Source organism: Salmo salar, chromosome ssa05, assembly GCF_905237065.1.
Source record: "Salmo salar chromosome ssa05, Ssal_v3.1, whole genome shotgun sequence".
In the NCBI taxonomy this organism is placed as follows: domain Eukaryota; kingdom Metazoa; phylum Chordata; class Actinopteri; order Salmoniformes; family Salmonidae; genus Salmo; species Salmo salar.
Window position 1 is genome coordinate 60218209 of NC_059446.1, and position 72089 is coordinate 60290297.

A 72089-nucleotide genomic window follows, 5' to 3' on the forward strand; every position below is an offset into this window, starting at 1 on the left:
CAATCCAGTGCCTTGCCGTTCACCTTCGCACCCCTGGGCCAGACTACACTCAATCATAGGACCTTCTGAAGAGATGAGTCTTCAGTAAAGACTTAAAGGTTGAGACTGCGTCTCTCACATGCATAGGCAGACAATTCCATACATATTGAGCTCTATAGGAGAAAGCCCTGCCTCCAGCTGCTGCCTTAGAAATTCTAGCGACAATAAGGAGACCTGCATCTTGTGACCGTAGTGTACGTGTAAGTATGTATGGCAGGACCGAATCGGAGAGATAGGTAGGAGCAAGTCCATTTAATGCTTTGTAGGTTAGCAGTAAAACCTTGAAATCAGCCCTAACCTTACAGGAAGCCAGTGTAGAGATGCTAGCACTGGAGTAATATGATTACATTTTTGGGTTCTAGTCAAGATTCTAGCAGACGTATTTAGCATTAACTGAAGTTAATTTAATGCTTTAGCTGGGTAGCCGGAGAGTAGAACATTGCAGTAATCTAATCTAGAAGTGACAAAAGCATGGATTAGTTTTTCTGCATCATTTTTGGACAAAAGGTTTCAGATTTTTGCAATGTTACGAAGATGGAAAAAAGCTGCTCTTGAAATATTCTTAATATGTTCGTCAAAATAACGCTGAGGTCCTTCACAGTTTTATTTGAGACGACTATACAACCAACCATCAAGATCGATTGTCAGATCAAACAGCAGTTTCTTTGTTTCTTCTGACCTAGAATGAGTATCTCTGTTTTGTCCGAGTTTAAAAGTAAAACATTTGCCGCCATCCACTTCCTTAGGTCTGAAACACAGGCTTCTAGGATAGGCAATTTTTGGGCTTCACTATGTTTCATTGAAATGTGTGTCATCCGCATAGCAGTGAAAGTTGACATCTCCAAGAGGTAGAATATATAGTGAAAACAAGTGGTCCTAAAACAGAACCTTGAGGAACACCGAAACTTACAATTGATTTGTCAGAGGAAAAACCTCTGTGTGTGTGTGTGTGTGTGTGTGTGTGTGTGTGTGTGTGTGTGTGTGTGTGTGTGTGTGTGTGTGTGTGTGTGTGTGTGTGTGTGTGTGCGCATTCGTTCACGCAAGTAAAAAAAACATGTTAACTCACCCTACTTGTAGAGAAACGCCAATGCCTTCCTCCTCTCTTTCACGTTGACGAATCGGTCTATGACCCTGTCATACAGTACATGCTTCTATGTTTTGTTGTCCTAAGCTACCTGGCTAAAATGCTTGCTTGCTAGCCTAACTTGTTTTTCATGGGCAATGATGAGCCAGCTAGTTAACATTAGCATTCTACAGTTACGTATTGAACTTCCATCCTCTCAGGCCAGGGGCACAATGAATAAATTCAAAGTTTGATCAGAATCTCCATTACAATCATTGGCCAGCATGGAGAATTAAGTAAAACCACAAGTCCCAATCCCTATCTCCATCCATGGCCAATTTAAGAAAGGGACATTTTAACTAGCTAGCCACCGGAGGACAACAAAAAACTAAAAAAACAATTCAAGTTGTTTCTGTCAATGACGTTTGGCTCTAGATGTGATGTGATTGGAGTGAAGCCAAATCCAAACTGACTTCCCTTGACACTTTTTTTGGGTGCTCCAGGACCATTCACCGTTGAGCTCACTCAGTTAAGCTCAATGCTGATTGGCTATTATTTTATACTTTTTTATCAAGGGAGGCCAAATGCTCGCTGGCTTCTCTTGCATTCATTGCTACGGGCGGCAACAATGTCATACTCTTTTTGACCAGACAACAACAGATAGATGTCCTACACGTATAGAAACAGAGAGGCTCTGTTTCGCTCGCTCGGAAGCTTTCTCCAGTGAGATCAATTCGCTAGAGGCTGAAGGTAAGGAAAATTCTGAAACACAGAGAGACGAAAGATAAATCATTTGTCTTTTTCTTTTGTCTTGGTACAGTTTTTGGGGAAGCCTTCCCTTGGTATCCATGAATACACACCACTGCTAGTACATCCCATAGATTTTTATTCGCAGACATTTGAGCAGATGATAGAATATTGGCTCACAAATTGTACATATCTTATATGTGTCTGTCAGGTGTTTAATGGGTATTATCTGTGTGTATCTGGTGTTTGATAGATCTCAGTTGTGTGTGCATGTGCATATGCGCAAAACTGGCCAGTTTGGCAGTGTGAGTGTGTCCTGTCTGTAGATAGATCTTAGCAGTGTGAGTGTGTCCTGACTGTAGATAGATCTTAGCAGTGTGAGTGTGTCCTGTCTGTAGATAGATCTTAGCAGTGTGAGTGTCCCCCTGGAACCTGGTGAATGTTAGCAGTGGGAGTGTCCCCGTTGGGTGTTTATTTGGCACCTCTGGCGGAGTGCTAATGCTGCAGAAGCGTTTAACAGCTAAACGACCAGCACTAGGGTCGCCAGGGGAGCCGCCTGCGACAAGCAGCCCGGTCCTCCCCTCCCCTCCTCTTGCCAAATGGTAATGGGAGGGGTGGGGTGGGGTGAGGGGGTGCACTGTGCCGATCCCATGCCGGCCCCCTGCCACGCTGGATGAAAGCTCCCGACAGCCGTCGTCGCGGTAACTAATTTGCAGAGATTTTCTGCTCGGCTGGAGGCACGAGGAAGCCTTCTTCTATCCCCCCTCTCTCTCTCCTCTCACTCCTTCACTCACACACACTTCCCCTTCGACCTCCGTCCACTCTCTCTTTTTGTAACTACAGGTCCAGCCATTTGGTTTTACCAGTATGGTTGTCATGACAATGCCATGGTATCATTATACAAATGTGTCAATCATATGTGTCAATAGAATTACTGCATAAGGCTGACTTTGGCATAACTTTATAACATTGCACCATCTCTCATTTTACCTCATACCACACTTCCTCCATAGAAAACTACTTCCTCTCCGTATTTCGACACCTTCAACCCCCGACAGTGAACACGCAGGGTTATCCCACTACCACCTCCTCCCAATATTCACTAATCATTACTAGAGCACCCTTTACAGGTCAGCTGGGGTCATGGGCAGAGGGAGAGGGAGGGGTTTAATCCCCCATTTGAACCCTAACCTGCAGCAGCCATTTAATGGGGGTAAATATGGAAACGAGGGGTCATTTCTTGACCACAGCATTGCCTCAGCTGCATGTGGACTTGAGAGAAAGAAGACTTTATGCATTTCACACATCTCTGTGCTCCGACATTCCTGTCACAGTCACACACTCGGTGTGCGTACCCATAGACACACACAATGTCCCACAACACCTCCACAATGATGTACCTGCAGTAGATAAACATGCGGATTAAACACAGAGAATCAATATTATTGATGGGAACACACCAGGATACATGATGACTGAGCTGAGTGTGTGACACACTATCCCAAGGGTCCACAGGTTCATAAAGGGGAGGCAAATGCAGAATTCATTCTGTGCATAGATTAAGGTCTCACAGTCTAACAGTGAAAGTGAATTGCGCAAGAATATCAACAGGGGTTTCGAAATGTGTGTGTGTGTGTGTGTGTGTGTGTAAACTGATGGTGTAACCAATTGCAACTAAGACCTTGCAATAACATCATGAGGGCAACAATAGCTCTTTTCTTGTGGCCATTTGGCTCTGTTCCAGTTTCCTCACTGTTATTTTAGCGGTATTACAAATCTCACTTTTGCCACCAGTCAGACAATCCACTGGCCGGAGGATAATTAGTCCATGAGACTAAATCCAGGAAAGCAATTAGGGCTCATAGATCTAGTTTCTTCTCCTCACATACTAAGTGTGTGTGTGTGTGTGTGTGTGTGTTTGGTTTTACTATCCTTGTGGGGACCAGAAGTCCTCACAAAGATAGCAAAACAAGGGAAATTCTGACAAGTGGGGACATTTCGCCGATCACCACAAATAAAAAAGGTATTTTAGGCTTAGGAGTTAGGTTGGGTGTTAGAGTTAGGGGTATTGAGTTAGGGAAAATAGTATTTTGAATGGGAATCAATTGTTTGGTCCCAACAAGGATAGTAAAACGTGTGTGTGTGTGTGTGTGTGTGTGTGTGTGTATGTGTGTGTGTGTGTGTGTGGTTGAGTGAGTATACTGTATATGATTAATGCTAATACCAATAACACTAATGGTTGCCATTTCCTTGCAATCCAGTGAAACCAGACATTTTTGGGGAGGAAGTAAATATCTTCATTTCAAATGTTTTGTATACATTTCATAAGAAAGTCAGACGTGCTGAAATATTCTCCAGATGTGTTTATGCTGAGTCTGGGTAATGATATTACAGCAAAAACACTCACTTCTAATAACACACATAGAGCGCCTTCTGTGACTGTGCATGTTCACTCTGTACCTGTGGCTGGGAGAGCCAGGTAAACAGGCTAGCGTTGGACTGCTCTGTTCGTCACTCTGGGCTTTACGCTGACACGGTCCCTTCACACACTGGACACACAGCCAGGGCTTGTGCTGAGAGAGCCTTGGGGTGAGAGAGGAGAGAGGCCCAAGGGAGGGGAGGGTGTGTGGAGGGGGAAGGGAGGTCGAGTGTAAGGGAGGGAGAGGGGCTTTAAGTGAATAAAGGTTAAAGTCAGCACTGCTAATAGGGGCTCTTTGCACATGCAGCGCCTTTGCCTCCTCTCGCTGGGCCGGCTGTTAGCACCCTGGCTCCCCGCTCGCCTGCACTTCCACACACTCAACTCCCACCACGCCACCACCAACACCCCTACACACACACAGTCACACACACACCTCAAGTCCTCTGCATCTTTTTGAACCTACACCCCTCTGTGTATCGTGTCTTACTTTTACACACACAAACATGCACCACTTACGTACGTAAATGGGAATATATCTCACTTGTTTAGTCTTTAATTGTTAACTGACTGTAAAACGTAATGATACATTCTCAGAAGCTTATTTTGCGTAGATATCTTGTTCTTTGTTTTTTATAGAACATTCTTATGATATTCAAAGACTATTCTTGAAACCGAAAGTTGTCTGCTTGAAATGTGTATGCTTGAAAAATTGCACGAATTGTCTAAAATACATTCTGCCAAATTTGTGCATGTATTCCATTTTGCTGCATCGCCAAAGGCAAAAAGGCACAAGAACTGAGCTATAACAAAAGTTTATACACTTTTCTACTCTCATACAATTTCACTCTAAACACTATCCAAGCCACAACACCAGACCTTGACCAGAACTCTTCAAGTTTGTAGTTTGTGTTTGAATGAGCTTCGTCATTGAGCAGGCCCGGCAGCAGTGCTCCCAGACAGAGACTTCTCTCCTTGTCAAAGTGAAAATCTGTGGAGGTGAAGTGGCGAGTTCTGAAGCAGAGGTCAAACCAATGGAAGGACACCGAGGTGAACGCCACAGTCTAACATGCGTTCCGGAATCATCCCACCTCGGCCATATTTAGAGATGTGTCTCCTCGCAGGCCGGCCCCGGGGGAGCGGAGGGCGATCCAGCTCCAAGGACCAATACACAATTAAAGCTCTCCTTAAAGAGATGTAAACGGGAGCCAATCCACAAGAGGCTAGTGTTCCAGGCTAAGCAAACGCCAACCCCACTGTCAGCTTTTAGCACCACGCCCCTACTGCGAAAAACCCTGGGTGTGTGTGAGGCTGCAAAAAGGGTTAGGTGTAGCAGCGCTAGTGCCCTTGTCCCTCCTGGACGTCTGTCACAAGCCTCCTTCAAAACACACACCCTCTTTCACACACACAAGTCCCTGTAGGAGCACATTAATCCACCTCTTAACCATCAACCTCCTTTATTATTCATGGGAATGGCAGAGTCAAACATTCCCATTTCAAGATGTTACACTTGTTTGACCAGGAGAATGTCCGATAGTCATGTACAGACAGAGGGGAAGGCTGAGACAGGGGAGGGGCGAGAGGACGCGTTGGCCTTTAGCATAGTGGTAGTCAAGAGGAAGAGGGAGACGGAGAGAGAAATGGCAAAAGAGAGAAAAATAAAGGAAGAAGGGAAGAAAGAGAGACTAAGAGAAAGAGTGAGGAAGAGAATGGAAAGAGAAAGAGGGAGTCATTATTCAGACTCAGACTGAGAAAAGGGAGGAGTGAGAAGGACAGCTTCGAAGCTTACCGTGCAGTCTATAGCTTGACTGTCCTGACTGTAGTGAGATGATGCCACTTCCCTGTGTCCAACACCAGAAACTCCCAGACTGATAGTTACCATAAGTGACATCTATAGGAAAATGTGGACAAAATCTGCTCTGAAGTCTGAGAGATTAGGAATTATATTGAGACCTCTCCATGCTTTGTCCTTGGCCACTATTCGTCTGCATCACGGTCAACCATCATCACTTCTTGTGGCCCCAGTCTGCAGTGACTATGCTCCAGACTGACCCATCCACCTAGCCATGCAGGATGAGCAGGAATCAAAGTCACACTCAAGGCCATGCTCCCTTTCACCAAAGCCCAACTCACCCCTCCTTCACTCTGCTTGAATGGCAACTGCTCCCCTTGCCCTCTCCCACCCCTCCCCCCTTACTCATACACACTTCCCCTGGAAACCTTATCCCCTCATCAAACTCTTGATCCGTTATATTCTAATTCCCCATTACCCCCTCCCCGGACCCACCCTTCATCCACCCTTCATCTATCCTTCTATCCTGCTATCCCGAAGGGTCAGGGAATGGTTGGGGTTAGAAGTGGGAAGAGCAGGGGGGTGGGTAGGAGTAGGAGTGGGGGGTAAAAAGGGGAGACAGGGGAGAACACTCAGGGGAGGGGTTTGAGAAGGCCCTGCATTTGAACTTAACCCCGCTTTGCCCTGGGACGGACGTGGCAATTAGCACCAGGGATCAGCATCAAAAGGAACAGCGCAGCGTGAAGCTTCTCTAATTAGTCATATGAACAGAGGCAACCGCTCTGCCACTGCATGCCTCAGTCTCTGCCTCGGAGGGAGGGAGGGAGGGAGGGAGGCGCTCTGCTGGAACAAGACGGAGAGGCTAACCAAAGTCTTCTCGCTACAGTCAGGGAAAATTTGATTTACTTCATTCACGGAGGACATTACATCTATTCTGTTCTTGACATGGGACTTAAACAGGTGCTAAGGAGACCATTGATTCCTCAGTTAGACTGTAAATCACTGTGCAAGCATTGGGTTAAAGATACAGTTGAAGTCGGAAGTTTACATACACTTAGGTTGGAGTCATTAAAACTCGTTTTTCAACCAATCCACAAATTTCTTGTTAACAAACTATAGTTTTGGCAAGTCAGTTAGGACATCTACTTTGTGCATGACACAAGTCATTTTTCCAACAATTGTTTGCAGACAGATTATTTCACTTATAATTCACTGTATCACAAATCCAGTGGGTCAGAAGTTTACATACAGTCTTGGCCAAAAGTTTGGAGAATGACACAAATATTAATTTTCACAAAGTCTGCTGCTTCAGTTTGTATGATGGCAATTTGCATATACTCCAGAATGTTATGAAGAGTGATCAGATGAATTGCAAAGTCCCTCTTTGCCATGCAAATGAACTGAATCCCAAAAGAACATTTCCACTGCATTTCAGCCCTGCCACAAAAAGACCAGCTGACATCATGTCAGTGATTCTCTCGTTAACACAGGTGTGAGTGGTGATGAGGACAAGGCTGGAGATCACTCTGTCATGCTGATTGAGTTTGAATAACAGACTGGAAGCTTCAAAAGGAGGGTGGTGCTTGGAATCATTGTTCTTCCTCTGTCAATCATGGTTACCTGCAAGGAAACACGTGCTGTCATCATTGCTTTGCACAAAAAGGGCTTCACAGGCAAGGATATTGCTGCCAGCAAGATTGCACCTAAATCAACCATTTATCGGATCATCAAGAACTTCAAGGAGAGCGGTTCAATTGTTGTGAAGGCTTCAGGGCGCCCAAGAAAGTCCAGCAAGCACCAGGACCGTCTCCTAAAGTTGATTCAGCTGCGGGATCGGGGCACCACCAGTACAGAGCTTGCTCAGGAATGGCAGCAGGCAGGTGTGAGTGCATCTGCACGCATAGTGAGGCGAAGACTTTTGGAGGATGGCCTGGTGTCAAGAAGGGCAGCAAAGAAGCCACTTCTCTCCAGGAAAAACATCAGGGACAGACTGATATTATGTAAAAGGTACAGGGATTGGACTGCTGAGGACTGGGGTAAAGTCATTTTCTCTGATGAATCCCCTTTACGATTGTTTGGGGCATTCGGAAAAAAGCTTGTCCGGAGAAGACAAGGTGAGTGCTACCATCAGTCCTGTGTCATGTCAACAGTAAAGCATCCTGAGACCATTCATGTGTGGAGTTGCTACTCAGCCAAGGGAGTGGGCTCACTCAAAATTTTGCCTAAGAACACCACCATGAATAAAGAATGGTACCAACACATCCTCCGAGAGCAACTTCTCCCAACCATCCAGGAACAGTTTGGTGACGAACAATGCCTTTTCCAGCATGATGGAGCACCTTTCCATAAGGCAAAAGTGATAACTAAGTGGCTCGGGGAACAAAACATCGATATTTTGGGTCCATGGCCAGGAAACTCCCCAGACCTTAATCCCATTGAGAACTTGTGGTCAATTCTCAAGAGGCGGGTGGACAAACAAAAACCCACAAATTCTGACAAACTCCAAGCATTGATTACGCAATAATGGGCTGCCATCAGTCAGGGTGTGGCCCAGAAGTTAATTGACAGCATGCCAGGGCGGATGCAAATATTGACTCTTTGCATCAACTTCATGTAATTGTCAATAAAAGTATTTGACACTTATGAAACGCTTGTAATTATACTTCAGTATTGCATAGTAACATCTGACAAAAATATCTAAAGACACTGAAGCAGCAAACGTTGTGAAAATTAATATTTGTGTCATTCTCAAAACTTTTGGCCACGACTGTACACTAAGTTCACTGTGCCTTTAAACAGCTGGGACAATTCCAGGAAATTATGTCATGGCTTTAGAAGCTTCTGATAGGCTAATTGACATAATTTCAGTCAATTGGAGGTGTACCTGTGGATGTATTTCAAGGCCTACCTTCAAACTCAGTGCCTCTTTGCTTGACATCATGGGAAAATCAAAAGAAATCAGCCAAGACCTCAGAAAAAAATTTGTAGACCTCCACAAGTCTGGTTCATCCTTGGGAGCAATTTCCAAATGCCTGAAGGTACCACGTTCATCTGTACAAACAATAGTACGCAAGTATAAACACCATGGGACCACACAGCCGTCATACCGCTCAGGAAGGAGAGACGCATTCTGTGTCCTAGAGATTAACGTACTTTGGTGTGAAAAGTGCAAATCAATCCCAGAACAACAGCAAAGTACCTTGTGAAGATGCTTGTGAAGATGTACAAAAGTATCAATATCCACAGTAAAACGAGTCCTATATCGACATAACCTGAAAGGCCGCTCAGCAAGGAAGAAGCCACTGCTCCAAAACCGCCATAAGAAAGCCAGACTAAGGTTTTCAACTGCACATGGGGACACATATCGTACTTTTTGGAGAAATGTCCTCTGGTCTGATGAAACAAAAATTGAACTGTATGGCCATAATGGCCATCGTTATGTTTGGAGGAAAAAGGGGGAGGCTTGCAAGCTGAAGAACACCATCCCAACCGTGAAGCACGGGGGTGGCAGCATCATGTTGTGGGGGGTGCTTTGCTACAGGAGGGACTGGTGCACTTCACAAAATAGATGGTATCATGAGGCAGGAAAATTATGTGGATATATTGAAGCAACATCTCAAGACATCAGTCAGGAAGTTAAAGTTTGGTCGCAAATGACCCCAAGCATACTTCCATAGTTGTGGCAAAATGGCTTAAGGACAACAAAGTCAAGGTATTGGAGTGGCCATCACAAAGCCCTGAACTCAACCCTACAGAAAATTTGTGGGCAGAACTGAAAAAGCTTGTGCGAGCAAGGAGGCCTACAAACCTAACTCAGTTACACCAGCTCTGTCAGGAGGAATAGGCCACAATTCACCCAACTTATTGTGGGAAGCTTGTGGAAGGCTACCCAAAACGTTTGACCCAAGCTAAACAATTTAAAGGCAATGCTACCAAATCCTAATTGAGTGTATGTAAACTTCTGACCCACTGGGAATGTGATGAAATAAATAAAATCTGAAATAAATCATTCTCTCTACTATTATTCTGACATTTCACATTCTTAAAATAAAGTGGTGATCCTAACTAACCTAAAACAGGGAATTTTTACTAGGATTAAATGTCAGGAATTTTGAAAAACTGATTTGAAATGTATTTGGCTATGGTGTATGTAAACATCTGACTTCAACTGTACACATTTTTTATGTTTCATTATTTTGGTCACCTCTTTTGTAAAACAGTTTACGATTTGTGATAGGTTGAAAATATTTCATGATAAATGCACAAATGAAAATAAATGACTTGCTGGGATGCAAGATATGTCTTAGAACACTTTTTAGAACATGTTTCAGTTCTGGTTTATGGATGGATAAATGTGTATGTTTAAATACCAGTCTCATACACAGAGAGCAATCAAACTTATTTGGAAAAGTGTTATGAAAATGCCAATTCATTAATTCATCAGATATTCCAATAATAACTCAACTAAATCATATTATGATTTAGTTGAGTAAGCAAAACACACACAAAATAATTGGGCTGTAATTTTCACGTTATTGACATTATGGAAATATAGACCACTATACATACAGTCGGGCTAAATATTAGGCTACCTTTGTGTCCTTATCACGTTATTTCAAATGTATTCATAAATAAGCGTTCATTTTTACCCTACAAGCTCTGTAGGTGAATATTGGGTAGTGATGTATTTAAAGGCCTGGTGTGTGATAAAAGGGATTTACATGGACATGCAAGCACAAGGATAAAAAAAAAAACGACTGTCTAAATGTATTCCATCTGTAGGCAAATATTCTCCCTGTTGCCATGGTCTGTAATCTGGTAAAAATAGTGGGGGCGGTGAACAGGTCCGGTCGGGTGTTGGCCACAACAACCCATTTCATTACTGTGGCTGTAACATCGAGGGATTCAATTCAATCAACTGGCGATTATTTTCCTCAATTCCACTCCTCCGGGATATGCTATGATTCCGTGGGCACTGACCCTTACATGTGCCCCCAGCTCTCCACCGAAATAATTGCTCAAATCTTTTAATTGTCATATCCCTTAAGTGCCAGGGTTGTATCTTTAAATATCACCCATTGGTATATTGCTATCTAGAATTACCCAATTGGTTCCTTACCACTGTGCACAAATGTCAGTTCAATGTCTAAATTTGATTTACATTTGGTTGAAATTTCAACTAATATGAATTCAACAGGAAATCAACAAAACATATCATTGGATTTAGGTAAAGAATTTGGTATAAAAAAAAGTCTGCCTTTTTTTCAAATCCAATCAGTTTTCCATATTGATTCAACTTCATCACATTTTTTTTTTTTTATGACGTGAAAACAACGTTGATTCAACCAGTTTTTGCTCAGTGCCTTGTTACATGCAAGAAACCCATTGGCACGGATATGGAAGCCCTCTGTGGAAGCCGCGGGAGAAATGTCAACGTCATTAACACTATGCAGCACGTGTGTTTCTGTTTCTTAGTTGAGCGACAAACACTCATTCTCAAATAATAATGATCTAGATGAAGCTATTGATCATAATGATTACATAAACAGTACGAGGAAAGGGTACCGAACAAATGCTGTTAGATGCTTCCCTCGTGATCACTGATGCACCATTTTGGGTAGACAACTTTGCGTGCATAAAATATTACTCAATCATGGCAAATTATAAATATTTAAACGTTGAATTACGAATGGATGTCTATTTCCACGGTGCAGGAGGATCACAGCTGATGTTTCCACGGTGCAGGAGGATCACAGCTGATGTTTCCACCGTGCAGGAGGATCACAGCTGACGTGTGGACCGGAGGGAGGGTGCGCACCTTCGGACCTCCCTAGATTGTTGCGGAATTTGACACGTTATACTGCTTATGTTTGTATTCCTCTTCCATTCAAAACATCGAAAGAAAGAATGTATAGCCTATACAGTACATACTTCTACAATCATCAATCAAACGCATCGATTGTGTTGATATTCCAATTCTTATGGGGGTCATATAAACTAACCTACAAAACGGGAGAAAGGTACAACAGGTCAATCTTAGTTTCTTCTGGTAGCCTATAAGACCGTAATAACCAATGACCATCAGCTGTTGGATATGCTCTGAGGTTTTCTGTGTCTTTAAGAGTCGCCTCCAGCCACCGGTCCACCAGTCCACCGGCCCCCAAAGTGTGAATAATATTCGGTAAGGAGTTATGCTAAGTGGGAAAGCTTTTAGCACATTATCCACTGGCAATTGCAAGGTAATGAAATTTGCCAGCACAGGTCTCTTATTAAATATCTGCAGCATCGGATTTGCATCCGGGAGCAGCCTTAATGGGTTTAGTGCCCTGTGGATCTCCTACCTTAGTGTTCATGTAAGCGCCGGCCCATCTCTCCGGGAGAGTGAGTGACATTGAGGATGAGAGGTGATCCCTCCACCCCGGAATACACCGGAGTCAGCGCTTTTGAAATATAGGCTATACTTATAGGCGCGCAGCCGACATGCGTCAGTGAGTGCGACAAGTGGGAGAATGGATATGCGAAAATAGGATCTCAACAACGACAGGGAGGGGGGCAGAGAAGGGGATGCAGGCGAGGAAGCGTTCCATGTTTTTGTTCTAGCCTGGCTATCTTAAGAAACAAATGTTTTTGCCTTCAGCACAATGTTGAATGTAGGTCTAAGGCTTAAACTCAGCCTGCACTCTTAGAAAAAAAAGGTTATGGATAGAACCAAAAAGGGTTCTATTGCTCGCTTCATATATGGCACCCTAAATATTATTTTGTAGGGTTATTTAATCAGAACCCCAGGGGTTCTTCTTCACTGAGAGTTCTATATGGAACCAATTTCGGTTATATATAGAACCTTAAGGGTGCCATATATGAAGCAAGCATAGAACCTTTTTTTCTAAGAGTGTAGGCCTACTATACACATTTTTAGGCTACATTATTTGGGAAAATGTTACAGATTGTATGTAGGCTATGCTACTAAAGAAAATGTGCTCTTACAATGTTGTGCAGGCCTACATGTTATACCCAGGCTATAGCTATAGGAGGCTGAATAGGCGAGGACATTGCCTGCTTTTTAAAATTAACTATTCGATCACATGTGCAAGTGCCCCTTTTCCCTTTAAACAAACGTTCTTTACGTTTTTATGGCTTTTGGTTAAAAATAGTAGGCTGCTGGGGTGATTACAGCATTGTAATAAATGCTATAAAAGCATAATAACAATATTAGTACTAATAATACTAATAATAAGAAGAAGAATAGTAGCCTACAACACTCCAGAAAATGTCCAATCGGGAGAAAACAACATCGAAAAATAAACAAATGTAGGTGCAAGGGCTCGTGCGTAAAGCTAAAGGCGGTGAGGGAGTAAAGGGAGAGGGGCCAGTTTAGGGACGCACTGGTGTGTGTCATAGCACAGATTAAGCCTGTGCTGCCCCTGCACTCTATAATACTGCACATTAGTGGTCCGTCTGAGGAGGCCTATTCTCACAAACATTGAGCACTTGCAGGGTCAAATAGCCTACTATGTGTCTCGAGATTCCGTATCTCTTCCCCTCTCTATTTGTAATAAAAAACGTATTAGTTTGTATCCCAACTATTATTATAATCAGTTTGAGTAAATTATTAAATGTGTTGCATAATAGATTGTTTGAGCAGATTTTAATACGCTCCCAGTTGGAATGTGAATTTATATTATATTATGTTAATTAGCCTGTTTAAATATTTTTTTTAAAGGTATAGGCCTAGGAACTCTAATTCTGGAGCTATGGATTCAAGAACTGTGTCGACATATTATAAACATATTCTGATGAAAGGTTTCGTTAAATTTATCGGACTCAAATTACAACAACAAAAACCTAGCCTATACAAACCAGTATACATTATTATGGATTATGTGAGAAAGTGTGGCCTATATTGTACAAGAATCACTGGGTAGATATAACATTAGTTGAAATGACCACTGAACACAGGACATCTTCCATGCTTTTAAAGAAGAGTTTTGCAGACTTCCACAATCATAAACAGAATGGTCATTATAGGAATTTGATGGGGCGAACAAATTGAAAACGATTGCTGATGCACCTCGGAAATGAAACATAATACCTTTTTTTTTACGGTAAAAGCTCAAATATGACGAAAGTTATCATTTAGACCTAAATATTGACGAATATGCAAATGCTGCATTTTTTTCTCAATCAGAGATGAGTGTACAGATCATTTTATCAATGGGCTACATTAACTGATCGAATCAAGCAACAATAAAAAAAAAAGTGCGTCCAGGCTATCTATCTCTTGATGTGTGAAGGGTCGGGTCGCAGTTAGGTTCCCTCTAGATTTGGGCTAATGGTCGGAATCGGAAGAAAATGTGTTTTTAATAGGCTGTTGGGCTTCGATTCAGTTTGCAGGACAGTATGTGACGTCGACACTAAGGCGGCGATTGGCTGCACACGATAGGGATGGAGTGGGGAGTGGGGTTGGCTAAAATTAAGAGCAGTGCAAAGATTCAACAGTCCCAATGAAGACTTTGCCACTGGAGTGGAGACGCGCAACGATTAGTCGGTTTTTGACAATGTGTTCAACGAGTCAAAAACGGAGAGTGTTTTAATTTTGTTTTGTAAAAGACGAAGCGCATACCTGTTCAAAAATCAGTCGAAGTAGCTTCCATTTTTTTCAGCTTTTTTGTGTGCAGCCTGCCAATAAAACTACAGAGCTCACTCCGCGAGAGGTTTGTGCTTTTGGACGTTTTACTTCTACTACTCTCACCATGGAGTACACCTCTTCCCCGAAGCCACAGCTCTCCTCCAGGGCAAACGCGTTCTCGATAGCCGCAATCATGTCAAGTGGAAAAACGAAGGACAAGGAAACCGATGAAAACACCATCAAGCCACTTGGTAAGCCGATCGCGCACGGTGCCTTACATAGAATTCACATTTTCAATATAGCCTACAATTGATAGTTTCCTTCTTGGCTATATTGTTTGTTAGATTGTTTAAATCAAATCTTGACTTCGATTATGCTATGGAGAAAAGAAGGGTTGTCTATAGGCCTAGGCCTACTTCTATAGCCATATTGTTCTATGGGCCTATGGGGAAATGACTGAGAACCTTCATTTAAGATGTCTCACACGACGATGTTTTTATAACCTTTCACAAAAAAATGTGTCCAAAAATCAGGCAGTGCATAACCCCGTTCATAGACTGTCAGCAAAAGTTTAAGTTCCAGGTTTTATTAGTCGTATGTACGCGACACGCATGGATATACACCCTCCAAGGAAATTCTTAATTGCAGGTTCCATCTCGACAATGCAACAACAATAAGAAAGAATACAATATACGAACATGAAGCAATATTGATGGATTTTACAGATGTAGGCCTACACAAATATGTATTCAGTAGGCCTATGGTTCACTGAATAGGCTCTGAATTAACCTATTATTGTATCAAGTGTCAACAAAAAGTGTATGGGCTAATGAAACAGATATCAACATTATATATCAGAATTTTCTCTATCCAGAAATATCATGCTGCGTTGGCTGTAGTGATGCTTGCTGATAATTGCTAACATGTTGCTGAATATTTGATTCAATCAAGTTTACTTTTCAATTTATCCAAGAAAAAGGTACAATTGAACATTTTCGTCAAATAAACATTCAGTGAATTCACGGAGACTAGACCTGTATGCAATTACTGACAGAGAAATATAACACGGACGTTGCTGTTAGTCACATTGCTGTTAACTATATCATTGTGAGTAAAAAAAAAATGTGTTTTGAATTTAACTGAATATCTCTTCGAAATAGCGTGACGATTTGTAGCCTGCTGAAATAACCAATATGTTGTTTTTGTGATTCAGTTGCACTTTTGAAAATTGTAGTAGGCTAATTTAATGTCGTTCAATGGATAGCAAATATAAAAACCATTCATCTTACTTTTAATGTATATTCTTGCATTTGTCAAATACCCCTCACATGTATTGATAATGTTTTGAATTTATTTGAATACAAATCATTGTATTGGAATGTATATATCAATATGCTACTAGGCTAGTTGTGTTTAATTCATTTAAAGCTAAATAATAATAACCAATTTATGACATTTTTTAAACATCTATGCCAATGAGTTTTTACATTGCTTTAAATGTATATCAGTCTACGCAATGTAAAAACTCTCACACACACACATATATATATATATATATATCGATAGATAGATAGATAGATAGATAGATATGTTTTGGCTGCAGTAAAAATAAACAAATGAAACCAGCATTTGAACATGGTGTTTTTTCATCCATAGAACAATTCGTGGAGAAGTCCTCCTGTAACCAAGGTTTGGGAGAGCTGTCTTCTCTAGATGCGCACGGAGATTTCAGCGGGAGCGCGCCTCCAGTGTGCACAGAGCCGCTGATCCCCACCACTCCGAGTGTTCCCAACGAGGAGATGGCCAAAATCTCCTGCAGTTTAGAGACCAAAGAACTCTGGGATAAATTCCATGATCTCGGCACCGAGATGATCATCACAAAATCCGGAAGGTAAACTTCAATTTCTCACTGCAAAATATTATATTATCGAGTCCTATATTATCGACACCACGTAGGCCTATTGGTCTACTTTACTTTTTAAATGTGAACGACAATTATAACCTAAGAAGCAAACTAAAGCTACATTTTATAATACCGTTATTAACCTATCTGATTACCCGTGTCATATTAAGCATTGGGTAATTGGATATTCTGTTTTGTATTTTGCAGGATCAATTAATATATTTTTTCAATTAATATGTAGCCTATAATAAGACTAATTTCGGCAGAGATATTCTATTTTTTTACATGTGTAAACTGTGCGATAATTGCACCACAAATCATTGTAGCGCTCCTCCCATGCGTGGAAATGTTTATAGTCTAAGGGTAATTATGTAATCGATTTACAATTCAAAAAACATTTGTATAAATATTAACATCATTTAGGCAAAATAATTTTCCTCGAAAAACGTAATGCTGTTCAAAACATATAGGCAAATATTCTCCCTGCCATGAATATCTATTAAAAAAAGGTGTAGGGAATATGCCTCACGCTAAAAACATGTATAATCAAATAGCCTACAGATAAAGGACACACATAAACCTCATACAAAACGGGAGCTATTGATGATATTTATGGACAAAGGAATTCAGTGAAATATGACTCTCATCATCTTATATTTTACTTGGAGCCTAGGTTTGAGTAAATATTTACCTCTCAGCTAAAATGGTTGGCGTGGGTTTGTGTAGTCGTTGTGTTTACCGTCTCTCTTCCCCTCCAACAGAAGAATGTTCCCCACCATCCGTGTGTCCTTCTCGGGGGTGGACCCGGACGCCAAATACATCGTGCTGATGGACATTGTTCCGGTCGACAACAAACGCTACCGATACGCCTACCACAGGTCGTCCTGGCTCGTGGCGGGCAAGGCGGACCCTCCTCTGCCTGCACGGTGGGTGACTTTTTGTACACTCGTCTCTAGTCACTGCGTGGCTTTTATGTACGAGTCGTTAATGTCAAAAGCATTCACAAAATGGTATGTGGTAGTAGCCATTGACCCTAATTATTGGTATATGGATAGCAAATACACTATATGGCTTAGATAAATACATTTTGGAAGTATTTTTTAACTTGACCGACAAAGGTCCGTATTGGAACAAATCGTCCCTTTTGATTTTGAATAGCATGATAATACGTTTTTCTGTGTTTGCATAGGCCTTTTCGATGATAAAAAGTATTGTAATATACATATTGTATTTATATTGCAGGTTATACGTGCACCCTGACTCTCCTTTCACTGGGGAACAGCTGCTCAAACAAATGGTGTCTTTCGAGAAAGTAAAACTCACCAACAACGAACTGGACCAACATGGACACGTATGTTATTGATTTGTCATTCGTATTGAAACGTTGAAGCAGATTCATGTTATTTCTGACATGAACTGAAACATGAAATCACTTGAAGGCTGTATAGCCTAACCAGAGAAAAATCCCATACAGTCCATCCTCATCGTATAACTGATCAAGGACTTGTGGAGAGTTTCCCCGTACAATATTGGATTCATAATTATTATCTGAAAGTGTAAACAATATTGACAAATTACAATTATAAATTGGGGGATATTTCTAAAATATGTACGGGAATTGTGTTTAGATGGGATTATAACGGTTGAAATAAATAAACATACTTGCAGGTGATTTATGAAAGAATTGCTCTGTACACTTTCCATGAAATCTCGTGGAATCTTCCCATGGGATATCATTTTTTCCAAATCTCTTTCACATGTTATTGGGAAATGAAATGTTCTTAACTGTAAGTCAGAGACGTGTTGGATTCAAAATCCACATGTTGCTTGGTTTCACCTGTGAAGATCCAGTTACATTTTATCATTTAAATTAATATTTTCTTTATATTCAAGTCATGTTTTTTTTTCGGTAAGGGAAATTAATACGCGTACAATTTAACGAGAAGCAGAAACACGTGCTAAACTAAAGAACTATCCGCCTATAGCACAGAAACGATAACAATAATGGAATATGCGTCCCATGCAACACCATTAATTTACATTATTAACAGTAGTAGGCTAACATCATACACTGATCAGCCTACACCATACCAAACCAACAGGTTGTGCGGAAAAACGGCTCCTTGAATTTATGCACAAACACCTTTTCTTTCGTGGGCATGTACGTGGTATTCGATAGATTCAAAGAGTAGGCCTAAAGGCGAGAGCAATGCGATATGATGACAACACCAGATATATATTTGCTAAACAATGTGAATGATGTCATGGGATTTTGATTTTCATGACGTAAGTAAAGACCGATAAAGCTGATTAGATAGGATAAAACAAATCATTTTTCCTGTTGATCTAAAAAATATCTCTAATGGTTACCAATATGGAATTTAAGAGAGATTCATGCACGCTTTTAACCGCACGAATAATTGGCATTCAAATAGAATCATTTTCGAAAACCTTGACAGTGAATGTCGTTCTGTAGGCTAGTCATTTGAAATTGCACTGACACAAGACACATCATGTTATAGTGCACCTGGCAGCTTTTAACAGGCAGCTTTCAACAGCTCACTCGTTTCATCATTCTCATGAGCAGTAATTCTGACTTGAGATAAGCCTGCATATTTCAAACAATAAAATTCAAGTTGAGATGTGTCAATTGTGAGAATTGTAGCTGAATGTTGATGAAGGCAGGCAGGAACTCCTAGTTCTTAAGACACCATACCACACCATCTCCTTTGCCCAGTACAGTCTCACATACAGTATACAGTATGAATCTAGATGTGAATCATAGGGATCTGATCCAGAGTATAGCAGACTAACTCCCCACAGCCACACATTAACACAATATAACATTCTTGCTGAGCCGCTGTATAGGCTATGGAGTCAGATAAAGGACAAATGCTCTTCATCAAATCAAATTGTACTTGTCACATGCTTTGTGAACAGCAGGTGTAGGCTAACAATGAAAAGCTTACTAATGGGTCCTTTTCCAACAATCCAGAGTTAAAAATAAAGATAACAAATATAACATAAAAATATAAATACTGTAAATACATGAATGAGGAATACTGTAAATGCATGAATAACAATAATGTATAAAAATAACATGGCTATATACAGGGACTACCAGTAGTGATTTGATGTGCAAGGGTATGAGGTAATTGAGGTAGATATGTAGATATACAGTGCATTGGGAAAGTATTCAGACCCCTTTACCTTTTCCACATTTTGTAATGGTACAGCCTTATTCTAAAATGTATTAAATAGTGTCCCCCCCTTAATCAATCTACACATAATACCCCATAAAGACAATGCAAAAACAGTTTTTTTTATTTTATTTGAGGAAATGTATGATAAAAAAAAAAAAGATCACATTTACATAAGTATTCAGACCCTTTACTCAGTACTTTATTGAAGCACCTTTGGCAGCGATTACAGCCTCTGGTCTTCCTGGGTATGACGCTACAAGCTTGGCACACCTGTATTTAGGGAGTTTCTCCCATTCTTCTCTGCAGATCCTCTCAAGCTCTGTCAGGTTGGATGGAGAGTGTCGCTGCACAGCTAATTTCAGGTCTCTCCAGAGATCGGGTTCAAGTCCGGGCTCTGGCTGGGTCACTTAAGGACATTCAGAGACTTGTCCTGAAGCCACTCCTGCATTGTCTTGGCTGTGTGATTAGGGTTGTTGTTCTGTTGGAAGGTGAACCTTCGCCCCAGTCTGAGGTTCGGAGCGCTCTGGAGAAGGTTTTCATCAAGGATATCTCTGTACTTTGCTCCCCTCATCTTTCCCTTGATCCTGACTAGTCTCCCAGTCCCTGCCGCTGAAAAACATCCCTGAAAAACATCCCCACAGCATGATGCTGTCACCATCACTGTCGGGATGATGCCAGGTTTCCTCCAGACGTGATGCTTGCCATTCAGTCCAAAGAGTTAAATCTTAGTTTCATAAGAACAGAGAATCTTGTTTCTCATGGTCTGAGTTCTTTAGGTGCTTTTGGCAAACTCCAAGCGGGTGGTCATGTGCCTTTTACTGAGGAGTGGCTTCCGTCTGGCCACTCTACAATTAAGGCGTGATTGGTGGAGTGCTGCGGAGACGGTTGTGATTCTGGAATCTCCACAGAGGAACTCTGGAGCTCTGTCAGAGAGACCATCGGATTCTTGGTCACCTCCCTGAACAAGATCCTTCTCCCCCAATTGCTCAGTTTGGCCAGGCAGCCAGCTCTAGGAAGAGTCTTGGTGGTTCCAAGCTTCTTCAATTTAAGAATGATGGAGGCCACTGTGTTCTTGGGGCCCTTTTTAAAAATGTTACTTTAGTTAACTAGGCAAGTCAGTAAAGAACAAATTCTTATTCACAATGACAGCCTAGGAACAGTGGGTTAACTGCCTTGTTCAGGAGCAGAACAACAGATTTTTACCTTGTCAGCTCAGGGATTCGATCTAGCAACCTTTCAGTTACTGGCCCAATGCGCTAACCACTAGGCTACCTGTCGACCTTCAATGCTGCAAAATATTTTGTTATCCTTCACCAGATCTGTGCCTCGACACAATCCTGTCTCGGAGCTCTACGGACAATTCCTTCGACCTCATGGCTTGGTTTTTGCTCTGACATGCACTGTCAACTGTGGGACCTTATATAGACAGGTGTGTGTGCCTTTCCAAATCATGTCCACTCAATTGAATTTACCACAGGTGGACTCCAATCAAGTTGTAGAAACATCTCAAGGATGATCAATGGAAACAGGATGCTCCAGGATGCAACAGGAGCTCAATTTCAAGTCTCATAGCAAAGGGTCTGAAAACTTACGTAAATAAGGTATTTCTGCTTTTTATTTGTTATTCACTTTCAAAAAATGTCTAAAAACCTGTTTTTCGCTTTGTCATTATGGGGTATTGTGTGTAGATTGATGAGGGAAAAAATTATTTAATCAATTTTAGAATCAGACTGTAACGTAACAAAATGTGGAAAAAGTGAAGGGCTCTGAATATTTTCCGAATGCACTGTAGGTAGGGGTAAAGTGACTAGCCAACAGGATAGATAATAAACTGAGCTGTAGCAGCTGCGTATGTGGTGTTTAAGTTTGTGTGTGTGTGGTGTCAGTATGCAGGTGTACACATGTTACGTGTGTGGGCATATGTAGTGTGTGTATGTGTGTGTTGGGGTGTCAGTTTAAGTATGTGTAAGTGTGTGGGTAGAGTTCCAGGCAGGTACTTCCTGCTTGTGTTTTTGCATGTAAGCAGGAAGCAGGAGGATAGAGTTATGGTCTGATTTGCCTAAGGGTGGGCCTTGTAAGCAGGAAGCAGGAGGATAGAGTTATGGTCTGATTTGCCCGAAGGGAGGGCCTTGTAAGCAGGAAGCAGGAGGATAGAGTTATGGTCTGATTTGCCAAAGGGAGGGTCTTGTAAGCATTTCTGTGTGTGGAATAAAGGTGATCTAAAGTTGTCACCTCTAGTTCCACAAGTGACATGTTGGTAAAAATGTCAAACAGATTTCAGATTCCCTGCTGTAAAATCACCAGCCACGAGAAACTCTGCCTCTGAATGTGCACTTCTTATTTGATTATAACCCTATGCGGCTTGTTGAGTGCTGTCTTAGTGCCAGTATCGGTTTGTGGTGGTCAATAGATAGCTATGAAAAATATAAATGAAAGTATGGTCTGCAACTTATCACGAGGTATTCTAACTCAGGAATTTGAGACTCTTAACATTAGAGGACGTGCACCAGCTGTTGTTAACAAAGAGACACACCCTCCTCCCTTCTTACCTGAGTCTGCCATCCGGTCGTGGCGATGCATAGAAAAAACCGTGAGATGTATATCCATGTCCTCGTTCAGCCACGACTCTGAGAAATGTAGGATATTACAGTTTTCCAGGTCCCATTGATAGGATAGTCTTGAACATAGCTCATCCAGTTTGTTCTCCAGTGATTGCATGTTTGCCAATAGAACAGACGGCAATGGCGGTCTATTTGCTCGCCGACAGTCTTGTCAGGATGCCGACTCTGCTGCCTCTCTTTTGCCGCCGCTTCCTCTTTCAATTCCCGGGGAGTAGGGCCTGGTCCGTAGTAAGCAGAGCGTTCAGAGCTGCCGACTCGTAGAAGTAGACATTTCTGTCCAGATCGAAATTAGTGATAGCTGTTCTGATGTCCAGAAGCTGTTTTCGGTCATAGAAAGTGATGTCGCAGACATTATGTACCAAAAAAGTTATGATCAGCATAAAAAAACAAACACCAAATAGCAGAATTGGTCAGGAACCCATAAGACTGCTGCTATCCACTGCAGCGCCATCTTCACAGAAGATCAAGATCAAGCAGAACAGCTAAGAGCTGAGTAAAATGTTTCTCAGACTGCATGCTGTTAACATGTTTATCCTTTCACACTCCTCTCTACTGCCACCCCAGTCATCCTCTCTCACTCTATCCCCTTGCCTCTTCTATCACCATGCTCTCTCTTTCTACTTCCTGTCATCTCTCTCCACATCTCGCTCTCATTCTCTATCGAACCCAGTGTTTTGCCTTCTCTGTGTCCCTACAGATCATACTAAACTCCATGCATAAGTACCAGCCCCGGGTCCATATCATCAAGAAGAAGGACCACACCGCCTCCCTTCTCAACCTCAAGTCAGAGGAGTTCCGCACCTTCGTTTTCACCGAGACTGTCTTTACCGCGGTCACAGCCTACCAGAACCAGCTGGTGAGCAGTAAATCACTAGTCAACTGTTCTATACCAGGGTCTTATTTATTAATGCACACAACGGAAAACCAAAACAAGCGTTTCGTATTGGACTACAGTTACTCCCTCCTCCTTTCTTCCGTATGGTGCCTAGTGAACGTGACCCAGGGGTCAACAGGGAGGACGTGTTCTGTTGCTGGATAGTGTTCACGGGTAGAGACAATATGTTGAATATAGGGGGTTGTGTGGCTGGTTTACAGACAACATGCATAGGGAGTGTATTCAGTTCTGTCTAAAGCCAGTTCTGCCACCCAGTTCCTCCCTGACTCCCTTTGTGTGTTTAGTCTGGCTATCCCATGGAAAAAGATAGAGAGAACGAGACAGACAGAAAGGGAGAGGGATAAGAGTCTGAGACAGAGAGAAAGGAGAAAATAGCATCTAATCTGTTTGCGGGCCTCTTTCTTCCCAGATAACCAAGCTGAAGATCGACAGCAACCCGTTTGCGAAAGGCTTCCGAGACTCCTCCCGACTGACGGACATGGAGAGGTACAGGGAATTTTATGTCTTTGCCTGTTTGTTTATTTCTGTCCGGCGCGGATAAGATTAACAAGGGGAATAGAACTGGGAGAGAGGGGTGAGAGCAGTCGCGTTAGGAGCAAGCTATGGAGCGATGTACTCATTAGCAAGTGCACATGCCGGGTTGTTTATTTATTTCTGCTCATTAGGAGTGTGTGTGTGGAGGGGGGGTATGCATGTGTATGTGTGTGTGTGTAGTACAGTTTTGCATACGTGTGTGTGTGTGTTACAGTGAAATTGAGAGAAAAAGGAGGAGAGAGGACATTGAATTTGTTTTGCAACTAGATGAAGGACTATGTTACTGTATAGTGTTGGTTTTTATTTCAATGCCAGTAATTGTCTGAAATTGTTGTTTCTATAGAAATCTTGTGGGTATCTGAGTGACTTCCCCGGGTGCAATGCCAACCCACCCTACTATAAACTTCTGGCTAACACACGCACGCACGCACGCACACACACACGCACACACACACACACACACACACACACACACACACACACACACACACACACACACACACACACACACACACACACACACACACACACACACACACACACACCAAAGGATTTTATGACCTACAGCCAAACAAACACACTTTTTTTTTTTTAGATTGACCAATTCCAGCACTATTGCCAAAATCATCTGATAAATCAGACCATCTTAGGCCATTTCCCAACCAAACAAGCAAAGTCAAAGACTGCCAAGAGACAGCCAGACAACCAACTCCCTCTTTCTGGCTTTCTCTTTTTGAGGGCTGTGAATTAGATCTGATCAATTGATCTTCAGGGAGCTGCAGAAATCACATTAGTCTGGAGTCGGCCACTGCACTAAAACACAGTGTAATTTGATTGGCTGCTGTGACTGATTGAAACCAGCCCCCTGCGTCGTGGCCTACTGTGGCCTCTGTGCCGGACAGGCCAGAGCTGATAAAAACACACGCACATTTGTACTGCACCGCTGACAGATATTGCACTTTCCTAACCTAATTGGGGAGCTAATGTGGACGCATGGCTCTTGTGATGCAGACCACTCCTGTCCAACCGACCCTCCTCCTCCACCACCACCATATCTGTCCCTCTCTGTGTCACTGAGGCGCTGTCTGACAAGACTCACAGGAACTAATGCACTTTTTGTTAGAGTACACACACTAAGACTAAGACACACACTGCTTTAATTATGTACTTTGAGACTTAGAAAAGAAGGATCTTTGATTTTATGCTCCAAAGAGGTATCAGAACGGTTGAAAAATGTTGTTGTGTATTCTGGCCTTTTCTATCTTTATCTACATTATGTGTGATTTTGTTGCACTGGGATTTTATAGACCGTACATTTTCCTTTATAACTATACTGTTATGGGCTCGTTATTTTTACATACAGTACCTAATGTGTACAGATATATTGACTGTGTGTACAGATATATATTGTCTGTGTGTGCAGATATATTGACTGTGTGCAGATATATTGTGTGTGCTGATATATTGTGTATCTATTGTCTACATACTGTACATTCAGTATTGTCTGTCACCAGTGTAACTATAAAAGATATAATTTGGGTTATAGGTTACTGCAAAGACATGATATATCTTGGTGAGTTGTTTTGGGGTATTGGTGTGAATGCAGATACAGTATATATTGGACTGATTGTACATTTTATATTAGAATAGGATATTTTCAGATTTTGGTGTGAATGTACCAATATGTTTAAGTGTGAACATAGAGATATATTTTGGGCCTTTCTCTTTGGTTTTTGCTGCAGGGAAAGTGTTGAGAGTTTGATCCACAAGCACTCGTACGCACGGTCGCCAATACGCACCTACGCAGGTGAGGAGGAGACACTGGGGGATGACGGCCACGCCGCTCACAGGGGTAAGAGAGTTGGTCACACACTGATGATGTCATCACACACGTTTCACAAGATGCACATCATGCTAATGAGCCAAATGAGGGTCGTTCAGTGGCACTACTACCACATTATTTTACCAAATAATTCAAACAACCGTCGTTCACATAAATGGACCAATAGAAGGCTGCTGAGTCAATGTAGTGCAACATCAATGACAGTATTATAGTTAGAGGTCTTTAACAGCGTCTCTCCATCTCACTCTAAGGTTCTGCGTTCACCGCCTCTGACAACCTCTCTCTGAGCTCCTGGGTCACCGCCACCTCTGGTTTCTCAGGCTTCCAGCACCCCCAGTCCCTCTCTGCCATGGGCTCCAGCAGCGCCTCCCTGGCCTCCCCCTTGCCCCATCCCATCCAGGGCTCCCTGCCCCCTTACAGCCGGCTGGGCATGCCCCTGACACACTCGACCCTGGCGGGCACCATGCAGGGCGGCGGGCCCTCCTTCCCCTCCTTCCACATGCCCCGCTACCACCACTACTTCCAGCAGGGCCCCTACGCTGCCATCCAGGGACTGCGCCACTCCTCCACCGTCATGACCCCCTTTGTATGACTCCCTCTGAGGTGACTGCCTGGCCGAGTAGCGCCTCATCAGCTACAACTACGCTTATAGACACACTTCCACACACAAGTAGATAGACTCACAGATTTGTCCGCCTCAGCATCATCACCCATCGTCACCACCGTGTCCTTGTAAATAATAAGCCCCCTGGCCGAGTCGACTGACTGGACGACCTGGAGAGGCTGCCTGGCTGCTGCCCTGCATGCTGACAGCTGAACCGGAGAGGAAACAGACTCCTACGGGACCTGGTGAAACAGACACAGAGACCCACAGACTGATATGAACACCAGATATGAACACTTATGACCTGCATATGAATATTTACGACCCAGATATGAAAACTGATGATCCAGGTATAAAAAAAAAAATGCTGAGATGCTGAGGACTGATGACCATGCACAGTGATGCATTGTGGGAAATAGGTAATGGTCTGCTTGTGATAACTGTCGTTTGCCCCTGCCCTCCAACTGTTGGTCACAATATTCATGTTGCACCCACTCTCCAGAAAAGCATGGACAGGAGAACCAGTGAACTGTCTGGCTTACGGACATTAAAACCAGAGGGTGTGATAATTGTTAGTTCTCTCACAGCTTCTGAGGACAATGAAGAATATGGGACTCCAAAAGTTACGGGAGTGCACAACTTCCAATCCTGGGCAGCGCTTGTGGCCACGGAGGAGAACTATCTTCACTCCAGCTGCTGGGGCATGGAGGAATGGCAGCCATTTTAGACTGAGTCAAAGGATTCCCCCTGCTTGCTGACCAAAACTCACAGGGAGGGTAGAGGCAACATCTCTCCTCTCCTGCTTGAACTCAAACTCTGTTAAGCTTCCTCTGCAGGCAGAATCCTATAGCCTCTCCAGTCAGGTTGGCTGTTGCCATGGTAGTCAGATGTGTGCGCATAGATGCCCTAGAGACAGAGAGAAGCCAGTTGTTTCTTTCCCATCTAAAAAGCCAGCCATGTGTACTGTGAAGAAGTTACAGTGGAAGATGATCATGTTTGATAGCAGTACATAAAGATGTCCACACACACACACACACACACACACACACACACACACACACAAAATAAGATGAATGTCATAGAGTGCCATATCATAGGACGCATGCTGTTTGCAACAGATAACACAGAAAACATTTGTTTAAAAAAATCCTCACCCAAACCAGGTCTCAAAGTACTTTTTCAGTTTTCTATGTCATCCAAAAAGCTTCTAGTCACCTCATAATGTTTGTACTGCATCCAATGAGTTTAACATGCATTAGATTCGTGAGGTCAATGAAAAGAGATGTTTGTTCATGTCTCACGTGTGGATGGGCCCTAGAAGACCTTTGGGGGACCTCTCTAGTGAAGTCACAGAGCGTTCAAATCACGCTACGTCGTAACGTATCCCCAACACCAGCAGATTGTCTTCTCTAACCAATCAATGGCAAATCAGTAATGTATCAATGAAGTACCAAGAGGGACAGAAAACCAGCAGACTCTGCTGCCCTGAAAGGCTAAGATGGACTTTCTCTTGCTGTATTGCCCTGAAACTTGATTCACCACCTAACCAACACCTAACCTCTGGCGTCACACTATAGCCTGATTACTGTAGCAGGATCTATGTCTGCCTCAGGCTGTGTCGACACTACAGCACTCTGGGAGAAAGTCCACACCTGTAAACAATGACTCAGTGGTGCCTCCCCTTAGAGGAGGGTGAGCAGGGAGGGAGATCTGTTTTGGTCGTCACACCATTGGCGATTCATCAGCTAGCCCCTTCTAACCAAAATGACACAGAAGCTAAGATAGTGACACAAAACGTACAGTGTATGCATCGGTTCCTTTGTAGTGCCACTCCTCTCAAAAAATAAATCATTGCAGATTGATTCATCCACTCAATGATGTCTCACACAGTTTGTTACCACCATAAAACCGATGTTATTGTAAAATGCCGTTACTATTTTGGCAAGAAAATGACACCTAAGGCAACTTTGTAAACCTCTAATTCACAGCTAAGACATCCTGACAATTATTTTTAGTATGAAGATTTCTCTTTCGGGGCAAAATGGGACAAACTTGGATGGAAGTGAAGGTCTAATACAGTATTTCATTGTTGGTTTTGTTTTCAATGCTGAGTCTCAATTTCATTATACTGAACAAACCAATCACATGGAGCCAAAAAACCACACATAAATTAGGCTACAACTAACACAATATTATTGTGGGCACTAACTCTGCGTTTAGCCTACATTACTGTTGACGCTTACTCACCACTTGCATACCATGTGTCCACAAGCAGTCAGCAGGTTTGAAGTTGGAATGAGTTTTGCAGGATGTTTTTAGTTGAAAACATGTTGTAGGACAACTCTCAGTAGACAACTCTCAGTAGACAACTCTCAGTAGCCTACACACTGCATGGACTTGGAGGCTTTATCGAGGTGCTATCAGAGATGATTGCCAGTGAGGGCATTAACTCTAAGGCTTTCAGTTGAAAGAGGCAAGTGTTTTCAATGTTAAACAATTTCGCATAAGAACTTTAACAAAGGTCTTCAACTGGTGTTCTCTTCAATCTATAGCCCGCATCTGGACAACACTCCCCGTCTTTGAATATGTCCTTGTGTAGGCAGCTGCCAATCTCGCCATGTCTTGGTAGAAGGGGGGGATTGTAACTTTCAACTTTCCATTTTGAACAATGTGTACGCACACTCAAAGTATGCCATGGGAAATAGATCTGCAAGGATTTTGTTATGTTTTTGTTGTGTTTTTATTATTACTTTAAGTGTAATCTAAATATACAGGATGACATCTAACAAGATTTTGTTTTGTTGATTTTCTAAGTGCAATATATTTATTTCTGCTCTGAAAATGATCATGTGTAATGTACTATCTGGCGCTTCAAAATATATGTTATTTGTAAACCATAAGAAATATATCACCCCCAAAATGTCTCAAAGTGCAATTTATTTTTATGCAATGAATCGCTCATCATGTATAAACTGAAGTGTCAGTGTTTCCATCGCTTTCCATCAGGACCATAACTAGAGTTGTACACAACTGTAACAGCTAATAAGATCAATCTTTATGTTAAATGCATTTAAAGACATGCTCCAGAACATTGGGAACTAGGAAGTATTTTTTAAACCTCCCGCTTTCGGTTGGATGTGTCAATGTGTAGTTCAGACATGCATAATCTAAGAGCAGAACTACCATCTCACCTCCATTAGCCATGAAATCCCTAGTTTCAAAGCGACTGTTTTATGGTAGCTGTGCGCCGCCCTTTTCCCAACATTTTCCCCCCATGTGGGCCATCGCAAGCAATTCGAGTTTCAGCCAATGAGCCACAGACCGTCGCCATTTGAATGACAGCTAGCAAGATGCACACAGCAGAGCGCGAGAGAGAGAGAACAATGACGTGGTGCACATATCTGCACATACAGTATGTGACATGGTAGGCAATTTTCAGGGACCACTTTTGGCTCGTGAGTGATACTTTCAGAACTACTGGCAAAAAAATATACAAAAGTACCGGAGAATCTCTTTAAATATCTCAATACACTAGACAGTAACATATACCCTTGACTTACTTGACTCATTCCTTTCAGCTCCTAGTGAAGCAAAGGGCCTCAACAGTACATCTCAAGCGAACTTTGTCGTTCTCTGTGTCCTCTTTGGGCGCCCAACGTTTCACCTAGCACTATAAACAATAACAGACAACGTTTCACCTAGCACTATAAACAATAACAGACAACGTTTCACCTAGCACTATAAACAATAACAGACAACGTTTCACCTAGCACTATAAACAATAACAGACAACGTTTCACCTAGCACTATAAACAATAACAGACAACGTTTCACCTAGCACTATAAACAATAACAGACAACGTTTTACCTACCACTATAAACAATAACAGACAACGTTTCACCTAGCACTATAAACAATAACAGACAACGTTTCACCTAGCACTATAAACAATAACAGACAACGTTTCACCTAGCACTATAAACAATAACAGACAGAGTTACACAGTGCACAATAAAGAATAACAGAAGAGAGAGTCAAACAACATTGCTTCAAAAACAATATTGTCAACAAGTTACGGTTCATTCACAAATCATTTAAGTAACTTCTATTTGGAAGTCAACATTATTTACTTCAGTGTCCTTTGACTAGAATGTAACACGGTACTATGCACGGGTTTGTTCAAGGGTTACATTTGAAGAATGTTCAGTGTTTCTTTGAGTTGCCCTCTTGAGAATGAACAAATTGTAGATTGTCGACTTTAGGGTGAAAGGTCAAATCACCCCATAACATAATCATAACTCAATCCTTCACTTCTAAATATACATGTATCCATCCTCTCTTGTTGACACAAAGCCCATCTCTGCTGGATGAGACTGTTGGGGTAAGAGGAGCACCCCCCAGTGGCTGATAGAAAGACATGTTTTACTGACTCAAAGACATACATTTCCTGACTGATGATGATTCATGTGCACTCTATTCAGCAAGGCTACTGAGGAGACGGACATGTAACATGAACTCCAACAACACACTACACTTGGACCACACTGGCTAGTGTCCAAGTGTAAATGGAAACACATTAAATATTTTTCATGTTGGTCCAGGTGTCTCACTCATCTAAAATGTGGGCACCATTCTTCTGGCACTACTTTCTGTCACTAAACACACTAGCATGCACCACATTAGCGCCTCTGCTAAACTCTACAAAACGCACCAAGACTCATTCTGGGCCCTCACTGAGCCCCCTCTCCAACCAATCAAACAAGCAAAGCTTCAGTATAGAGACAAAGTAGAGTCACAATTCAATGGCTCAAACACGAGACGTATGTGGCAGGGTCTACAGTCAATCACGGATTACAAAAAGAAAACCAACCCCGTCGTGGACATCGACGTCTTGCTCCCAGACAAATTAAACAACTTCTTTTCTCGCTTTGAGGACAATACAGTGCCACTGACACGGCCCACTACCAAAGCCTGTGGGCTCTCCTTCTCCGTGGCCAACGTGAGTAAAACATTTAAACATGTTAACCCTCGCAAGGCTGCCGGCCCAGACGGCATCCCTAGCCGGATCCTCAGAGCATGCGCAGACCAGCTAGCTGATGTGTTTACGGACATATTCAATCAATCCTTATCCCAGTCTGCTGTCCCCACATGCTTCAAGATGGCCACCATTGTTCCTGTTCCCAAGAAAGCTAAGGTAACTGAACTATATGACTATCGCCCCATTGCACTCACTTCTGTCATCATGAAGTGCTTTGAGAGACTAGTCAAGGATCATATCACATCCACCCTACCTGATACCTTATACCCACTCCAATTTGCTTACCGCCCCGAAAGGTCCATTGACGATGCAATCGCCATCACACTGCACACTGCCCTATCCCATCTGGACAAGAGGAATACCTATGTAAGAATGCTGTTCATTGACTACAGCTCAGCATTTAACACCATAGTACACTCCAACTCATCATTAAGCTTGAGACCCTGGGTCTCGACCCCGCCCTGTGCAATTGGGTCCTGGACTTTCTGACGGGCCGCCCCCAGGTGGTGAAGGTAAGAAACAAAATCTCCACCCCGCTGATCCTCAACACTGGGGCCCCACAAGGGTGCGTTCCCAACCCTCTCCTGTACTCCCTGTTCACCCATGACTGCATGGTCATGCACGCTTCCAACTCAATCATCAAGTTTGCAGACAACACTACAGTGGTGGGCTTGATTACCAACAACGACGAGACGGCCTACAGGGAGGAGGTGAGGGCCCTCGGAGTGTGGTGTCAGGAAAACAACCTCTCACTCAACGTCAATAAAACAAAGGAGATGATTGTGGACTTCAGGAAACAGCAGAGGGAGCACCCCCCCATTCACATCGATGGGACAGTAGTGGAGGTGGAAAGTTAAGTTCCTCGGCGTACACATCACGGACAAATTGAAATGGTCCAACCACACAGACAGCGTCGTGAAGAAGGTGCAACAGTGCCTCTTCAACCTCAGGAGGCTGAAGAAATGTGGCTTGTCACCTAAAACACTCATAAACTTTTACAGATGCACAATCGAGAGCATCCTGTCGGGCTGTATCATCGCCTGGTACGGCAACTGCACCACCCTCAACCATAAGGCTCTCCAGAGGGTAGTGAGGTCTGCACAACGCATCACCGGTTGCAAACTACCTGCCCTCCAGGACACCTACACCACCCGATGTCACAGGAAGGCTATAAAGATCATCAAGTACAGCAACCACTCGAGCCACTGCCTGTTCACCTCGCTATCATCCAGAAGGCGAGGTCAGTGCAGGTGCATCAAAGCTGGAACCGAGAGACTGAAAAACAGCTTCTATTTCAAGGCCTTCAGACTGTTAAACAGCCATCACTAACATAGAGAGGCTGCTGCCAAAATACAGACTCAGACCTCTGGCCACTTTAATAAATGGACTTAATAAAGGTATCACTAGTCACTTTAAATAACTCCACTTTAATAAGGTTTACATATTATATTACTCATCTCATATGAGTTTGTAAGTCGCTCTGGATAAGAGCATCTGTAAAATGTATACACTGTACTCTATATCATCTACTGCATCTTGCCTATGCCGCACAGCCATCGCTCATCCATATATTTATATGTTTTTAATGTTATTCATCCCTTTACATTTGTGTGTATAAGGTAGTTGTTGTGAATGTGTTAGATTACTGTTAGATATTACTGCATTGTCGGAACTAGAAGCACAAGCATTTTGCTACACTTGCATTAACATCTGCTAACCATGTGTATGTGACCAATAAAATGTGATTTGATCAATCAAATCACACACACACACACACACACACACACACACACACACACACACACACACACACACACACACACACACGTGTGTGTATATGTATACACATATATGTATATATACATATATACATACACACATACATACATACATACATACATACATACATACATACATACATACATACATACATACATACATACATACATACATACATACATACATATATAGTACCAGTCAAAAGTTTGGACACACCTACTCATTCAAGGGTTTTTCTTTGTTTTTACTATTTTCTACATTGTAGAATAATATTGAAGACATGAAAACTATGAAACAACACATATGAAATCATATAGTAACCAAAAAGTGTTAAATCAAAATATATGTTATATTTGAGATTCTTCAAAGTAGCCACCCTTTGCTTTGATGACAGCTTTGCACACTCTTGGCATTCTCTCAACCATCGAAGGAGTTCCCACATATGCTGAGCACTTGTTGGCTGTTTTTCCTTCACTCTGCATCCCAAACCATGTCAATTGGGTTGAGGTCGGGGCATTGTGGAGGCCAGGTCATTCTTGGTCAAATAGCCCTTACCTAGCCTGGAATGGTGTTGGGTCATTGTCCTGCTGAAAAACAAATGATAGTCCCACTAAGCTGTAGAATTCTGTGGTAGCCATGCTGATTAAGTGTGCCTGAATTCTGAATAAATCACTGACAGTGTCACCAGCAAAGCACCATCACACCTCCTCCTCCATGCTTCACGGTGGAAACCACACATGCGGAGATCATCCGTTCACCTACTCCCCGTCTCACAAAGACACGGTGGTTGGAACCAAAAATCTCCAATTTGGACTCATAAGACCAAAGGACAGATTTCCATCGGTCTAATGTCCATTGTTCATGTTTCTTGGCCCAAGCAAGTCTCTTATTATTGGTGTCCTTTAGTAGTGGTTTCTTTGCAGCAATTAGACCATGAAGGACTGACTCACACAGTCTCCTCTGAACAGTTGATGTTGAGATGTGTCTGTTACTTGAACTCTGTGACGCATTTATTTATTTATTTGGGCTGCAATCTGAGGTGCAGTTAACTCTAATGAACTTATCCTCTGCAGCAGAGGTAACTCTGGGTCTTCCTTTCCTGTGGCGGTCCTGGCGGTCCCGTTTAACACTTTTTTGTTTACTACATGATTCCATATGTGTTATTTCACAGTTTTGATGTATTAACTATTATTCTACAATGTAGAAAATAGTAAAAAAAATAAAGAAAAACCATTGAATGAGAAGGTGTGTCCAAACTTTTGACTGGTACTGTATATCTCTATCTTCCACCCCATAAACATACTAAACATGCACTACGACAACCCATCTGTCACCTTCTGAACACACAACACATCCCCTGCCTCTCTCTCGCTCCAGCGCCATAACCATCAGCGCAGAAGCAGACAAAACGAGGGATCGATCGCCGGACGTTAGTCACCGTTTCACCAGGAGGAAGGGGCCCACTTCTACCCCTGATAAGAATCAGTTACATCCTTTGAAAATAAATAAATAAACAAATAAATAGCATCCAGTAGGACACTGATTGGATTAAAGGGATAGGGGAAGGGCAGGCGAACCACCGTGAGGTATGGACAAACAAATTGGAAGGAGCACTTGGGCTGGAGAGTCCATTTTAGGGCATCACGGTATAATTTACACACGGAGGAGTGCGAGACGAATCTAATGTCATTTCCATCAATTTAGCGGTTTCCCTTTTTTTCTCTGTTCTTTTAGTGGTCGGTCGTTTAAAGCGTCTGGGATGGAGGACAGGCTTGTATTCAGTGTGGGAGACAGACTGTTCAACGCACTGAGAGGCTGTGGTTTATGGTGTGATGACCTGTAGTTTATCTAACGGCCCTGTACAGCTAAAAGGTGGAGTCTAGCTACTTATAACGTGTTAGGCCTATATCTGCTGGAACAAGGTCTGGCCATGTCCAAATAGTGTGCAAGAGTCATTTGCTTGTCACATTTTCTCATCAGCACTGATTTGAAAGAAGCATAAATTGAAGAAAAATAGACATCAACCTTCCTACCTTTTTGAGCTCGATTGCATTACATCTGTTCAAGTCACAGGTTCTAGGCCCATTTATAAATACATTATTGCAGTGACATAACTTTACACAATATACTTTTAAAATGTTGTCAGACTTGAATAAACACTGATCAAAATAAACAAATAAACCTTATCAGCAAACTCTCAACCACACCTGAAACACTTCCTCAAAACAGCATGATCAGAAAATGGTTGTTGTCAAATAATACACAGGACCTTCAGGACAAAAGCGCTCACCTCTACAGGTCTAAGGGGTGCTTGTATATGTTTCAGATGTTCGCTACTAATTAGGGTCCCTTGGGAAACCCGGTCGGTTCCTAACCTGTCACAGTATAGTAAGTTGATCATTACACTCAGGGTTTAAATCAGTTTAGGTCAGGGCTCTCCAACCCTGTTCCTGGAGAGCTACCGTCCTGTAAGTTCTCACTCCAACTGGGGTTGTAGTAAAAACCTACAGGAGGGTAGCTATCCAGGAGACCCCCGGTTTAGGTTTTACATTTTTGTTGTTAAAACAACTTTCCAAAAGTTTAATCTCTGTGGCTATTTTGACACAGAATCAATACAACATTGTTAAATATAGTTATGGGCTCCTATTCTTAGGTTGTGGATCTTACTTTCCCCATCAATGAAATGTTGGTTCCAACATGCCAGATTCGCCTTTCTCACTTTATGGCAGGTATACAAATCACCCACAGATTCTCCAGACAACAAGGCGTGATAGGAGAGAAATAGAGGGGAGCACTGCATTACAAGAGTTATAATGATGATGAAATGTCATACAAGACCCCAAACACCCTGTATAAAATCTCCCCTCCTACTAAGGATAGTCCAACCTTGGGTGGAGGGAGGGACAGTAACTTGATTTGATCAGTGGCTTAGGGGGGGGGGGGGGCATGTAAGGAAATGAAAGGCCCGTCAAGCCGCTGTCATGCATAATTAATTGTGCTTCTACAATGAACTACACAAAATCCATCCTCATTTGATTAGAGGGTTTTGGAGGACCCCGAAGTGCATTGCTGTCTATGCCATTTCCCACTCACCTCCCTATCTGAGTGTCCAGGGGAGGGATAAGGATGGAATAAGGGTGTGTGTGTGTGTGTGTGTGTGTGTGTGTGTGTGTGTGTGTGTGTGTGTGTGTGTGTGTTCAGTGAAGGCTCCTCAGAGGAGGAAGGGGAGGACCATCCTCCTCAGCGAATTTCATAAAAATAGTGAAACATAAAAATATCACGTCAACAAAGAATTAATTAAAACACACCGTTTTGCAATGAAGGTCTACAGTAGCCTCAACAGCACTCTCTGGGGTAGCACAAGGTGTAGCCAGAGGACAGCTAGTTTCCATCCTCCTCTGGGTACATTGACTTCAATAAAAAAATCAACGAGGCACATGGTTCTCACCCCATCCATAAACTTACACAGTAATTATGACAACTTCCAGAGGACCTATCAGAGCTCTTGCAGCATGAACTGACATGTTGTCCACCCAATCAAAGGATCAGAAAATGAATCTAGTACTGAAAGCATAAGCTACAGCTAGCTAGCACTGCAGTGCATAAAATGTGGTGAATAGTTGACTCAAAGAGAGAGAAAGACAATAGTTGAACAGTTTCGAACAAATACATTTCTTAAAAAATGAAGGAAATGCAAAGTAGAGAGAGAGAGATATATATATTCGTTATATATTCTTTTCACTTTCACTTACTTAGCTAGTCTAACCTACTCAAACACCCGGCTCAAACAGAGGGTGATTCTATGTTAGCTAGCTGGCTATGGCTAGCCAACACTGGAACTCTTCCAAGTCGAAGTAAGCTTTTGGTTTTATAAATGTATTGCTACCGGGGCCTGCCAGTGTAACTGCTGAACTGCTTGCTGTACACTGTACTGTCTGATTGTGGCAGGTTTATTAACGCGTTAGTTCTAGTAGCTATGTTGTCTATGACATTAGCTTATATGGTGACAACGATGTAGACTGTGTGTAGCAGTTAGCGGTTATGGTATGAAGGTTTGGCTTGGAAGGTTTTCTTTCGCTTGGTCACCTTGATTACTCAAATATTTCTCTCGACCTTTCCCTTTCCTCATAGGGAAAATGTAATGTAGTAGCCTAAACCTATCAATGTTACATTGAGCTGGGTGAATGGAATATGAATGACAGTCATCTAATATGCTGTTATAGAAATAAGGCCATGCTCATACAAAGAAAAATGTTCTCCCTCATCTTAAACGGAACCGACTGCCACTGGTGTGTGTACACATTTTACTATACTTGTGAGTACCAGAAGTCCTCACAAGAATACTAAACCATCTAAAACTCAGAGAAGTGAGGACATTTTGCCGGTCCTCACTTGTAAAAAGGCTATTTTAGGCTTAGGGGTTAGGTTTAGGGTCAGAATTAGGGTTAGGGGTTAAGAGTTAAGTTTAGGGTGAGGGTTTACAGAAAATAGGATTTTGAATGAGAATCAATTGTTATTGTTGGTCCCCAAAAAGTCCTCACAAGTATAGTAAGACAAAGCTTTGTGTGTGTGTGTGTGTGTGTGTGTGTGTGTGTGTGTGTGTGTGTGTGTGTGTGTGTGTGTGTGTGTGTGTGTGTGTGTGTGTGTGTGTGTGTGTGTTATGTTTTGGGTTTTACTACCCTTGTGGTAGTAAAGGATGATCAATGGAAACAGGATGGACATGAGCTCCATTTTGTGTCTCCCAGCAAAAGGTCTGAAAACTTTGTTTCGTTTTTTTTAATAAATTTGCAACAATTTCTAAAAACCTGTTTTCGTTTTGTCGTTATGGGGTGTAGATTGATGAGAATTTTTTTTTTTTAATCCATTTGTCACGTCCTGACCAGGTAAAAGGGTCATTTGGCATAGTAGAATGGTCAGGGCGTGGCAGGGGGGTTGTTTTGGGGTTTGTTGGTTTCTAGGGGAATGTGTTCTAGTTTTCATTTTCTATGTTTCGTTTTCCAGGTTTGGCCGAGTATGGTTTCCAATCAGAGGCAGGTGTCTTTTGTTGTCTCTGATTGGAAGCCATACTTAGGCAGCCTGTTTTCCTTTGGGTTTTGTGGGTGGTTGTTTTCCATATTAGTCTGTGTACCTTACGGAACTGTTTTGTCGTTTGGTTATTTATAAATAAATAAATGAAGATGAGCACTAGACCGCCAACGCACTGGAGAACTAGAGCCCACGGCGCGCGCATGGACTATTCTGCCCCATCAATGTTTCCCGTCAAGAATTTGTATACCAAGGGTTAGGATTAGGGTTAGGGTTTAGGAAAATGTTAATTTGTTATGTGAATCAGTTGTTTGATCCCCACAAGGATGGTACAACAAACGTGCGTGTGTGTGTGTGCGCGCGTGTGCTGGTGTAAATAGTCTCTTCTTCTGTTTGGTGACAGATGCATTTCTGGATCTATAAGCAACATACAGTATCAAATGTCCAAGTAATCATAATTAAAAGAAGATAAGGACAATATAGAATGTTGGGACAGATTAATTCAATTTATTTTCATACTGTTTACTATTTCCTATTAAACACCACTTATCTGGTTATATAAAGCATAAGTAAAAATAAGAGATCCTTTTAGAGCAAGTATCCAGTAAACAATCTCATATCCTCTCAACTCATACCCAAATCATGTTGTTGCATTTTCCTTTTCTTGTAGTTGTGGCTAAAGCATCCAATAGAGACATACATACCACTCTGTAAACCCCCACCTCAAACTTGTATCTGCAGTAGCCTATTTGGGAACGGTACACGGGGCTTGGACGTGTACACTTACCAACATGAGCTAGCTACTAACTAGAACCAACAAGCAACGTCCAGAAAGCTGGTGTTGGCTAAAAAGACCAACCATCTCACCAATCACTTCTAGGAAGTGTTTGACTTGGGATGGAATAAGTGCAGGAGCTGTCTTTTTACAAGTCGGTCCATTGGACAAGGGGTTCCCAAACTTTTTGACTTGGGGCGCCCCTTCCAGCATTGCGGAACATCCCACTTCCCCCTGCCCGCACGAGCCACATCTATTTCTATGGCCACCATCATTGTCTGTGACACAAACTGTTCACACCCCTGGCTTTTTTCCTGCAATTCTACATATTATGTCACGGGGTGCAAAGAAAATGTTGCCGTTTTAAAGCTAATTTCCTCGCAATTCTATACATTTTGTCATGTCTACTGTGTTTTCATTTGATATTTGAGTGACAAAATAATTACTAAAATATTTATGGGCTAAAAAACTAATTTAAAAAAATTATATGACAAAGGCTTATAAATAGCTCTCTAAGGTATGCAACGACGAACATGGTGATGCACTACCCAATTTATAAATTGCGCCTTGTGCATTCTACTATTACAACTTTCAATAGTAAGTTTAAAGCCGGACTTAGTTCCTTTAAAGACGTCTTTAGGCTTAAATGCATATTCTGTTAACATGACCCCAAAGTGAACTGTTCTTGCAATTTGTAGTCTATGACATTTCAAATGTACATATGATACTTTTTCATGAGGTAGTTTGGATGTAGCTAGTGAACTACTTTTTCAAAGTAACTTTAGGTAATTCAGTAAACTATATATTTTCTAAAGGGTAGCTTTAGTGTAGCTTACTTCTTCCAGTGTGAAGTAATTGGTAGCTTGGTAAACTATATTTTCAGAGTAGCTTCCCCAACACTGAGTACATGGCTTTATAAAATACATTGGACATCATAATACATGCTGTTACAGGCATTGAATTACATGTAGAATCCCATTTGAATTATATTATCCTTAATGTTACAGGGCTCTAATTGACTGATGCATTTTCCACTATGTCACTTCCACCTGCACCAGATGAAAAAGAGCACTGAAATGAATGCACTCTGTTACTGTCAAAATCTACATAGGTTTTGTTCACTGAGCAGAGCCACCTGTCACATGTTTCTCCCGCAACTGACCTGGTCCCATGAAAGATTGGAAGTTGGCCAGGCCATGCACACCATGTTTAACTGTTTAAAAAGCACAGATCCAGCCTACACTGAGAAGCACTCAGGTTCAGTGGACACTAAAAAGGCCATAGCATGCACTGAAGATCACCCAGAGACAGCTGAACAGTTCTAAAATCCAAACCACAGAGCTTTTCTGATCCATAATGGCACCAACTGCAGGACAAATAGAGAAGCTCTCTTAATAAGTCAATAAGCAGCATTGTCGTTGGAGACATCCTTCCCTGCATTTATAAGCCTCTGTCACCATCTTCTGGTGACTACCAGCATTACATCGGGGTAGGTCTACTATAGGGCAGAGTTTTTATTTGATTTATTATTTGATTTAACTAGGCAAGTCAGTTAAGAACAACTTCTTATTTACAATGACGGCCTACCCCGGCCAAACCCGGGTGATGCTGGGCCAATTGTGTGCCGCCCTATGGAACTCCCAATCACGGTCGGATGTGATGCAGCCTGGATTCGAACCAGGTACTGCAGTGACGCCTCTTGCACTGAGATGCAGTGTCTTAGACCATATGGAATAATGTTAAAGTGTATCAAATAAAAAATGAAAGCAAAATAGAAAAAAATGTATAGAACTAAGTTCCCAACGGCCGTGCTCTCTCTCTCTCTCTCTCACACACACACACACACACACACACACACACACACACACACACACACACACACACACACACACACACACACACACACACACACCTTTTGCATCTTTAGAGAAAGGAAAGACCCGCACACTGCTCCTGCCAGTAGGCTCATTCCAGGAAAAGAGTACATTTTGGGAAGTGTAACTTTTGTTTTTTATTTTTTTTTATTAATTCCACATTATTTTAACATTCTGTCATAAAGAGCACATGTTCAACTTCATAAAAACATGTCTTCCCATCTCAAGGGATAAAAAATCTATAGTAGGCCTGTGCTAATAAAGGGACATTAAAGTAACAGGGTTGACCATAACATGGTTGAGGTTTTCATCCTTCCTGCAGTCAAATTACCAAATCGCCCTTTAGTAGCCTCATGGGTGGAATGTTATTCATATTTTTCATAATTAATTAACATTATGAGTCAAACGGTTTTGTTATATTTCAGTATTCTGTGATGACTATAAAGTGTAATATTGGAAGGCAAACTCAAAATGAAATACCTTTGAACTCCATATCTGACATGGTACAGGTGTCTTATTGTTTTAAACCCATAACCATGTGTGAGGTGTATATTTGTATTTCAAAGTAAATTTGTTTAAGACTATCATGAAACACTGATTTAGCCCACTGCAGTAAATCAGACATAAATCATCTTGTGACAGGGGGAGTAGAGGCATGTTTTGTGCAATAGAGAGGGGCAAATTGAACGCAAGCTTCACCAAAAAATGTAAGTTGTTAAAACACTTACCATACACTCTTTTAACACAGTTGCAGCCAACAGTATTTCTCAGTTGCAACAATTTTATGGCGTCCGTTGCACACAGGTGCTTGGAGACGCTAGATAGCTAACTAACTAGACGCTAGATAGCTAACTAACTAGACGCTAGATAGCTAACTAACTAGACGCTAGATAGCTAACTAACTAGACGCTAGATAGCTAACTAACTAGACGCTAGATAGCTAACTAACTAGACGCTCGATAGCTAACTAACTAGACGCTAGATAGCTAACTAACTAGACGCTAGATAGCTAACTAACTAGACGCTAGATAGCTAACTAACTAGACGCTAGATAGCTAACTAACTAGACGCTAGATAGCTAACTAACTAGACGCTAGATAGCTAACTAACTAGACGCTAGATAGCTAACTAACTAGACGCTAGATAGTTGGACTCGTAACACAAAGGTTGCAAGAACGAATCCCCGAGCTGACAAAGTAAAAAAATCTGTCGTTCTGCCTTTGAACAAGGCAGTTAACCCACTGTTCCTAGGCCATCATTGAAAATAAGAATTTGTTCTTAACTGAGTTTCCTAGTTAAACAAAGGTAAAAATAAATACATTAAAAAAAGGGCATTTCCATGTAAAAAGCCCCATGAGCACTATCATGTGAAGTTTATAGGAGCATATACAATTTCATGTCAAATGAAAGCTGAGTCTAAATCTTTTAGAAATTGAGGTATATATACATTTTTCAACCGTTTTCCATTTTACAAATTAGGAATAAGCAAAGGATTTGATTTCCAGTCAAACAGATGGAAGAGGGGTATTGGAAACCATCTAGCAGACAAATCCTTAAAAGGTGTTAGAAATACATAAAAACACAATACTGTTGAAGTAAAGACCCCTGCCAACTAATATCATCATTTATATTTAGTTTTACAGAAATGATTTACCTTCTGTAAATGAAAGAAATATTTGCTAGTGTCTTGTTATTCTGTTACCAAAAACCCACATATCTTGAAGATATTTTCAGATTTCTCTCCCTCCAGGGAGAATAATGAAAGTTCACAGAAGTAACAAGTGAAGGTAGACCTACCAATTAGTTATTGTGTTTTTGCTGATAACTATATGGTTTATGATTTATTAAGTGATTGAAACATGTCATTCTGTTACAAAATAGGTAACAGTACAACCTAAAGATCTGGTCAAAGCAAACAAGTGTGAAATCACTCTGGACAACCCCTCTCTCCCTGTCTCTCTTCTCTCTCTCCAGTTAATGTCAGATCTCACTGCTCTTACTGACACCTACCTATGAGTTGTTGTGAAGATGAGGAGGGTTATGTCTATTCTAAAAAGCATTTTTGACACAAACATCAACTGTACTAGATGTTAAGTCTCTGGTCTTGTCCCATCTTGATAATATGGTCAAGTGCAGCAAAGAAAGGCCTAGCAAAGCTGCAGCTGGCTCAAAACAGAGCAGCACGCCCTGCCCTTAACTTCACATACAGAACTAACGTCAACAACATGCATGCCAGTCTTTACTGGTTGAGGGTTGTCGAGAGATTAACTGCTTCTCTACTAGTTTGTATGAGAAATATTACTGTGATGAAAATTCTAGATTGTCTGCATAATCAAATAACATTCAACTCAGACACCCATACATACCCCACAAGACATGCCACCAGGGGTCTCTTCACAGTCCCAAAGTCCAAAACAAATTCACGGCAACGCACAGTTTAGTACATAACCATGATCGCATGCAATTCCAATTACTCAAGCAAACTGCAAAATGACCTTTAAAAAATGTATTAAAAACATCTCATGAAACGGTTGGGACTGTGAGGGGACACACACAAACACAAGCAAACACACATTTTTGGTTTTGTTATTTGTGTATGGTTGTATTTTAAATGTGTGTGACTGTCCTCGTCTATCAGTGTATTAGTGTTTTGTTACTTGTCATGTTTTGTGTTTTTTGTGGACCCCGGGAAGAGCAGCTGATGCTTTTGCAAAAGCTAATGGGGATCCAAATAAACAAATGAGCACCGACCGACACCAAATGAGCACCGACCGACACCAACACATTGAAAAGTAGTTTTTGTTCTGTCCAAATCTGAACCAATCTTGTTTGGACAGCAAACTGGAGAGTACAGTACAGTACATAAAAGTAGAGTAGAGTATAGGTCAGTACAATACAGTACAGTACAGTACAGTAGAGCACACAAGTATATTGAAGTTTAATTGACTGTGCTGTACTGTACTCTGCTGTACTGTACTGCTCTTAGCTGTGCAGTGATGTGCTGTGCTGTGCTGTACTGTGATGTCCAAACTTGTGAAACATAGATATTATTACAAATTTGGTCCGGTCATTTTTTTTAACCTTTGTGTACCTATTCAGGATACATCACCATGAAGACATTGACAAGTATTCATTTCTGTATAGTACAGATCAGGGACCCATGATGTCATTCTGTTACCATCATTCTGTTTACCATCATGTTAATCTACTTCACTGTAGTTCAATAACCAAAATCAATTTTTTCAAACGTAAGGGGTCATATCATAGCTGACACCCACACCATTCTTTCTGTAGACATCTTTTCATCTTAATTCAGAGTAGATATTAAGCAGTTTTTGGAAAACGTGGTCACATAAAACACTGAGGGATGTTTTACTGTCATTCTGTTACCAAATGTAGAATCTGCACTGTTCTTTGAGTAAATGTGTTTTTGTACTATGTTCTGTGCAAATTGTTTAAAGTAGTCATTGTGTATAGAGTTGTATGGTTTGTTTAACTTTACGATCAATGGTTCCTGTTTGGCATGCTTTTAAAGTCAACAATCTGAGTCTCAGTGTCATTCTGTTAGCATGGAATTGACCAATTAGAACAGATGGTCACTTCTCTTTCACAAACAAGCCTTATCTTGGAAATATGGCCATGTGGGAATCATGTTATGGGTGTGTGGTAATTGTACCTTTTTGTTTTATGACAATTATTTCTCGGTTACATGAAAGTAAAGCTCCAAAGGTTTCAAAAACCATATCGCAAGCGAGGATTATTAACGTGTAGACAGAGCATCAGCATGGTTATACACATTCCTGTGCTGTCATCAATTCTTCAACTCAAGCTAAAGAGGGAGCTAACCTACAGGTAGTGGTCTAAGACACTGCATCTCAGTGCAAGAGGCGTCATTACAGTACCTGGTTCGAATCCAGGCTGCATCACATCCGTCCGTGATTGGGAGTCCCATAGGGCGGCGCACAATTGGCCCAACGTCGTCCAGGTTTGGCCGGGGTAGGCCGTCTTTGTAAATAAGAATTTGTTGGTAACTGACTTCCCTAGTTAAATAAAGGCTAAATTAAATAATAAATTAAATAAAAACTCAGCCGTATAGTAGTCCTACCACAGTGTAATGCTGGTAGAAACCAGAAGATGGTGACAGAGGCTTATAGATGCAGGGAAGGATGTCTCCAACTACAGTGCTGTTTATTGACCTCTACAGCAGGGTTTCCCAAACTCGGTCCTGGGGGCCCCCCTGGGTGCACGTTTTGGTTTTTGACCTAGCACTACACAGCTGATTCAAATAACCAACTCATCATCAAGCTTTGATTACCGAGTTTGGGAAACCCTATTCTGTAGGTTCTGTTTTCCAGGTCTAAATTAGTTCCTGATTGAATGTTATGAATGAAGACCTATACAGTAGCGTGTGCTTCTAATACAACATCTTGTTTGACAGAATTAACGTGGCAGTTTAGGATAATTAGGTTAAGGTTAGGAAAGGGGTTAGGGTTAGCTAAAATGCTCTCCTAACCTGCTATGAACAGTCACTTCCGGTCGTAGCTGTACTCCATCTAATCACAACCGCCTAGATGGGCATATGTATTCTTAAATATTGCGAGATTCCGGCATTTTAGCAATGCTATGTACCTGTAGACTTCTAGTCATTGCGCTAATGCTAGTTAGCATTGTCTCACAAAACTACTGCTAACTTCCTTCATACTGCACGCAGAGACATACAAATGGTATCCACGTGTTGATCTGACTCTGGGTAAGTAAATTCCAGAATGTCACAGTCCCTTCAACTTCTACCTGGTACAGCCAGGCGACTAGGCCTCCCCTCTGAGTCTAGTTCCTCTCAAGGTTTTTATCTCCCTCGAGAGTTTTCCTTTATCGTTGTGTGACAATTGATGACGTAAAAGGGCTTCATGATTAAACGTTGATCGATTCACAATTATACCTGTATAGGAGGAAGGACAGGAGTTAGGGAACAAAGAGCTAACATCTGAAAGGAAGGCCAGCTGCAGGGAGTGGCATGTAGACGGCCCTGCTACTACTCAGTCATCAGGAGATGTACCGAGACAAGGAGCCAAACATTGAGGAGTGGTGTTGGTCCCCACCTGATGACCCTGTAGCTGGCCTATGGTCTGTTGGAGGTGCGATAGGCAGAGATACCCAGCAGGTAACCATTGATCTTTCTATATAAAGTATGTCAGCTGAAGAGAACCCATTCGCATTAACATCAATGACTTAGGGAAGAGTTGCAGGGGGAGTGGTACACACTAAAAGCTCTATTCTTGCTGCACCAGACCAAATTCAAATTGATTTCATTTCCTGTACACATGTCTTTACTATAGGAAAGTGTGCACATACATGTGTGTAGTGTGTACATGAATCTGTGGGTCAGTCTCCTTTGAGACGGCACAGCCAGGGTAATAAAGTGGTATTTGAGCAGTCGTATCAGAGGCTGACCCTGACTCCACTGTCTCTCCCTCTCGCCAAACAGACAACCTGGTCACCATTGTAAACGTCCATCACACACCTACACATTAACCACATCTGCTGTGTGTGTGTGTGTGTGTGTGTGTGTGTGTGTGTGTGTGTGTGTGTGTGTGTGTGTGTGTGTGTGTGTGTGTGTGTGTGTGTGTGTGTGTGTGTGTGTGTGTGTGTGTGTGTGTGTGTGTGTGTGTGTGTTGCATGCTTTAAAGGGGCTCGCAAAAGGTCAGAGTTTGTCCCAATCGCCGCGGGGGTGAAGTGTTTGACGCAAATAAGAGGTCAAAAGGGCGTCACCGGACCAGTACCCACAATTCACCACTCAACTAAGCAACAGTTGGTTGAACTTGAGCATAGTGTGTGTGTTGGTTTCCCCTACTGCCTACCCTACTTCACAACAGCAATATTAATTTACCTCAATATTTCAATTTCGTCAATTGAAGCCAAACTATTATAGTAGGGAGACAAAATTGTACCATAAGTAACGATATATGGTAAACCATACATATGAACTGTGTGTTTGTTGTGTGTCAATACATACATATGTTTTGGACAGCACTCATCACCATATTGGTCCTTTTGGAAGTTCAGAGGTCACTGGATTTCCTGGAGTCTGATAAGGCTTAACAAGGGGAGGTAATTTAACCAATTTAATTAGGAAAAAGACAATCCGATCTGGAGTGTTTGTCTTACTCTCTGGTTTCCTGGCAATCGTGTAGAACCTTGTCACTTTGTCTGTGTGTGTGTGTGCGTGGAAAAGAGAGAGAGAAATAGCGGTTACCCATTAACAGCCTGGTTATTTAAGATGACTTTGTCTTGCTTCATTTGATGTTAACCTTCGCTTCACACCGTCCCTTCTTTTTAATCTCTCTCTCTCTCGCTCGCTCCCTCTCTCCCTCCCTCCCTCGCTCTCTCTCTCTCTCTCTCTCTCTCTCTCTCTCTCTCTCTCTCTCTCTCTCTCTCTCTCTCACAGCACTAGTCTTTGTTTGCAGAGTTATCCTCTGAGAGACGGACACAGTTAAGCGGCTATAGGAGTCAGGTGAATGTTTGCTTCTCACCTTTCTTATCGCTTCCCAAGTTTGCCATCTACCCAGAGGGCCTTTGCTCTCCATTTTCTCTCTCCGTCTTTCTCCATTTCTCTCTCACGTTCACTATGATAGGTAAGGATGTTGTTGTGTCCGTAGGCACTGTGTGTAATAAACAGGTGAAAAGATATGTATCGTTGCAGTTGGGCCTTGCATGTTAGCTGACAAGTCTTTTTGAAATGGTGACGTGTTTGTGTTTTCTTCAGCGGTTTGTGTGTGTATACTGGGTATTAGTATGCCATTTTGCTTTGTTAGACCTTCATATCAAAGTATAGCATCTTCCCTCCATTTTCTATTACCATGACCCCTCTCTATGGGTCAAAGGTCACCGGACATGTTCACTACGTCTCCATATCGTCTTTTCTCACTCAGTCGTGACTCCCTCTGTCTCTCCCCCTGCCATGGTTCGTCGTTCATCGCTTCTCTTTCTCTTTCTACCCCCTTCCCTTCCCTCTCCTCTCTGTCATTACAGATACCCTGACCTTCTGAAACCCCCACCCACCCCACTGCTCCCCTGTCTTTCCCCCTGCCCACCCCAGTTCAGGGGCTATCAGAGTCATCACAGTTCTTCTGTCATCATCTTCATTCATCAAAGAGAGAAGAGAGTTAAGAGCCCCCCTTTCAACCAATGGCCTTTCCCCATTCGACATGTCTCCCACCCTCTTGGTTTTCTTCGGCCAATTACCTCTCTGTTCAAGCCTCCTTAGGTTGATCTCCACCAATCATGTCTCTCCATCTATGGCCTGTGTTGGTCTTAGTCTGTCCACCAATGACCTGTTTCACTTCAATATGTCTCTTACCCTTTGAATGCAACCTGCTAACACACATATGTAAAAAATGTTAAAAAAAATATGGTACATACACATGAGAATATGGTGTGTGTGGTGTGTGTGTGTGTGTGTGTGTGTGTGTGTGTGTGTGTGTGTGTGGTTGAGTGCGTGAGAGCAGAACATGTCCCAGTGAAAACATGTCTTCCCTGCACCACAACAGACACAGTGTCTAGAGAGAGAGGGCAGGAGAAGAGCAAAGCGATAAATTAGATGGCCTAATGCGTCATCAAACTGTCACATTGAACTGAACAACAACACACGACTCCATTTTGAAAGAAAGGAAAGAAACCCCAAATTAAGTGCAGGATGTGAAGCGTCGTCTAGTGTTATTCAGCAGATGATGGGTAACAGAAAGTATGTGTGTTTGCGTGCGTGGGTGTTGGTTGGGGTGCGGAAATGTTTATTAGGTGAGAATGAGTTAAACCTAACAAGTTTGGAGTAGCACTCGTGCTTGTTACGGAAATAGCCACAGGAAAGCACATAGTTCCAGCTCACCATTCCAAGTGTATTGACCCAGAACTAGAATTTTGCGTAATTGCGTCAGACGCTCGATTATGTTCAGGGGGGAGACATATTAGAAAAAAACACTTGAACGAGGAGCGGTAGCAGGGCGATAGCTCCACCCCCCTTTCTTTGCAAGCTACGGGCAAGTCTATGGGCCAAATGTCCCCTCTCTTTTCGAAATAGGCGAACACCTGCGAAATCAAGATTTGTCCAAATGATCAGTCTGTCACAGGATCAAAATTCCTTGTTAATCGTCACATTCCCCAGTCTGTTGACAGACACAGCGATACCAGTTATGTTACGTGCGTCTGTCCTCGAGAGATTACCCATCCGGTATGGATGGAAAGGGGTGCTGACAACATCAAAGTGGTGGCTTCATTTCCTGCATGTGCCAACCACGTCTAAGAGCAGCATCAAATTGGGCCCTATGATCAGACCTGCTATAAGCATTCAATATTGTACCCTCTAATACACCCAAGAAAACTCTGACGTGGAAGGATGCACGGAGGGGATCTGATGCCACCTCTCTCTCAGCTTCATCTCCCCTCTTCACTTCACCCCTCAACTTCCTGTGACCGTATCACCTTTCTGAGGGCGTGGGGTCAGAGTTGATCTATTAGCCCCCTGAAACCCCACCCTCTTCCCCAGTTAGCCCCTATCGTGCCTGTAAGGGTTGCCCCGTGCAGGGCATCGTGGGCTGGGGGGCCGAGGGGGCAAGAGAGAGGACAGGGCTGGGACAGCAGCTGTCATCACTCTTCAGCCCCAAATCCATCGCCCCAGGGGGATGGGAGTCCCTTCGATGCCCCCTACTGACCCTCTACTACCCTAGATGAAACCACAGCATATACAAACAACAGGCTGGCACAGGACTTCAGAAAGTCACGTTGGCTGGCTGGTCAACTCACTGGGACACATGTAAACAAACAAAGATACAGAAACATGCACACACACACACACACACACACACACACACACACACACACACACACACACACACACACACACACTACACCCCCCACAACCCCAATACAAACCCCACAATACAGAAAACCTTGGTCCTGTCCCATCATTGGGCTACCGTCCGCTCTCTGATTGGTTGAGACCCCGCCCCTGCCCTGACCTTTGGGTTGTAGTTTAATCTACCCCCGGGGTCAAGGCTGGGTCACCATGACGACGTAATGACTTCCTCCTAATAAAGGTTTGATGTATGGTCGTACTGATAGGCCCCTGCGATGACCACTGTGTCACCCCGATACTAGGTTCCGGAGTCTAATTCCTCTCCAAATACGAGGCCAGGATCCGTTTATCTCAGAAAATGAGAGAGATACACCAACTAAGTTTGTTTCCAGGGTCCATTCAGAAAATGAACTGATATTTCAATTCAAGAATGAAAAAATCCTCATAGAAGATAATTGGAGTTTCAGTTCATGCCCTGATTTGACTGAACTGAAATGGTATTGACCTCAACTTATTTATAAAACTTTATTATTCTTAAGAAAATGATTTGATATGTTTAAAGGCTGACAACATGGAATCATTACACAGAGACAACATGTACCACAACAGCAACATGTGTCCTCTAGAAGGATGTTGATTAACGGTGGACAATTGTGTTTACACCAGACTGCTGTGCCAAAATGGCCTTGAAAGTGTCAGGTTTTATGGTTGGACATTTATTCAACTTGCATAATTGGAAGAATGATTGGTCTACAGACGAACAATCCTGGCAAATAACCTGAGACTGGACACAGAGTAGATGAGCGTGCTTCTCTAAATGGATGGAACAAATTCCCTTTTGGCAGGAATGTAATTCGTTCAGTGTGATAACAACAAAGAATACAGGACCCTTTTCTTTGAACAAAACTGTAGCTCTTGGAAGAGTACCTTTTACTGGAGTGTTCCAACAACCAAGTATTTGTTTGGTCTGTTAACATCATTAAAATGACACTGTTACCGTAAGTTCAACAAAGCATATAGAGGTAGGACATTTCATATTGCACAGCATCTGCTTGTAATGATGAACTCCACCCTTTAGGAGTTTGTCAGGAGTGACACACACACACACACACACACACACACACACACACACACACACACACAGTCAACAGGCATTAGACTGACATTAACACACACATACAGATGCACTTACAGGTGTAGGATCTTAATTTGATCACCCTGTTGCAGGATAACTTGCAATGCAGGAAAGTGTATTTCAGGTTTGAAAAGGCTTCTGAGGTTTGTAAATTCCACTTTGGCATTTCTAACTTGATTTTCCCTCACGTAAAATGCATCAACCCCTATAAAAAATGTCCATGAATTATAATCCACATAATAATTCAAATGTCCTGCTGCTGCAGGATTATTTTCCTGCTGTAGCAATCTGGCTCAAATGAAGATCCTACATCTGTTCACAAAGGTAGGTTACGTCCTTGTCTGGAGTGTGCCGTCATGGTGATAAAGTTGTATCTGTTTTGGTGCTGACTCACTGCACATTATGCCTGTGGCACGAAAGAGGGACACTGGATACTAAAAAGTAATCACTATGGAATCTCCAGAGTGCACGACTCTTTAATGTAGTACTGCACTGGGAGAGGAGGAGAGAGACCGACACAAAGGAAGGATGATGGTGACAGAGAGAATAGAGAGACAAACATACATGTGCAGAGAGTTAGAAGAGACATACATAGAGAGAGAAAGGGCGAGGGATAGAGACGTAGAGATAGATATGTAGAATGATAGAATGAGAGAGGAGGCGAGAGAGAGCTTGTTGCTCTATTGAACATGGAGGGTTGTAGGTGTGCTGCTGTACTGCCTCTGTCCAGTAGATGTCGATACATTGACACCCATGCAGACCAAAATGAAGCCAGCGCAAAACAACTAACTCAATGCAATACAGGAGTCATAGAAGTGGTCACCAAACCTGGTCCTGAAGAACAACAGAATGTCCCTAGTTAGTACAAACAGCAAAGGAGTATAGTGCACACTACACTGCACAGTTGATGGCCTGATCTTGCAGCTGCCCAAATGATGACGAAGTTCTATCAAAGGATCCTCTGGTTCCATGGGCAATGTTAGTTAAATCAGATTAAAAAAAATAGGTCTGGAACATGTTTGAATTTTTATGGTCGCCGATGTCTCTTCCATTGAACTTTCCGCAATCGGCTTTGCAACCGTTGGTAAAGCCTGGTATCACAGCTGTATCGTGTCTTGTAGGATGAAGAGTACAAGAGAACACAAGCTGTGGCCAAAGACAGACTCTAGTGGCAGAAGATTGTTGCAGCTTTATGAGTCACCCGGGGCGAAGAGGACTAAGTATGTAAGGATGAATAGAATAGTGAATGTATGGTGCACAACTTCAAACACCACATTTCTTGCCCACTCATAATAAGGAAGTGAAGTTGATTCATATCGCTGCTTCCCATATGCTTCCAGAAATGTTTATGGCAACATCATAGCAAATGGGTGCATTTAGTGTTATGTCTTTTCAATGAATGAGAGTAGTTTTGTGTCTGTAGGCCTCCGTTATTGTTTTCATGGCTTCAATGTAAATTGACCAATGTAGGTAAATCACGCAAACACACATACACATTGTCCTACTGGTATACGGGAGAACAACGGCAACATCCTCCTCCTCTGTCCCGCAACAATGGCCGCCGTTCTCTCAGTGAGTGGGAACAGAGAGGAGGACAGGTGTCCCTTCCACCAGCTGGACCAGGGACACAGAGAGGGAGAGGAGGAAAAGAGAGAGAAAGGGGACTGGGAGAGAGAGGGAAAGAGGGAGAGAAGGCATCTGTTTCCCGTCTGGGACACATCTGGAGGAAGAACAAACAAAACAGAATGGAGGAGTGGAACCGCACCGGGCCGTGAGGGGAAACGGTAGGAGTACCTGTCACATACACTTCCTGGGGAAAATAATTCTGCTTCCTCTCTCTCTCTCTCTCTCTCTCTCTCTCTCGCTTTCTCTCTGAGTAGGAAAATCACTGCTTGGTTGCTAAGAGACTGTGATGGGTGTGCAGGCTGCAGAGTTATGGTCACACAGTGTTTCAGCCACAGCAGCTCTCATAAACTGCACGCTTTTAGGCTAGTGGCAAGACCCCCACATCTTTTTAGATACCCATATCCAAGGTATAACAAAACACCACCATGTTTTTCAATATCTCTAAGGTCTCCCATATATGAAATGGATGGTTGTGCAAAAATACTTGACTGCAAAAGTGGTTAAATTGAAAGATGTTGTGACACACCCGCTTAACTAAAAAAGTGCAGAATAATGCCTGGCTGGAGGGGGGTGGGCCACATAAACTAATGTAACCCAATATTGCAATCACTGATACTGCAAGAATGTGGAATACAAGCAGTCAATTGTCTGCCCTACATAGAGAAACAAACAACATGAGGATATCTTAAAGCCTCGACGTACACATCACGGACAAACTGAAATGCTCCACCAACACAGACAGCGTGATGAATACATTTGGCTTATCACCGAAAACACTCACAAACTTTTACAGATGCACAATCAAGAGCATCCTGTCGGGCTATTGCTGGAGGGCTACTACCTGCCCTCCAGGACACCTACAGCACCCGATGTCACAGGAAGGCCAAAAAGATCATCAAGGACAACAACCACCCGAGCCACTGCCTGTTCACCCCACTGTCATCCAAGAAGGCGAGGTCAGTACAGGTGCATCAAAGCGGGGACCGAAAGACTGAAAAACAGCTTCTATCTCAAGGCCATCAGACTGTTAAACAGCCATCACTAACATTGAGTGGCTGCTGCCAACATACTGACTCAAATCTTTAGCCACTTCAATAATTCATAATTGGATGTAATAAATGTATCACCAGTCACTTTAAACAATGCCACTTTATTTAATGATTACATACTCTACATTACTCATCTCATATGTACACTGCTCAAAAAAATAAAGGGAACACTAAAATAACACATCCTAGATCTGAATGAATGAAATAATCTTATTAAATACTTTTTTCTTTACATAGTTGAATGTGCTGACAACAAAATTACACAAAAATAATCAATGGAAATCCAATTTATCAACCTATGGAGGTCTGGATTTGGAGTCACACTCAAAATTAAAGTGGAAAACCACACTACAGGCTGATCCAACTTTGATGTAATGTCCTTAAAACAAGTCAAAATGAGGCTCAGTAGTGTGTGTGGCCTCCACGTGCCTGTATGACCTCCCTACAACGCCTGGGCATGCTCCTGATGAGGTGGCGGATGGTCTCCTGAGGGATCTCCTCCCAGACCTGGACTGGGAGGAGACATGATGCGAGACATGATGTCCCAGATGTGCTCAATTGGATTCAGGTCTGGGGAACGGGCGGGCCAGTCCATAGCATCAATGCCTTCCTCTTGCAGGAACTGCTGACACACTCCAGCCACATGAGGTCTAGCATTGTCTTGCATTAGGAGGAACCCAGGGCCAACCGCATCAGCATATGGTCTCACAAGGGGTCTGAGGATCTCATCTCGGTACCTAATGGCAGTCAGGCTACCTCTGGCGAGCACATGGAAGGCTGTGCGGCCCCCCAAAGAAATGCCACCCCACACCATGACTGACCCACCGCCAAACCGGTCATGCTGGAGGATGTTGCAGGCAGCAGAACGTTCTCCACGGCGTCTCCAGACTGTCACGTCTGTCACATGTGCTCAGTGTGAACCTGCTTTCATCTGTGAAGAGCACAGGGCGCCAGTGGCGAATTTGCCAATCTTGGTGTTCTCTGGCAAATGCCAAACGTCCTGCACAGTGTTGGGCTGTAAGCACAACCCCCACCTGTGGACGTCGGGCCCTCATACCACCCTCATGGAGTCTGTTTCTGACCGTTTGAGCAGACACATGCACATTTGTGGCCTGCTGGAGGTCATTTTGCAGGGCTCTGACAGTGCTCCTCCTGCTCCTCCTTGCACAAAGGCGGAGGTAGCGGTCCTGCTGCTGGGTTGTTGCCCTCCTACGGCCTCCTCCACGTCTCCTGATGTACTGGCCTGTCTCCTGGTAGAGCCTCCATGCTCTGGACACTACGCTGACAGACACAGCAAACCTTTTTGCCACAGCTCACATTGATGTGCCATCCTGGATGAGCTGCACTACCTGAGCCACTTGTGTGGGTTGTAGACTCCGTCTCATGCTACCACTAGAGTGAAAGCACCGCCAGCATTCAAAAGTGACCAAAACATCAGCCAGGAAGCATAGGAACTGAGAAGTGGTCTGTGGTCCCCACCTCCAGAACCACTCCTTTATTGGAGGTGTCTTGCTAATTGCCTATAATTTCCACCTGTTGTCTATTCCATTTGCACAACATCATGTGAAATTTATTGTCAATCAGTGTTGCTTCCTAAGTGGACAGTTTGATTTCACAGAAGTGTGATTGACTTGGAGTTACATTGTGTTGTTTAAGTGTTCCCTTTATTTTTTGAGCAGTATATATACTCTACTCTATACCACCTACTGCATCTTGCCTATGCCGCACGGCCATCGCTCATCCATATATTTATATGTTTTCATTCTTATTCATCCCTTTACACTTGTGTGTATAAGGTAGTTGTTGTGAACTTGTTAGATTACTTGTTAGATATTACTGCACTGTCGGAACTAGAAGCACAAGCATTTCGCTACACTCGCATTAACATCTGCTAACCATATGTATGTGACCAATAAAATTTGATTTGATTTGAAGCATTTTGCAAATATAGACCTGTAAACACAGATACAATAGGCAGAAATGATTAAGCTAAACTTACCTCTTTGGTAGCTTTCCAAGTTAAATTTGCTGTCATTCAGTGCTGCATGGTCCTGCCTGACAAAAATGCACACAGGGACACGTTTCTTGATGTTGTGGCTATTGTAATTGGTTTCAGACATCGAAATGTCCTTTTTGGGGTCCAAGGTTCCTGAAAGGATTTTGTATCTTTAGCCCCGAGTCTCGCAATTAAGTCAAAGGAGCAATCACAGATTATCTTTATATTTTGCCTCAAATCCAAAAGGGTGTCCAAAAAAAATATGGCTGCCATAATAACATTAGATGAAGGTTTAATCACCAGTAAATACACTTACAGCATACGAACAATGGGCAATTCCACAAACTATAACAACAAGCATTTCACCACATAAGCACACAGTAGCGTAGCCAAGTTACAGGACATCAACCATAACACAACAGTCAGCTACTCTAGTAGTGTATATATACAGCCCTCTTTTCCCCACTAAAACAAAGCATGTAAGGTTGATTTAAAGTCTTTGTGGTGACCAGGACATGAGTGAATTCTTAAGGGGTGAAGAAACAAGGTAGTCAGTGGTGGTTGTAGTTCTGGGACCTGACCAGCTTGCACAGCTAACTGGTTATTCTGGGCAAGCTGCAGCGACCAAGGTAGTATCCTTCCTGTATGGCTGGCGGGGTATTGTGGCTGTTGGGTGATCAGTTCCCATTTCTACAGTTCGTTATAGGCAGTCAGCTGATGGAGTTTGCATACCAAAGAGACCAATTGACTAACTGGAATGTTATCCCAGCCTAAATGATGCTGGGGATACTCCAGTAATGGAGTGGTTGTCTGTCTGGTTGTGAAGGAAAGTCTGTGAAAGGGGTGTCAGATCTTTCCAATGACTAATTGGCCTGTGGTAGGAGTTTTTTATGTTGAATGTGGCAAAAAAAAGTCCAGCATGTCACATCCTAGTCAGAGTGTAGCTAGGACTATGACTAAGAAGCATTGGTTGTGAGGGACGTAGCACAGCTCCACACACATACGGTGCCTTCGGAAAGTATTCAGAGCCCTTCACCTTTTCCACATTTTGTTACGTTACAGACTTATTTTAAAATGGATTCAATATTTTTTTCCCCCACAGCAATCTACACACAATTCCCCATAATGACAAAGTGAAAACAGGTTTTTACATAAGTATTCAGACCCTTTGCTGTGAGACTCGAAATTGAGCTCAGGTGCATCCTGTTTCCATTGATCATCCTTGAGATGTTTCTACAACTTGATTTCAGTCCACCTGTGGTAAATTAAATTGATTGGACATGATATGGAAAGGCCCACACCTGTCTATATAAGGTCCCACAGTTAACAGTGCATGTCAGGTGTTTTTTTTACCCAATAAATTACTGGGAGGTTATAAATACGGAGTGTGTGACTCTCTTTGTTTTCATAGCTTACAGTTTATTCACTGTTAGTCAGCACATCTACACTAAATCATTTTCTTTTGGTGTCCGCCAGCTCATGCTTTTTATTAGAGCAAAAACCAAGCCATGAGGTCGAAGGAATTGTCCTTAGAGCTCTGAGACAGGATTGTGTCGAGGCACAGATCTGGGAAAGGGTACCAAAAAATGTCTGTAGCATTGAAGGTCCCCAAGAACACAGTGACCTCCATCATTCTTAAATGGAAGAAGTTTGGAACCACCAAGACTTCCTAGAGCTGGCCGTCCGGCCAAACTGAGCAATCGGGGGAGAAGGACCTTGGTCAGGGAGGTGACCAAGAACCAGGTGGTCACTCTGACAGAGCTCCAGAGTTCCTCTGTGGATATGGAAGAACCTTCTAGAAGGACAACCGTCTCTGTAGCACTACACCAATCAGACCTTTATTGTGGAGTGGCCAGACGGAAGCCACTCCTCAGTAAAAGTCACATGACAGCCCGCTTGGAGTTTGCCAAAAGGCACCTAAAGGACTCTCAGACCATGAGAAACAAAATTCTCCGAAATCTGATGAAACCAAGATTGAACTCTTTGGCCTGAATGCCAAGCGTCACATCTGGGGGAAACCAGGCAACGCTCATCACCGTGCCAGTACCATTCTTATGGTGAAGCACAGTGATGACAGCGTCATGCTGTGGGGATGTTTTTCAGCGTCAGGGACTGGGAGACTAGTCAGGATCGAGGGAAAGATGAACGGAGCAAAGTACAGAGAGATCCTTGATAAAAACCTGCTCTCAGGACCTCAGACTGGGGTGAAGGTTCACCTTCCAAAGGACAACCTCCCTAAGCACACAGCCAAGACAACAGGAAAAGTCTCTGAATGTCCTTGAGTGGCCCAGCCAGAGCCTGGACTTGAACCTGATCCAACATCCTTGGAGAGACCTGAAAATAGCTGTGCAGCGACACTCCCCATCCAACCTAACAGAGTTTGAGAGTATCTGCAGAGAAGAATAGGAGAAACTCCCCAAATACAGGTGTGCCAAGCTTGTAGCATAATACCCCAAAAGACCGAGGCTGTAATCGCTGTCAAAGGTGCTTCAACAAAGCACAGAGTAAAGGGTCTTAATGCAATATTTCATGATTTACTTTTTTATATACATTTGCAAACATTTAAAAAAAAAAATGTTTTTGCTTTGTCATTATGGGGTATTGTGTGTAGATTGATGAGGGACAAAAACAATTTTATCAATTTTAGAATAAGGCTGTAGCGTAACAAAATGTGAAAAAAGTCAAGGTGTCTAAATACTTTCCAAATGTACTGTATACTGTACATTTGAAGATGATCCCTGGGCTTTGATGGACAGTAAAAGGGTTGCAGAGCTGATCAAGCATGGTGCACAAAGATCACTATCTCACAGTCAATCCCCAGCCATCATAAACGATCACATGCAGCAAGTTTTACAATCCTAAGGTGCCTCTTGTTTGCCATACTGTAAATGGCATATGTTCTTCTCGGGATGTTGGCATTACTGCAGTTTTCCAGACCAATGCATGAGTCACCCCAGCATGAAAGCTCATTCTTCACATGTGAGTCCAGTTCAGGTGTCACATGGGCTGGCCAGGCCTGGTTGGTAGCCAAATAGGTACACTACCGGTCAAAAGTTTTAGAACACCTACTCATTCAAGGGTTTTACTTTATTTTAACTATTTTCTACGTTGTAGAATAATAGTGAAGACAACAAAACTATTAAATAACACATATGGAATCATGTAGTAACCAAAAAAGTGTTAAACAAATCAAATACATTTTATATTTTAGATTCTTCAAATAGCCACCATTTGCCTTGTTGACAGCTTTGCACACTGTTGGCATTCTCTCAACCAGCTTCACATAGAATGCTTTCCCAACAGTCTTGTTGGCTGCTTTTCCTTCACTCTGCAGTCTGACTCAACCCAAACCAGCTCAATTTGGTTGAGGTCGGGAGATTGTGGAGGCCAGGTCACCTGATGCAACACTCCATCATTCTCCTTCTTGGTAAAATATCGGCGGTTGAAACCAAAAATGTCCAATTTGGACTCCAGACCAAAGGACAAATTTCCACCAGTCTAATGTCCATTGCTCATGTTTCTTGGCCCAATCAATTCTCTTATTATTATTGGTGTCCTTTAGTAGTGGTTTCTTTGCAGCAATTCAACCATGAAGGCCTGATTCATGCAGACTCTTCTAAACAGTTAGTGTTGAGATGTGTCTGTTACTTGAACTCTGTGAAGCATTTATTTGGTCTGAAATTTCTGAGGCTGGTAACTCTAATGAACATATCCTCTGCAGCAGAGGTAACTCTGGGTTTTCCTTTCCTGTGGCGGTCCTCATGAGAGCCTGTTTCATCATAGAGCTTGATGGTTTTTGCGACTGCACTTGAAGAAACTTTAAAAGTTCTTGAAACTTTCCATTTTGACTGACCTTCATGTCTTAAAGTAACGGTGGACTGTCATTTCTCTTTGCTTATTTGAGCTGTTCTTGAGCTGTCTTTTACCAAATAGGGCTATCTTCGTATACCTCCCTACCTTGTCACAACACAACTGATTGGCTCAAACGCCTTAAGAAGGAAAGAAATTCCACAAATTCACTTTTAAGAAGGCACACCTGTTAATTGAAATGCATTGCAGGTGACTACCTCATGAAGCTGGTTGAGAGAATGCCAAGAGTGTGCAAAGCTGTCATCAAGCCAAAGGGTGGCTATTTGAAGAATCTCAAATATAAAATATATTTTGATTTGTTTAACACTTTTTTGGTTACTACGTGATTCCATATGTGTTATTCCATAGTTTTGATGTCTTCACTATTATTCTACAATGTAGAAAATAGTTAAAAACAAAGAAAAACTCTTGAATGAGTAGGTGTTCTAAAACCTTTGACCGGTAGTGTACATATGAGGACAATGCACTCCAGCAATTTCAAGATGGCATTTTGGCTGTTGACGAGTGGCAGTCCAGTTCCAGTTCCAGTCTCTCTGTCTCTAGTAACTGCCTGAGGAGAGGACTGATGGTGGAGTTGCCTATCAAGGGAGATTTGGGAGGGCATTGACATTGGAGAGGTGAAATTCCTATGACATATGAAGGCCCAATAAGTTAATGGCCTTTCTTGTCAATGAGTGTCAGGTTGTGTTGGTTCATTGTAGTGAACATCTGCCTTATGTGCTTGTCATGTTTGTTTGTGTCCTCCCCATGCACCATAACTGTCACCAAGTCAACGTATATGGCAACTCCAGGACAGACAGCCAGCACGGTGGACATGATTGTCTGGAAGAAGCAATGTGCCTGCTCAACCCAAATAGGATAAGAGTGCAACGGAACATCCCAATGTGCATCACAAATCCAGTGAGCCAGCAGAAGGTCATGTTGGATTCAGACAGACGTATTGGACAACCAATAAATCAAAGCTCACTTCTAAATGATAAGGAGGTGACTTAAGAACCCAATCCTGAAAGGGCAAGTTACACCACAGCGGGGGCAAGTAGTAGTGCTTGTGAGAAAGTGTCAGAGTCCAGGGTTGGATTCTCTTTCCTTTCGTTGGAGCCTCCCAGTTGCCTCATTGATCCTCAAAGAGGCTTGTGACTTGGTATACTTAGTGTTGCAATGCCAAGCAGTCTGCTGCCTTTTCATATATCCAGACAAAGGTGTTTGAGTGTATATGGTGAGCATATTGTGTACATGTCTTAAGTACAGTACACAAATCTGAAAAATGTCTAATTTAAAACATGTACATATACAGGTGATTAAACCATAATTTAATAGTAATGTGGCAGCCATATTGGATTTTGGACTCCATATTTGATTTGGAGTCAAATCTGGGAGGGGGGGGGGGGTAATGTAATTGCAAGAGTAGGGGCTAGAGATACAAATACCTAAGCTCATGTAACCCTAAATCACAAGCTCTGATATTGCACAAATTTGGAATAAAAGTAGTTTATTAAGTTTAGGGGTTGTTTGCCTTGGAGCAAGTTACAATAGCCACAACATTAAAATACATGTGTTACTGTATGTATTTTTGTCAGGCAGGACCATACAGCACTGAATGAGAGCAAATTTGACTTGGAAAGTAGTCTATTGAACAGCTACCAAAAAGTGATGGATGTGTGTCACAATTTCTATCAATTTAACCACTTTTGCAGGAAAAATATTTGTATACAGCCATGCATTTCATATATGGAAGACCTTAGACATATGGAAGAACATGGTTGTGCTTTGTTATACCTCAGGTAGGGGTATCTCAGAAACGAAAGCCCTGTTTGAGGATTGGCCACTATTAGTGAGCATGTGTGAGCATGTGGTCTTCCCTGTGGCTCAGTTGGTAGAGCATGGTGTTTGCAACGCCAGCATGGTGTGTGCAACGCCAGGGTTGTGGGTTCGATTCCCACGGGGGGGCCAGTACAACAAAAAAAAAAATGCATGAAATGAAACGTATGCATTCACTACTGTAAGTCGCTCTGGATAAGAGTGTCTGCTAAATGACTAATGCGTGTGTGTGACTCATATATTTTAGCTTTTATAACGGCGAAGATGAATGTTTGATGAGGGTGGGTGGAGTTCAAGGACCAATTGAAAGAAAGCATAATCGATAAAGAAAGAGAGAATAAGTGAGAGAGAGCGAGAGAGAGATGAAATTGGCCAGAAAATCACAGTCAGGTATTGCAGTTATGGATTTGCGAATGAGAGAGCTGGAGATGGAGAGACAGGTAGAGAGAACAAGCCAGCTAGAGAGGGAGGAGGAGAAAGAAAGGTGGACAGAGATTAGACAAAAGGAGAAGGCAAAAGTGGACAAAGAGGGACGGAGAGAGAGATGGAAAAGAGAGGAGGGGGAGTGGAGGATTTCCTGATTTGTTTGTTCCTCTCACACACTTTTCTTCCTGGCCGGCTGTATTTAGACTTCCTCTTCCACTGGGGCTATTCTGAGACACCTCACTCACTGCTGTTGTTCCCCAGACAGCTCTGATTACCCCTCAGCATACTGGGCTGGTGTGTGAGTATGTGTGTGTGCATGCGTACGTGCTTGTGTGCTTGTGAGTGTGTTTGAGTTTGAGCGACCGGGTGAGTATTTAGAAGTGTGAGTGCTGTGACAGAATTGAGTGGGAGGATTATGCCCCCCAAACTCATTAGCGGATAATGACCTTTTTCATTCATGTGTGTGTGAATGAAAGAAAGAAAGAAAGAAAGAAGGACAAAAAGAAAGAAGAGAGGACATCAAGAGAATGGCAGCAGGTGCGATCAAAAACAATACCCACATCACAGGTGCCACAAAACAGCGGATCTTTGAGTTTTGGGATCCCAGCATGGCTCTAGTCTCTGTGTGGAAAATGAGGAGGCCAATGCTGAACACACAGGTGCAGAGGCCTGAGAAACAGCCCATTGACTAATACACACGAGGCACTGAGGCACAATCATAGGATGTGCTATGCTCTGAGAGGCTGTTAGCGCTCTCTCTTTCACACACACACACACACACACACACACACACACACACACACACACACACACACACACACACACACACACACACACACACACACACACACACACACACACACACACACACACACACACACACACACACACACACAGTCTTGATTAACAAGGTTTGCACAAGTGCCTTTCTCCTACTGTGTTTTCTCCAATTGTGTTTGTGTGCATGCGTGTGTGCGTGCTTACAACAGACCTGCAGTGGGAACCCCCATCTGGAACCTTCTACCCTCTCTTCCTGTTTACCACGATTGCCTACGTACGGATCTGAAGCCCCTGTCCCCCTTAACAACAACACCCTTCCTCTCCAGTCAGTCTATGTCCTTTATGTAAGTGCTTCCCAAGCCATTTTGCATTGTGATCCACCTTTTAGCATTGTGGTCCACCATTTAGCATTGTGGTCCACCTAAAGCCTATTGAATTTATGTGACCCGCCAAACAGTTCCAATGTGGTCCATTTTGAATAGCACTGAAAACACGAGTTAAATGCAGAATGTCTAATACTTCAATGTGATTGATCGAACCATTAGTTGAAAAGAAGCCAAAATAAACAAGTCCAAACATGTAGCTGTCTAGGGATTGAGCTGGTCTAAAGCAGAAGTCGGTATAGTTGTTGATAGAGCTGCTGCTTTGATGACACTAACATTTCCCCGTGTCAGACTTCTGCTTTGAAAGACTGGGAGCTCTCTAATCGGCACACTGAGTCACTGTGTTCCTCAATCTAAAGCAGGGAAGAATAGACAGGAAAGGTCAAGAATACTTTGCTCCTAAAGTCTGAAATAGTCAAATATAGTGGAGGAGACATATTTGCATATTATTAGTCTGATATAACCTCCTCTCCTTGTTTCCTTTCCTTCCAGAATGCAGATCAATAAGGACTACTAAATAATTGTGCTCACCAAGGAGAAAAGGAAAAGAAGCCATTCAAGACGAATGGGACACAGTTTTTAACCTGTTGAGGAGAGAATGGCTAAGAAAGAAACCATTTTCGAATATTGGGACCAGGGTTGTTGAGTTTTTATATGTGTGCACCAAAACTACCCTGGGTTTGTCCATGCAGCAGACAGAGGGGAGAAAGCAGACAGAGGGGAGAAAGCAGACAGACACAAACAGATGTTCATGTTAACGATCCTTTTCAGCATTTCTGTCTGCCGCTTAAATAGCGTGAAAGAAGAATCATCATGTCAAAAAGGGAAAAATGATCTCCTTACCACGTCTGGACCATTAAACTGGGTCTAAAAATGTTTGTGGTTTGAAAAATGAAAGTTAAACCAGGCCTCTAAGCCAACCTCGCATGGTATGTCACACAAACATTCACACATAAAGTAGTTATTTTCACCCTTTTCTGCAAACTCACTCACTGATCCGCTTGCTGTGGGTACAAGTTACCCAGGCACAAATCTAGCTGTTAACCATTGGAGGGGAAACCACAAAACTGAACTTAGATCAGTGTCTAGGTGCAACTTCATTTTACTTCGACTGGGCTCAGGAGGGGGTTTGGTTGAGCTGTCAGAGGGCCGGATTAGCTCTTTACAATCGTACCCATACGAGTGTAAAGTGGCAGACTTGGGCACAGATAAGCGCCTAAATTGGAATGTGCTGGCTATACATTAACATGATATAAATGACGTCACAGCTCAGGCTCTGCGCTTCAAAGCGCTTTATGGGTTTTGACTGACAGATGTTCTGAACTTGAGCACTGCATGCGACAAAAAGTTGCCCCAATTCCTCCCGTTAATTGGGAAACTTCTGCTAATTTTGTCTGGGTGAGGGAAATGCTGTAAATTAAGAGGACTTGATGTCCTCTACCGTTCAAAAGTTTGGGGTCACTTAGAAATGTCCTTGTTTTTGAAAGAAAAGCACAAAGGGGCCCATTATCAGCAACCATCACTCCTGTGTTCCAATGGCACATTGTGTTGGCTGATCTAAGTTTATCATTTTAAAAGGCTAATTGATCATTAGAAAACCCTTTTGCAATTATGTTAGCACAGCTGAAACTGTTGTTCTGATTAAAGAAGCAATAAAACCGGCCTTCTTTAGACTAGTTGAGTATCTGGAGCATCAGCATTTGTGGGTTGGATTACGGGCTCAAAATGGCCAGAAACAAATAACTTTCTACTGAAACTCGTCAGTCTATTCTTGTTCTGAGAAATTAAGGCTATTCCATGCGAGAAATTGCCAAGAAACTGAAGATCTTGTACAACGTTGTGTACTACTCCCTTCACAGAACAGAGCAAACTGGCTCTAACCAGAATAGAAAGAGGAGTGGGAGGCCCTGGTGCACAACTGAGCAAGAGGACAAGTACATTAGAGTATCTAGTTTGAGAAACTGTCACGCCCTGACCATAGAGAGCCCTTGTTTCTCTATGGTGTAGTAGGTCAGGGCGTGACTAGGGGGTAGTCTAGTTTAATATTTCTATGTTGTGTTCTAGTTTATATTTTCTATGTTGGTGTTTTGTATGATTCCCAATTAGAGGCAGCTGTGTTCTCCAGGTGAAGTAGTTTTGGACATGGGAAGAAGTGATGGGTGGATGCGAGATCCTTCCTTGGCGGCAGACGGAAGGTAATGATGGAGGACGGCGATGACGCCGGCGTTCTTCGCAGCCACAGAAAGCCCAAGGACAACCCCATTATTTTATTTTTTTGGGGGGGGGGGTGCACAAGGCGTGGCCGGTCGAGCCGAGGAGAGTGCCAGAGCCCAAATGGCAAACTCTGGAGGACCACGGCCACAGAAACCCCAAGATTGTTTTGGGGGGGGGGGCACATGGAGCTGGCGGCTGAGCAGAGGGAAGAGCCAGAGACCGTCAGGGAGGCGATAGAGAGGTGGTCGGTCGACCCAAGGAGAGTACCAGAGCCCACCTGGGATTCGATGGAACACTGTGAGGAGGGATACCGGAGTATGGAGTTGGCTAGGAGTATGCAGCAGCGCAGGCGGGCTGAAGATCGGGTCATCAGTCCGGTGCCATCTGTGCCGGCTCCATGCACCAGATGGGATTTGCACTCGCCCTGAAGAGCCAGAGACCGTCAGGGAGGCAATGGGGAAGTTGGGAGAGAGAGAGATGAGAGAGATGTTGTGCAAGTGTGTTCTGCTCAACATCCGACCAGAGGATCCGGATAGCAGTCTGGTGCAACCTGTGCCGGCCCCACGCATCAGGCCTCCAGTGTGCCTCTCCAGTCCGGTACGTCCGGTGCCTGGTCCTCACACTCGCCCTGAAGTGCGTGTTCCCAGTCCGGTACGTCCTGTGCCTGGTCCTCGCACTCGCCCTGAAGTGTGTGTCACCAGTCCGGTACCACCTGTGCCGGCTCCATCTACTAGACCTTCAGTGTGCCTTCCCAGTCCGGTACGTCCTGTGCCTGCTCGTCGCACTCGCCCTGAAGTGCGTGTCCCTAGTCCAGTACATCCTGTGCCTGCTCCTCGCACTCGCCTTGAAGTGCATGTCCCCAGTCCAGTACGTCCTGTGCCTGCTCCTCGCACTTGCCCTGAAGTGGGTGTCACCAGTCCGGTGCCACCTGTACCGGCTCCACGCACTCGGCCTCCAGTGCGCATTCACAGTCCAGAGCTTCCGGCAACGTTTCACAGTCCAGAGCTTCCGGTGACGGTTCACAGTCCAGAGCTTCCGGCGACGGACCCCAGCCCAGAGCTTCCGACGACGGTCCACAGTCCGGAACCTCCTGCGACGGTCCACAGTCCGGAACCTCCTGCGACGGTCCACAGTGCGGAACCTCCTGCGACGGTCCACAGTGCGGAACCTCCAGCGACGGTCCACGGTCTGGAACCTCCAGCGACGGTCAACGGTCCGGAACCTCCAGCTCCATGGCTGGAGCCTTCCCCGTCCCCTGCGCCGATGCCCAGTCCAAGCACAGCGTCCACTCCAGCTCCAAGGCCAGAGTCTTCTTCTGCGCCGATGTCCAGGCACGGCGTCCAGTCCAGCTCCAGGGCAGGAGCCTTCCTATGCGCCGGTAGCCAGTCCAGGCACGACGTCCGGTCCAGCTCCATGGCTGGAGCCTTCTTCTGCGCTGATGCCCAGTCCAGGCACGGAGTCCAACCCAGCTCCAGGGCCAATTAGAAGCAGCTGGTAATTGTTGTCTCTAATTGGGGATCATATTTAAGTAGCTATTTTTCCCACCTGTGTTTGTGAGATATTGTTTTGTGTTTGTACCTGTGCATCACGTAGTCACGTTTAGTTGTTCGTTTATTTGATTTATTTGTTTTTGCTTGAAGTTTCACTTTGGAATAAAGATGTGGAACTCTACACACGCTGCGCCTTGGTCCCGTTCTTACAACAACCGTGACAGAAACAGACGCCTCGCAAGTCCTCAACTGGCAGCTTCATTAAATAATACCCGCAAAACACCAGTCTCAACATCAACAGTGAAGAGGTGACTCTGGGATGCTGGCCTTCTAGGCAGAGTTCCTCTGTCCAGTGTCTGTGTTCTTTAGCCCATCTTAATCTTTTCTTTTTATTGGCCAGTCTGAGATATGGCTTTTTCTTTGCAACTCTGCCTAGAAGGCCAGCATCCCGGAGTCGCCTCTTCACTGTTGACGTGTAGACTGGTGTTTTGCGGGTACTACCACTTTGACAACTATGAGCCCAAATGTGCAGTTCACATTTCCATATCATAAAACTCATGTCCTATACGGTGTCTATGTTTATGAACCCAATGTTAGATGTGCAAGATGACATGGCGTTATACCCTGGGTTATTCTGAACAGAAGGAGCCTATATGTTTGTCTATTGTGAAGAAAATCTGGCGCGGAACACTCATATGAATGCATGACTCCTTTCTTTGCGCACCAAAATGACAATCTGTTACTCTGAATTGCCCTGTGAAAGCCTAACACCGTAAGATCATATTTTATAACAGCTATTCATGTTGGCAATTAACAAGCTTTTAAATGATGTCCACCTGAGCCAGATTGGGATTTATAATGGACCATTTTGGATTGTGTAAACAACAACAGTAATTGTGTGATGGCGGAGATGCAGGGCTGTGTTCCAAACAAAGTGCTCTTGCTCTAGTTCCTCAATGGCACAGCTTGAAGAGCTCAAAAAGTAACTTATAGTTGAAGACTCTTCCTTAAAAGGGTAATGAAACTACTTCGGAACTGGGTATACTTTGGAAAGGTCAAGCCCTTTTTTTCTCTTATGTTGCACCTACCCCACATTTTCCAGGAATCATGTTAATCATGTTACTGAATGTTTCCAGAGAATTTTCAGATTTCGTTATCAACAAATGCAGCGAAAAGTGCAGTAAATGTAAATGTACATAAAATCAACAGAGTAAAGTTCAGATTCAGTCTTTTGTCAGGTGAACTGTTGTGTCCTCAACTTTGGTCTAAACATTTTCCCATAATCTCCAAACTGTTTCCATTCAATTGCTACCATGCTTATGCATTTCATATTTCTTCTGTAATAAACATTTCAATTTAGCCCTATCCATATAGGCCAATTCCCACAAGTTTAAAGAGTTAAGTCAAAATACCCAGTTTCTTATTCGTTGAAAGAGACTTGTCAGTCGTCAGTAGCCACGGAGACAGTAATTACTGTTCTGGAGGTCTGTGTTTCTGCAGGATCCTCCAGCGACAAAACAAAAAACCACAACAGAAACTTCTCTCCTGTTTGCTTCCTCCTGTGATGTTATTTATAGGCCTGTTTATTAGACAGAGAGCATGTGTGTGTGTGTGTGTGTGTGTGTGTGTGTGTGTGTGTGTGTGTGTGTGTGTGTGTGTGTGTGTGTGTGTGTGTGTGTGTGTGTGTGTGTGTGTGTGTGTGTGTGTGTGTGTGTGTGTGTGAGAGAGAGAGAGGGAGAGAGAGAGAGAGAGAGAGAAAGAGAGAAAACAGAGGGAAAGAGAAAGACAGAGATGGTGAGAGGTACAAAGCTAGAAAAGAGGACAATACAATATTCACAATGAGCTTACAGGCCTGACCTGAGTTACAGTTTGTGTATTATCATCAAGTTCCAGTAATGATTGTGAAAGTTGGTACACACACACACCCTGATATCGTACACACACACACACAGGGCGAGTCAAAAGACTTGATTAACGAGTGTGGCCGGACACAGAGAGCACACTCAATTACCTCTGGTCAGGTCACGATATCTCTGTTTGGGAAACATGCTGTAATTACCGTCATCAGCGATGTGTGTGTGTGTGTGTGTGTGTGTGTGTGTGTGTGTGTGTGTGTGTGGTTGGTTCTTCTATCCTTGTCGGGACGTAAAATCCCCCAAATTCCTCACAAGGATAGTAAAACATGTGGACAAAGGCTATTTAAGCTTAGGGGTTAGGTTAAGGGTTTGGGGTTAATTTTAAGTTCAGGGTTTGGGTTAGGGGTTAGTTTTAAGTTCAGGGTTTGGGTTAGGAGTTAGTTTTAGGTTCAGGGTTTGGGTTAGGGGTTAGTTTTAGGTTCAGGGTTTGGGTTCTGAGTTAGTTTTAGGTTCAGGGTTTGGGTTAAGGGTTAGTTTTAGGTTCAGGGTTTGGGTTCTGAGTTAGTTTTAGGTTCAGGGTTTGGGTTAAGGGTTAGTTTTAGGTTCAGGGTTTGGGTTCTGAGTTAGTTTTAGGTTCAGGGTTTGGGTTAAGGGTTAGTTTTAGGTTCAGGGTTTGGGTTAAGGGTTAGTTTTAGGTTCAGGGTTTGGGTTAAGGGTTAGTTTTAGGTTCAGGGTTTGGGTTAAGGGTTAGTTTTAGGTTCAGGGTTTGGGTTCTGAGTTAGTTTTAGGTTCAGGGTTTGGGTTAGGGTTACAGATTAAGGTTAGGGTTAATGTTATGGTAAGAGTTAGGGGTAGGGGTAAGGGAAAATAGGATTTTGAATGGAAATACATTTTAGGTCCCCATGAGGATAGAAGAACATACCGTGTGTGTGTGTGTGTGTGTGTGTGTGTGTGTGTGTGTGTGTGTGTGTGTGTGTGTGTGTGTGTGTGTGTGTGTGTGTGTGTGTGTGTGTGTGTGTGTGTGTGTGTGTGTGTGTGTGTGTGTGTGTGTGTGTGTGTGTGTGTGTGTGTGTGTGTGTGTGTGTGTGTGTGTGTGTGTGTGTGTGTGTGTGTGTGTGTGTGTTTGAGGTTATTCTTCACAAGGCAGTTGTCTGTTAATGCAATTCACTCTGTGACGTTGTCAACCACAGCATTTGACCATACGACACCATGTTTAATGTCTAACACATGCTTAAACTACTCACAGGGAGAGCTACTACTGTATGGTCAGATAGGATACATTGTTCTTGATTACCTCCGATCCTAACCTTAGACATGGATATGTGTCACAGTCATAATCCATATGGTGCATGTGTTTCATAGCAACATAACACTGGAGGACTGGGAGGACTGGGAGAGGACTGAGCTAATGGCCACAGGGCTAGGTCTTTAAGCCAGGGGCTTGAGTTCTGGTCACTGTAGGGAGGAGAAGCTTGTCTGTGGGCATGGGAAGGTCTATGTGGTGGGTGAGTGTCCAGGGTGTGGTGATCAGGATATATTTGGAACTTAGGTGAGTGTATGGCAGTGTTATGATGCCTTATGATGACCAGCTTGGTAACCTGTGTGTGCGTGTGCGTGTATGTGTCGTGCATGTGAGCGTTCGTGTTAATTTGTCCCTCTTTGGCTTATTTTGGTTGTTCAAGGCTAGCGAGAGATCCAGGTGCCTTCATTCAAAACAGTGGTTTCATTCATAAAGAGAAAGGGAGCCAGGGTGAGAGAAGTAGGAAGGATGTGGAAGGGGGAAAGGGATACAATGTATTGCCGCTCCGCAACCTTCATCACCCGGATTTCTCACACTTTTCATTAAAGAGCAGGTTTGGAAAATATATCTTCACCACACACCATATTTCAGAGTAAATACATAAGCATAACAATATACTGAGGCATGTATGTTGATATAGATAGTTCAGCTGACAACACAGTAATGTACCTAGGTGCAAACATGAACAAACAATTTGACGTTTGAGTTCAATCTATTGACATAAAATAACATGAGTTGAAGACTTTCATTTCAATTGACCCTATCAAATGCTTTCTTATTAGCCCCTCTCTCTGCTTCCCCATCTTTATCCCCTATCTTTCTTCATCTTCCTCTCTCTCTCTCTCCCTCTTCATCCTATTTCCCATATGGAGCATGGATTCCACTTTTATGCCCTCCTGTCACAGACGTCCGACTCATCTGAGAGACATGTATTGTATAAATGGTGAAGGGAATACCTTCAGTATGTTCTGTACACGTATGCTGCCAACCCAAGTGGGTTTTATGTGTACGTCAGTGGAGGCTGCTGAGGGGAGAATGGCTCGTAATAATGGCTGGAATGGAGTCAATGGATTGGAATGGTTTCCATGTGGTTAATAAGATTCCATTGACTCCATTCCAGTCATTATTATGAGCCGTCCTCCCCTCAGCAGCCTCCACTGTCATACATGTATCTGTGTACATGACGCTCTGTGCATAACAGACTTCCATTACCAAATACTTCATGATTGTGAGTGTGCGTGTCAGTGACAAAGTCAGACATAGATGTTGACGCACTGTATAAAACACACAAACACACTTCTATTAACAAATAACCCAGATGTGAGTAAGACAGTCAGGCAGACGGACAATACATTCACCCATGGGCTACAGACATAAACATGTTATTCCCCAGATCTGATTACATATACAATTGAAGTCGGAAGTTTACATACACCATAGCCAAATACATTTAAGCTCAGTTTTTCACAATTCCTGACATTTAATCCTAGAAAAATGCCCTGTCTTAGGTCAGTTAGGATCACCACTTTATTTTAAGAATAATATCTTTCATCACATTCCCAGTTGGTCAGAAGTTTACATACACTCAAGTAGCATTGCCTTTAAATTGTTTAACTTGGGTCAAACGTTTCGGGTAGCCTTCCACAAGCTTCCCACAATAAGTTGGGTGAATTTTGGCCCATTCCTCCTGACAGAGCTGGTGTAACTGAGTCAGGTTTGTAGGCCTCCTTGCTTGCACATGCTTTTTCAGTTCTGCCCACAAATTTTCTTTGTGATGGCCACTCCAATACCTTGACTTTGTTGTCCTTAAGCCATTTTGCCACAACTTTGGAAGTATGCTTGGGGTCATTGTCCATTTGGAAGACCCATTTGCGACCAAGCTTTAACTTCCTGACTGATGTTTTGAGATGTTGCTTCAATATATCCACATAATTTTCCTACCTCATGATGCCATTTATTTTGTGAAGTGCACCAGTCCCTCCTGCAGCAAAGCACCCCCACAACATGAGGCTGCCACCCCCGTGCTTCACAGTTGGGATGGTGTTCTTTGGCTTGCAAGCCTCCCCCTTTTTCCTCCAAACATAACGATGGTCATTATGGCCAAACAGTTATATTTTTATTTCATCAGACCAGAGGACATTTCTCCAAAAAGTATGATCTTTGTCCCCATGAGCAGTTGCAAACCGTAGTCTGGCTTTTTTATGGCGGTATTGGGGCAGTGGCTTCTTCCTTGCTGAGCTGCCTTTCAGGTTATGTCGACATAGGACTTGTTTTACTGTTTTACTTTTGTACCTGTTTCCTCCAGCATCTTCACACGGTCCTTTGCTGTTGTTCTGGGATTGATTTGCACTTTTCGCACCAAAGTATGTTCATCTCCAGGAGACAAAACGTCTCTCCTTCCTGAGTGGTATGACGGCTGTTTGGTCCCATGGTGTTTATACTTGCGTACTATTGTTTGTACAGATGAATGTGGTACCTTCAGGCATTTGGAAATTGCTCCCAAGGATGAACCAGACTTGT

The 72089-nt window shown here is 43.0% G+C and overlaps 1 protein-coding gene across 3 annotated transcripts; it reads left to right on the plus strand.

Moving 5' to 3' along the window:
• Positions 1–14543: 14543 nt before the first annotated feature.
• On the plus strand, positions 14544–29209 carry tbx20 (T-box transcription factor 20). 3 transcript variants are annotated; one of them, XM_014200865.2, is made up of 9 exons: positions 14544–14934; positions 16340–16574; positions 17348–17512; positions 17829–17937; positions 23108–23266; positions 23715–23791; positions 25386–25412; positions 25582–25691; positions 25934–29209. In XM_014200865.2, exons 1-9 carry the CDS (start codon positions 14808–14810, stop codon positions 26272–26274), a joined length of 1350 nt encoding a protein of 449 aa, XP_014056340.1. In that variant the 5' UTR covers positions 14544–14807; the 3' UTR covers positions 26275–29209. The 3 variants fall into 3 exon arrangements, with proteins under 3 accessions (XP_014056340.1, XP_014056341.1, XP_014056342.1); XM_014200866.2 differs by lacking the exon at positions 25386–25412 and having other exon boundaries at positions 25579–25691; XM_014200867.2 differs by lacking the exon at positions 25386–25412.
• Positions 29210–72089: the final 42880 nt, after the last annotated feature.

Coding starts and splice junctions, on each gene's coding strand:
- tbx20 (XM_014200865.2), top strand. CDS start 14,808: ATGGAGTACACCTCTTCCCCGAAGCCACAGCTCTCCTCCAGGGCAAAC. Junction 14,935..16,339: donor AAACACCATCAAGCCACTTG/GTAAGCCGATCG, acceptor TTTCATCCATAG/AACAATTCGTGGAGAAGTCC. Junction 16,575..17,347: donor ATCATCACAAAATCCGGAAG/GTAAACTTCAAT, acceptor CCCCTCCAACAG/AAGAATGTTCCCCACCATCC.